General features: G+C 33.2%; 6 protein-coding genes across 7 annotated transcripts; 4 read left to right on the forward strand and 2 right to left on the reverse strand.

Moving 5' to 3' along the window:
• Positions 1-17,298: 17,298 nt before the first annotated feature.
• LOC107482563 (probable galacturonosyltransferase-like 4) lies at positions 17,299-18,486 on the forward strand. Its single transcript, XM_016103095.3, has one exon. It carries the CDS (start codon positions 17,299-17,301, stop codon positions 18,367-18,369), a length of 1,071 nt encoding a protein of 356 aa, XP_015958581.1. The 3' UTR covers positions 18,370-18,486.
• A 137-nt stretch (positions 18,487-18,623) lies between these two features.
• Positions 18,624-22,822, reverse strand: LOC107482685 (F-box/LRR-repeat protein 4). The gene is made up of 8 exons (XM_016103215.3): positions 22,428-22,822; positions 21,827-22,075; positions 20,957-21,363; positions 20,318-20,503; positions 19,917-20,109; positions 19,667-19,743; positions 19,345-19,495; positions 18,624-19,207 (listed from the first exon to the last, which is right to left on the reverse strand). Exons 1-8 carry the CDS (start codon positions 22,653-22,655, stop codon positions 18,911-18,913), a joined length of 1,788 nt encoding a protein of 595 aa, XP_015958701.1. The 5' UTR covers positions 22,656-22,822; the 3' UTR covers positions 18,624-18,910.
• A 7,215-nt stretch (positions 22,823-30,037) lies between these two features.
• Positions 30,038-31,264, forward strand: LOC107482562 (uncharacterized). The gene has a single exon (XM_016103094.1). It carries the CDS (start codon positions 30,038-30,040, stop codon positions 31,262-31,264), a length of 1,227 nt encoding a protein of 408 aa, XP_015958580.1.
• An 8,221-nt stretch (positions 31,265-39,485) lies between these two features.
• LOC107482688 (uncharacterized) lies at positions 39,486-44,679 on the forward strand. 2 transcript variants are annotated; one of them, XM_016103217.3, is made up of 11 exons: positions 39,487-39,882; positions 40,640-40,804; positions 40,887-41,005; positions 41,365-41,439; positions 41,948-42,041; positions 42,160-42,219; positions 42,488-42,553; positions 42,645-42,743; positions 43,399-43,443; positions 44,120-44,222; positions 44,342-44,679. In XM_016103217.3, the coding sequence occupies exons 1-11, from the start codon at positions 39,763-39,765 to the stop codon at positions 44,410-44,412; spliced, it is 1,017 nt and encodes a 338-aa protein (XP_015958703.1). In that variant the 5' UTR covers positions 39,487-39,762; the 3' UTR covers positions 44,413-44,679. The 2 variants fall into 2 exon arrangements, with proteins under 2 accessions (XP_020995508.1, XP_015958703.1); XM_021139849.2 differs by lacking the exon at positions 42,160-42,219 and having other exon boundaries at positions 39,486-39,882.
• A 401-nt stretch (positions 44,680-45,080) lies between these two features.
• LOC107482687 (uncharacterized) lies at positions 45,081-47,567 on the forward strand. The gene is made up of 2 exons (XM_016103216.3): positions 45,081-46,641; positions 47,231-47,567. Exon 1 carries the CDS (start codon positions 45,216-45,218, stop codon positions 46,632-46,634), a length of 1,419 nt encoding a protein of 472 aa, XP_015958702.1. The 5' UTR covers positions 45,081-45,215; the 3' UTR covers positions 46,635-46,641; positions 47,231-47,567.
• A 1,026-nt stretch (positions 47,568-48,593) lies between these two features.
• Positions 48,594-55,804, reverse strand: LOC107482684 (gibberellin 2-beta-dioxygenase 8). Its single transcript, XM_016103214.3, has 3 exons — positions 55,252-55,804; positions 49,049-49,394; positions 48,594-48,925 (listed from the first exon to the last, which is right to left on the reverse strand). Exons 1-3 carry the CDS (start codon positions 55,692-55,694, stop codon positions 48,701-48,703), a joined length of 1,014 nt encoding a protein of 337 aa, XP_015958700.1. The 5' UTR covers positions 55,695-55,804; the 3' UTR covers positions 48,594-48,700.
• Between the last annotated feature and the right edge of the window lie 14,049 nt (positions 55,805-69,853).

Here is a 69,853-nt window from a genome sequence, read left to right on the forward strand (position 1 = left end):
TCACGTCCAAATCTTTTATGTAACAATTAACACTTTAAAAGGTTCTCAACTTGGCTAATATTTTTTATATGAGATTGACACGTGAGTTATGTTGAGTTATAGAGTATTGGAAAAATATATACGATTGTGACGACTTTTAATTTTTTGTTTTAGTGAGAAAAAATCGAACCGTCCGATTTCATTGGAGAGAGAGACACAAATTGGACTCAGAATTTTCTAAAATCGGATCCAAAGTTTTTTATATCAATACACAAATCTGACCCAAAGTTTTCTGTCAGTACACAAATCGGACCTAGGATTTTCAGTACCTCCAATTGAACGATCCGATTTATCTTGCACAATTCTCGTACCTTAGTAAAACACCATATATTTTTATAATTCTGCTGTACACCAACCTTCTCTATATTAAAATTAAAGATTTCTCTCAACTTCTCATATATTTCATTAGCTTATTTATTTTAATTATCATTTTCATGCAACAACATTTTGATATAAACAATACCAATTCCTATATATATTATGCTAAGTATAAGTAGTTAAGTACATACATATTTATACAGTGTGTGTTTTAAAAACATTTTAAGTTATTTACTTTGGAGTAATATATATAAATTACAATTATATTATTATGTAAGTATATTAAAAATCAATTATTAAATTAAAATAAACTTCTCATAGAAGTGAGACTGTACCATACACAATTTGGCAAATTGCTTCAAGAGGAGCCCACTCCGCTGCAACTCAAAATTTGGAAAGATTTTGATTTAGTGCATGCCCCATGAACACTATCAAAGAACCCATGAAAAACTCGTTGGATCCATCATTTCATTTTTTTTTTCTTTCTTTCTTTTTTTGAACAAAATGCATGCATATGAAAGTTTTTTATTTTATTTTATTTATTATTTTTTTTCTACGGTATTCTTGAATATGATAAAATAAAGACGATTTTATTGTATATCTGAATTCTATTTAAATATTTATAATAATTAATGAATTGCTACATATATAAAACATTATACAAATTTTTACCATATAATTTTAATTTCTAAACCCAATTATTAGACCTTCCTAAATAAGTAAAATACAGTAGAGAAGGCTCGATTCAAAACGAACAAATTCAAATTTAATTGAAAAGAATTTTTTTTATTTTCTACGAATGGAATAAGACAAAAAAAAATTGATCGAAATTAAAGATTTTTTATTCTTATTAAAAAATTACGATTAAATTCACATATGTTTGATTAAAAGAAAAATTTTTTCCTTTGGGAACAATAAAAAACGAGTGCAAACTCATTATACTCTTATCCATTTGATTATTGTTTTTGGACAAAAGTATTAAAGTATTATAAATGCAAAAATATCTTTATTTAATACCAAATTTATCAAATTTTTGTCGACTAAAATACTAGATCAGAAACAGTGGAACAATTAACAAAGACATATTATTTTATTTATTTTCTTATATATTGTTTCGTATTTTATATTCTAAATAATGTATTAAATACAACTTGAAGTTCAAAACGATTTTTTTTCCGTCATTTTTTAAGACTTAAATGTAAAAATCACTTATTAGGTGTAAGAAAATGGATCTTCTCCAGTTTTTTTAATATTTGACAAAATTCAATGTAATCTTTTATTTTTAATTTTATAAATGGGATCAAAAATAAATAAAAATTATAATAAATAATTAGATTAAGCATTGTATATCACCTTTTTTTTTTCACTGAAACTGTAGGGCAACCCTACTTTTTAGTGTCTATAGGCTTTCATTAATTGAGTAGCTTATGGTTACAACTTAATCACGTTTGATAGATAATGCTTCTTATTATTATTCTAGTTTCTTATAATCCTTTGCTAAAAAAAAAAAACATCATGTCCATCAGTGCAAAGATGTTTAACAGTACTTTAATCTCGTGCACTCAGCGTTATCGGCTATTGGAGGAAATTAAATTAAATAAATGATCCATAAAAAATTTAAACAATAATCCCTTTTGCATTTGTTCCAATCTTTTATTTCATTGTGCCCCCACCCAGGTGTTAGTTAAATATAGGATTAGAATATAACAATTGTTATCATAAGAGACTAGCTAGGTATATTAAATGAAAAATGTTAGATGATCGATAATCATTAAAATTTATTATTTATTATTATTAATTAATTATTAATATTTAAAAATATAAATTAAAATATATTATTAAATTAATAAATTAATAATTAAACTGATAATTAAAAATAATAAATTCTGATAACCTAATATTTTTTATACTAACCTGGATTGGTTTTTTTAATAACAATAAAGAAAAGACAAATTTCAGAAGAGATCTTTTGAGTGACCTTTAGCATGACAGACCAAAGAATAATTAGTAGTTAATTTTTTTTCAAAGAAAAATGAAATTATTAAAGATGACATGGTAATCTAGAACTACAAAAGGATGGTTACCAACAAGAATCATTCTTTCATAGGTGTGATGAGATTTTTTTTTAGACAAACAAGACATGCATGTTCTAAGCTTTTAACTGGTCAATCTCTAAAAAAAGATTGCAAATAATTAGAGACACAAATAAATCGGATTATTTTAGTTCTACTATATGGTAATGGTTAATGTGTGCAAGACCTCGAGCCCTGCCAATGGCAGAGGCAAAATCTATCTCGACGAGAATATATATATATATATTTGAGAAATAATTTTCCTATATTGTTTCAATACTACTTATATATTTGAGTGTATATTAGATTTTAATGTGATTTTCATTATTCAAATAGTATCATGCATATCACTTTGTATATTTAATTTTATTCATTTATTTGTGTGCCAATGCAAAAAATTAAATAAGGTGACGATTTTATGTGAAAAATAAATATAAATTATTATAAAAAAGTAAAAAATAATTTATTTAAATAAAATAATTAAAATAAATATTTATTCAAATATAACAATTGAAAACTGGTTACGTGCTTATTCTATTTATATTTTATAAAAATCATAGAATTTCTACCGTATTATTTTTTACAAATACATATAAATTGTGAAATTTTTCTTACAATTTATGAACATACAAGTTAACATACACATAAATCGCGAAACTTCTTTCACATTTTATGAAGAGAAAACGATGTGCATAAAATGTGAAACTCCTTCAACGATTTATAATAAATTAATTGAATATATAAACCGTTTTATCTTAACTACAGTTTATGAAGAGTTACAACTCTATATATACTAACCGAAGCCAAATATTTAGAAGAGTGTCATTTTATAATGGTTAGTGAGGAGGAAAATTTTTTACTGTTAGTGCATTACTCTAAAAAAATTCATAAAAACAAAAAAAGAGACCAGAGTGCGAACAGTGGCAGATCTAGAAATTTTAAAAGATGGGCCAAATTAAATATAAATAAATTAAATATAATATAACAAAAAATTAACAAAATATAATTTATAGTATATAGGTCAAAATTAATATATAGAAATCAACATTTAACTATATACTTTAGAATTTTGGTATTTTTAAATTTGTTTTGTGATATTTCATATAACTAAAATATCAATTTACCATTTGAAATAAATTTTGAAGCATTCTTTTTTTCAACATATATAATTATATAATCTGCTAAAAATTCATCTTTCATCTTATTTTAAAGTCTTATTTTAATAATTTTATTATTTAAAAAGTCTATTCAGTTGTTATTGTTGTCATAGAATCTGCCTATGAGTGCGAAGTTCACAGATAAAAAATTCTTGAGGGTGTAAAGTTCATTGACAAAGAACCCTTGAGATATTTCAGACCAAATGGATTAAAAAGTTATTTTATAAGATCTCTATTATTGTAGTTGTGTCAACTAGTGTAAAAGACAAGCTAAACTTAGATAACACCATAAAAAGATGCTTGATGTCAACTGTGAATCCAACAAAAAGCAATAATTAAACAACTTACGGTTCGATCACGCAATATGTCTAAAGAACGACGTGTTAATACCACTCTTTACTCCCTGACATTGAAGGTCGGTAGATATGTCGTCCACTTATAATTTTCGTTGTAAGCATTGCATGAAAAAGGATAGTACATTAAAATAAACATGTAACACGCACAAAACTGTAATCAATATCTGGAGGCCAGCGAAAATTCAAATGTATCAAAACTACTTGGGCTCAGCGTGGAGAACTGTAAAAAAATTTAGGACCGTAGTAGTTGAAGGAGTCGGGCTAAGTTAATGAGATTACTATTGGACACTCGACACATGTATCTATACAACCAGGCCAGTGCAGCTGAATTTCCAGCTGTATTTTCCCAATCCGTCAAGCCTCGCCACAAACGAAAACATCGAAGATGAACTCAGTTCCCATTTTTGTCACCAAAAAGTTGAGTAGACAGTAATATCATAATGTAAGCACGTGCATATATACGCACTGTCTCCTCACTCGTATCGGCTGAGAGAACGTGAAACCTCTCATGGAACCATGTGAAGTGGGCCGTCATCTGTTTGACTTTATTCAGTAACGGTAGCTTGCTGAATAATTCCTGAAACCACTTCCACGCTGGTCTTCTGTCGGGAATGAACTAGTCAAAGTTAGTGAGGCACCCACTAACGGCCTCTCCATCAATAGGAAACCCCATTTAATATACCACGTCTTGCAACGTGATTGTGCATTCTCTGAACGGCATGTGGAAGGTGTGCGTCTCAGGACACCACCTCTCAATGAATGCGCTCAGCAAAGGTTCATCCCTTTAGAACTAATGACTGTTCTGTCTAGCAAAGTGATACAAGTCCGTAATTTTTACTTTTTAAATAAGGTCTGATTCGATCATGTAGAGACATATTATGTTGTCTGATCTCTTAACACTATAAATATACTTAGTCTGCTGCATCATGTAAAACAAAATAATATGGTTCTAATCAAATGTTATCAGATAAATCAGTAAACTATTTATTATTTATAAATTAAATAACCGACAGATAAAAGTCTAACACAGTAATAACATAAAAAATTAATTCAAAACTTATCAAACTTTAACATACAAATCTCTACCATATAAATTATTTATAAATTGAAAAAAGTCACATATAAAAGTCTAACACATACGTTAACAAAAAAAATCAATTCAGTTCTAAACAAATTTTAATAGATAAATCACTAAACTCTAAATTATTTATAAATTAAATGATTGACAGATAAAATTCTAACGCATTAATTAATGAAACACTTTATTCGATGCTAATCAAATTTTAACATACAAATCACTACATTATAAATTATTTATAAATTAAACAAAGTACAAATAACATTGTAACACATAAATTAACAAAAAATTAATTTGATACTAATAAAATTTTAACATATAAATCAGTTAATGCTTATTTAATTAAAAAATTTTACAGAAAAAAGACTAATATATAAGTTAACAAAAAAATTAACATGTTACCAATCAGATTTTAACATATAGCTTACCAACATCTTTAAATTATGTATAAAAATATCCTAACCATACATCAAAGTTACATATAATATGAACGAAAAAATAATTAACACCTAAAAAAATAACACATAAAAAATTAACCTCTTCATTGATACTTTCAGTCATGTGAACAACGTCGTTCAATTGTTATAAATAATTTTGATTTTTCTTAATCTCACCCTGCCAGAATATCGCTGTCGTCAAATTCTCTCCCAAATCCTCTCAATCCCAAATTTCTAACTGCTTTAATATCCAACAATGCAATTCGTCATTTGATCTCATACATGATATATTTATCTAACTCCTCCTAAATTGTGGAAGAAATTTTACGATTTATATATAAATTTTTGTTATTTATAAATTGAAAAAAAATCCACATTTTAGGTATATATTTTTGTCTTTGTAAATTGTGAGAAAGATTTCATCATTTATATGTATTTATAAAAAATGACAAAAATTTTACTATCTACATAAAATATAAATAAGACAAGTACTTAACCAATTTTTAATTATTGTATATTTTTTTTATTAAAGATAGGAGACTCAAACCCGCAATCTCTTAATTGAGTATAGAAAGATTATGTTATTTAAGCTATTACTCATTAGCAATTATTGTATATTTATATTTGAATAAATATTTGTTCTAATTATTTTATTTAAATAGATAGTCCAAAACTAAAATTTGAAATGAAATTATATCTATGCTACAAAATCTATGTTGATTGCTCCACGCAAGCATCATGTTCTGTTGTCTTATACTTTTTGCCGTACAATACAAGGATGCTGTACAGTAGAGTACACAGACCACAGTACTAGGGAAAATCTAAAGCAATCCAAATCGTGTCATCTTTCATCACCCAACTATATATTGTTTTTTTAATAAATAATTTAAATATTTTATTTATGAATATAAAAAATTTATAATATAATTATTTTTTTATTTTTTTATATATTCGTAAACAAATTAAATTTTTATACATCTCATTTATAGTACTATTACACATATAAATATTTTTGTCATATAAGTCATACAAATTTATTTTGGGCTCTGTTAATTTTGACATCACACTGCTCTCAGTTTAGGATTATACTACTCATTCTTTATCTTCAAAATCTTAATTTATTCTTTAGTTTCAAGATCACATCTCATTCTTTGTTAAAATTTTTTGTTGAGAATATTTTATAGTCAATAAGTGTCAAAATAAATAGTATTTTTGACAATTAATAAGTATCACAGAAAATATGTTCTCAAAATTTTCTAACAAATTTTTTTTGACAGCCATATTTATCAAAATAAGATTTAAATTTTGTTCACAATCACTTATATGTTAAAAATACTATTTTTGACAAAACTTTTATTAACATATTTTCATAGTTAAAATAGTGTCAAAATTTGTTTTTTTGACAAATTTTAATTTTCTTTTACACATTATAACCCTAAAAAATAATCTATATTGTTGTTGTAGTGATTTTAATTAATTTATATCTTATTTATATTTTAAATTAATAACTTTGTTTGTTTGTACTGAACTCTTAAAAATAGAACGTTTTAAATAATATAAAAGATATACGTTTTAATTTTCGAATGATAAGAAAGATGGATGGTTTCAAAATAATAGGGGAGATAAGCAATTTTAACTCACTAATTAATGGATGACTAGTCGTATTACCTAATTTAAAATTGTCAATTTAAAATCAGTATATTATTTTCCTAAAAGTAAATTAATGCTCACAAAAATTAAAAATATATAAAATTTTAAATTAGTACACTCTACGTTAGGGGTGTACGCGGATCGGATCTCGCCGAAAATTCGATCCGATCTGCACAATTTTCATCGGATCAGATATGATATCCGCGCTTTTTAGTGTCGGATCCGATCCAATCCGATCCGCAAATGTGCGGATCAGATCCGATATCGGATATATCTACATAATTGAACTTTCTCTTTTTAATCATATTTCTATGGAAAAAATTCAATAAAAATATTTTTCACACTTTTAAATTTATTTATTCCTAAAATATTTTTAATAAAATTATTTCTAAATAACAAAAATAAAATAATACAATATATGAATAATAATTACTAACTAAAACATACAAACAAGTAAATATAATACCAAACATATATATTTATTTATTTATTAATTATTATTGTGCGGATCTGGGGATCTGCGAACTAAATACGCGGATGTAGAGCAGATATCCGCAATCCGATCCGCAAAGAGTGCGAATTGGATCCGATCCAATCAATTTAAGGATCGTATCGTATCCGCAATTTTCGGATTAGATGCGAATATTTATTGCGAATCTGTCGATACGATCCGATCCATGAATACTCCTACTACTCTTCGTCTTAGGCTTTATTCCCTGTTAGCCTTCTCATATCCCGAAATAATGCTTGTCTGAGATGGCGATCCGGTAGTCTCGGTAGCCCATACTTGCGTTTTATTTTTTTATGTTTTTTATTATTAATTTAAATAGGTTAGTTTCTAAAAAAATAATGTATTAATTTTTAGATGGACATTTTTAAATTACATTGATGTTTATTAATCAATGATTAAAATTATTTGTCTTTTCTATTATTTTGAAACCGTCTTTTTCTATTATTTGAAATGGTTCGTCTTTTTTATTATTTGAAATGTTTTATTTTTAGGAGCTCAGTACAAACAAATAAAGATTAATTTAAAATTTAAAATATAAATGAATTAAAGTTGATATAAATAGTAACAAAATATATCGATTTTTATTTTTTAAATTGATCCAAATTAAATTATTAATATTTTTTATTATTTTTTAAAATTATATTTTTATACTTACAAATACACATATCTCATTTATACTGTAAATAAGATAGATGTATCTTTTCAAATTCTATATATCTCGTTTACAATATAAACGAGACATAAACAATATTAATTTGTTTACATTGTAAATGAAATATATAAATAAAATAAAATTAATAAATATATTACAAATTATCTATATCAATAAATAAAATATTTAATTATTTATTTTAAAAAAATCCACTATATATATTCCTTCACTAAATTTCATGTGCATAGCTTTATTCAATTTAATTTAAATCAACATAAAAAAATGGTTTGGCTTATATCATTAATTCATTATACAATATTAACTCCTCTCCTGCCTTCCAAATTCACAGTGACTCTTGCACCTTTTTATTATTAATATTATTATTATTATTTAGAATAAACGATAAATAAATTGTTGACTTTTTATTTTAAAGATAAATAAATTTTTAGTTAATTAAAAATATAAAAATATTTTTTATTTTTTAAAATGTGAGACATCTAAATTTTTTCAAGAGACTGTTTTGTCCTTATATATTTTAAACAAAAAAACTTAAATTTTTCGTATTTTAAAAGATCACGAACCTTTTTGTATTTTCAATTAGTTAAAAGTTTATGCGTTTTTAAATTATAAAGTTAGGGATCTAATTTTTTTTTCTATTATTTATTCTTTTAAAATCTAGGTTTAGTTTCATGTAGGAGCTATTGACATTTTAGTATTGTTAGTTCCATTAATCTTACAGCAATATATAGACAGAAGAAATTTCATGACAAGCTCTTTAGATTTATATTTTAGCTTGGATCCAATCCAATTAACGCCATTGACGAATTGAATATAAAGTTTTGGGTTCGTTGTTTATAACTTAGTTGGATGGAATCATTTGTCCAACAATGTATAATTAAAGAATTTGAAAAATGATAAACTCAAGTAATGTGTCACAGTAAATTGTAGGACCACCAATTTCTACATTTTCATGTCATTTTACATTTTACAATCAAAGTAAAACTAAAAACATTCAAGGTTTACATAATTACAATGTGCTTCCCCTACCTAGCAAATTAAGAACCCTAAAAATAAACCTTAACTCTATATTAATCATTAACCTGTTTAACCATCAGCTCAAAGTGCAACTACTAATACTTTGTGTCTAGTGGTTTGCTGAGCAAGTGCTGACATAAACATGGTGTCATAGCTTAGGAACCATTTAATTTCCATTGGAGTTAAAATTGGTTAGCACATAATTATTGTGATTTACTTTAATTTCAATGTTTTCTTGCTCCACATACATATGCTAGGAATGAAATTTTAAGAGTATATTCAATAATTTTGTCTATATAGTTTCTATATACTTAAGGAGTGAATTTTATGATGAGTATGTGTATATTCAATTCGGCAATACTAAAAAAAAAATAGCTAAAACTTGTTTTATTTAGTATTTATTAATTGTTATAATAATTAATAAATACTAAATAAAATAAATTTAGATTTTTTTTAATTAATACTTTTTTTATTATCAAATATTTTCGTATTCAATTTCAGTTGCATTTATTGTGTTGTTATCTTCATAAAATATTGTACTGTTTTTCTTTGATATATACAAATGAAACAAAATTATACTGTCTAGGAAGCAAAAATGGAACAATATAATTCAGTTACGGCCTCTTAGCTTTTAAATAATATAATGGTAGAACCTAGCTTAAAGATTTTTCGGAGCAATATTATTTATATTTTATGCAAATAATTAAAAGAAAAAAAGCAATATATATTCTTTTTAGGGCATAGTGATAAATTGAAAACTAAATAGACAGCAAAAAATTAAGTTTCAAAAGCTAAATATTTATATCAATATAAATTATTGTAAATAAGCTAAAATAATGTTAGTTTTTTAGAAATATTTTATGCTTTGTGTTTCTGAAACTTGAAGAGGTGATAGATGAGTGTGTGAGGCATGTCACCATGGAGGCCATCATGTTCCCTCTCTCCCAAACTATATCCCTTCTCTTCATAAACCTTATTATATAATTAATTTATACCTTTTTTTCTCTTATTTCTTTCTTAGTGATAATTGAAATAAACTTGAGAAATGAATTTAAATACCAAATCTTTGTATAATATAATACTTTATAATTTAGTTTACACGTACATTCAATTATATATTAAGATATTAATAAAAATAACAAATTTTTAAACTCGCTATTTAAAAGATTCTTAAAACATTAATGCATGTATTTAATTGAAAAAATAAATAAATGTCTTTATATTATAATTACGTTAAAATTAAACTGTTATTTTATTACTTTTAGATTTCTATGATATATTTGTTTTAATATTTTTGTTAAAGTTAATTTTAAGATTTTGTTACCAATGAGTTACAGCTTAAATGGCATAATCTCCCTATATTCATCACCTAATAAGTCGCAGGTTTAAATCTCTCTATCTTTGGTTAAAAAAACAATTTTAAGATTTTGTTAATCATCAGTCTTTTAAGAACACTAATTAAAAAAAGTTAAAAGTAAAAAATGTGTTGAATGATTTCTTTTTATCTATAATACCTAATAAATTTTTGGATTATGTTACGTATATACTAAAATTAGCTATTAAAGTTAGCTATCAGTATAAAATATATGTTAAAATATAAATATACATTGAAAATAAATTAAATTATACATGTGTTTATATATAAATACATTAGTAACTCATTTTAGTGGCTGATTTTAGTGTACGAATAACATTTTTATAAATTTTTATATGCAAATTGCAAATATTACCATTCTTGAAAATTTCTTCTATACTCCTATTATGCCTCCACAAGTTATTATTTTTCCACAACTCCATCAATTTGTAGCTTACAGAAAGGCAAATCTCTCGGACATTGAAAAAGTTAAATTAGGATCATTGCTAATTAATAATCAAAAGGCCATATCTATTTTCTTACTTTTCCCAAAGGGCAATTGAAACTAATAAAGTGTCATTAGGCTTTTCTCATGGGCATGTATCTTAAAAGTGTAGCATTATCTATGTCTTGGAACTCTTAATCCCTATTATTATATAGTTTTTTAGTTGTTTACTATGTTAATTATGCGGGTGATAAAATAATGTATGGTTATTAAGAGTGGAATACTTAGGATGAGATCTAAAGATTTTCATATAATAATAAAGTAGCTATGCTATTATTGGGTTTTCAAAAAGGGAGCTAATTTAAATAGTTAGGCATGCGCATTATATCAATTAGACACCCTAAATTGAAATCATAACTTGACCCCTAATTTAATTTCTTTTCCTTTTTATTTTTCCATTTTGGTTTGTTATTTGATTTAGATTTAATTACTTTATTGATCCTATAATTTTATTAAATTTTCAATTAATAAGTTTTGATTTTTTTAAAATTAGATCTTTATATTATTTTTAATTTTGTAATTAAGTCATTTTCATGTCAAAACTAAAATTAACAAAATATTTCTCTTAAAATATATGCACTTAAAGATCTAATTAATTTTTTAATTATGAATATTTTTAATTTATAAAAAAATATTCAATTAATTCTAATATTTTTTATACTAAGTAAGGAGCAATAGGGTAATTAAATTTTTAATTTATTGAACTCCTAATCATTTAATTAAAACCCTCGGTCTCAAATCTCAACATGCATGCATGCAAGGCAAGAGTTAGAAGCCATGGGCTTAATTAATTTAATTGGTGAACCTTTTTCCATGCTAAGATTCTGTGTGTCTCAAACTTAAGGTAGGGTTAAGGAATTAATCTTTATTATTATGCTATATAAAATATAATTAATAATGAAATGGGCTAATGAATAATTGATGAATAGTAAATCTGTGGGGGGACAAGAATCTTCTAGTAATGTCAATTCATAATAATAATAATTGTTTATAGCTATGTCTGTAAGGATTGGTACTAATGATGAGATTAGGAGATGTTATATATAATAAATAATAATCATAATGTTGATATGTTATGTTATGAGTAGGTTACATATGCAGAACGTGAAGTAAAATTATACTTGTATCTTGCTGGGCTCACACACACACTTAGGATTATATTTTAACAATGGTTTTAATTTAATTTGAAGGTATGGATAATAAAAATTATTCAGCTAATTTAACCTATTCAAATGACACTCTTGCCCATCATTAATTAGCCAGGATTAGAAGGCTCTCCTTTCTAAGCTAACATTTTTTAAAAATAAAAATAAAAATAGAAAAGTTTAGCCTTTACATTTAACATTATTGAATACATTTTGAGTTTCAACATCTCAGAATGTAGCAGCTGAAGTTAATAATCATTTGCTAGTTTCTCATGTGACTTGTATTTACACAATTAGCATTTATGCATCACATTAAGAGGATAGGATCGTAATTTACTTCATTCCCTTTATATATATACATATATATATATATATATATGATTAATTATCCATATCAGTATCCAAAAATTTTAAAAATGAACATTTTATTTCCCAAAAAAAATTAATATACAAATCAATTTTCAATATTTTTTTCTGTTAGACATAACAATTCTCTGTCCAAAAATAAAATAAAATAAAATAATAATTATTATTATTAATTGTACAATAATATTGTACTATATTTTTTAGACAAAAATAATGATAAATTTATTAATTAAAAAAATATGTTTGTATTAAAAAATATGTATTAAATAAAAATATTTTAATTTGAATTTATATTAAATACATGTTTCTTTTGACTGGAGATTGATTTGTCTGCCGGAATAAAATCTTGGGGATTGATCTATGTATTAATTTTTTTTGGACTAAAATGTTCTATTTTAAAATCCTTGGGGACTGATTTGGGTAATTACTCTACATATATGGAACAAAAAGGCTGCATTTGTTTTTGAAAATAGGAGAAGATAAGACACTGAAAACATGACACGAATGACAGAAATACAAAATTTAATGTTCTTATATTCTATTTAGTGATAAATTAGAACAAATTATGAAAATTCAATTTATTCTCATTTTTTTTCATTCAAAAAATTTGAGAAGAAAAATATAATAATAAAAAATATAATTATGAAAAATTAACAAAAATAAGTTACGTTTTTTGTTAATATTTATGTGTCTTTTCTGTCAAGATGGACATAAAATACACTAATTTAATGTCTTTAGATATAATATTTCTGATTATATCTCATTTCTCAAATATGATTTTGTGTCTCTATAAACAAACATGGCCAAAGAATTGATGCCTATGGGTTTTGAGGATCGGAAATAATATTAGATGCAAGTTTTTTTTTACTTAAATAAGTTAAATAAAAAATAAGAAAATTATTTGATTGAGTTGTAACCTTATCGTCATTTTTGTCATAGTGTCCCTCTGTGTTTGCATCTCTTATAATCAAACGAAAGTTAACTCGCCAATTTCAATGCATGATATTCTTTATTTTGAGCACCAACAGATCAATAAACCCAAAATTATCTTAATGATTAGTAACAAGATTAAATGCCTCCATACAATCCGTCTCACAAATTAAATAACATCTCGTTGATCCACATCACAAGTTAAGAGATAACCTCTCCAAATAGCAAATAATTTTTCTTGAAAAATACAATACTCTCAATCATTCCTAAACACCCCATTTACTAACACCCATTAGAATATCTGATAACGCAAGTAAAACAGTACTATCATCAAAACTAGAATAATTAGCATCACAATTAATCTTAAAAGTACCTATAGATGAAGGAGGGTTCCAAGAACCACTTAGAATATAGGGGGAGAAACATACGTTATAATTCAAAAACACTTATAAGCTCTATTTTTGAAGCTAAAACTAGACAAATCATTTTTTTTGAATGCCAAGTCTCATGAAAATTAAAAATGTCATTATTTCTTTCTCGCCATATCCACCAAAGTCTCGAAAAGAACTTGAACGGATGCTCTCTACTATGATACAAGAACCAGTTCTTCAAATCTAAAGAATGACAAGAAATATCCAACCTGTGCCATACAATTTGAGCTTTCAGACAATCTCAAGTATAATATAAAACCAATTCATGACTAAAAAGACATCTTCGATATATATTCGATAACGACATCCCTCTTCTAAAACAAAAGCTTGCAGTTGGAAGAGCCTCCCTAAGACACAGTCAAACCAAAAAATTGTATTTTTTAAAATAAGTTGGCACTAAAACCAAAGCCAATTTCTCCACTATTCTCAACTAAAAAGCTGCTTATACAACTACAAGTAACCATTGTGTGAGTCATAGACTTTTGATGCAGTCCCATACCAATTCTAACTCACTTCCAGACCCGTTTGTACATCTGGATTATAAGAAAGAATGTTACTTTTCAGATTTTGAGATAGAGAAAAATAAAGAGTTTCTAAATACCACCTACTAACTGATCATATATATTGTATCTGGAGGTTCGAATCAGAAAAGTGAACATAATCTATCTCATTAGATAACTATCTTTCTCTCCTCCAACTAGAAAATAAAAAAAAATAATTCAAAATCCCGATATGCCAAGTAAACACATCCTTCAACACTTTCCAAGTCTTGCAAAGACTCTTCTAAATGTGAGAGTCCTTGTTCCTATGACAACAAAAACAGTCATCTTGAGATGATCGATATTTGACATTCAACAATTGGACCCATAATTTAGTTGGATGATGAAAAAATGTCCAAAGTAGTTTTTTAGGAAGAGCAATATTTGCACAATAAAAATTTTTAATCCCCAAAATTTTATATTTTTTTGGAACAACTAACACTTTCCAACTAATAAGATTCAATTATCTTCCATTAGCTTGTCCTATTAAAGGAAAATTCCTCATCATAAACTCTAGTTTATTGATGACTCCTTTAGAAAAAAATAGAGATCTGTATATGGTTCGTGGAAACAGCGGCTGCAACGGAATTAACCAAGTAGAGTCTACCTGTTCGGTTGAGCCAATTTCCTTTCCAGTTTTCTAGTCTATCCCGAATCTTATCCAGGACACAATTGAAAATTGAACGGGTCATTCTAGAATGGTTAAGGATAATTCCAAGATACTTGCCCAAATCTTGGACAAATCTTATGGAGGACACAGACACCCAAGTGAATATCTCTTTCCTTGTTGCAGAGACATTTTTGAAGCAAAACGCTTTAGATTTTTTTACATTAATCTTTATTCCATATACTTTTGCAAAAATTCTCCAGAACCACCATTACATTTTGCACTTGTCTCTTTGTAGGTTTAATTTACAGAATAAAAATAAATCATTCACAAATATTAAGTGAGATATTATTTGCAAGCTTGTTTGATAAGTTCATTTGTAAAAAATATGTATTAATTTCTTGTGCAATTTAAGTGACAATAATGTGATATATTATGTATGATATATTTTCAAGGTTGGCAAATTTTTATTTTTTATTTTTTTATTCTTTTCGGTTTTTTACAATATTCTCTAGTCTGATTGGTCAATGACTAATTTGTTGCGGATTTGAACTCTATTTAAGGATTTGTTACTGGCCAATAGGTTGCTGCATACATAAAGCGGGATTCAAAACCCTAACACTTGTATAAGCGGACTAGTGAGCTAACCACTAAACCAATCCAACTAGTCTCTTTTTTTATATATAGTTTGTCCGATATAGTGCATGCCTTTTTTTCTTTAGGGCCATAATAGTTGGGCTTTAAGTTATCCATTTCTCGAGCAAAAAACCTTGGGTACCTCTTTATTAATTTGAACTTGTCTACCTCTTGAACAAAAACAACAACCTAATAATATATAGTTGGGCTTTAAGGGATTTCATCATTTCATGCATCTTTTTCATATAAAGCATTGAAATATAGTTAACCAGGTTACCTGTCAATTATCGAATAATTAAAAAAAGAATCATGTGCAACACACATGCAATGTTAAAATTCAAAATATATTATCTCATAAACAGTAAATCTATGATGNNNAAATTTACAGTTTTATTTCTAACATTTTTTCTCCTTTCTAATTTAACGGTTTTCTACGTTACTTAACTATTTGTATCAATATATTTCATGCTAATAACACTTTGTTTGCTACATACAATCGATATCTTATATTATTGTGGTTGTGTTGCATTCTTACAACGAGGTGAACAAGAAAACGGTTGGACCAATTGAACTAGTTTTTAAATTAGAATATTGATTATTAGTAATGGTATATATTCTTACAACTGTTATAAAACAATATTATTCGCTTACATATATAAAATAAGAAGAGTTTTAAATGTACCGGTGTTCCAATTGTTTTAATCGTGAATCTAAATTATAAAAAATATATATAATATATATTAATTAAAATCAACGGTTAAAATAAATTAAACATAAATGTTTTTGGTACATTTGAAATTTTTTCTATAAAATATTACACAGACTAGTAAGCTAATTATTAAATTGTTGGTTTATATATATATATAGTATATTTAAACCTCTTTAATTGATAATTTCAGTTGAACTTGCTGATAATGAATGCCGAAAAAAATTCAACCTGTGTTATATATCAATGACTTATTAATTATTAAATCAAGCATCTCATTATTGAATCCTATAATTTAATTTGTTTCAATTAACAAACTTACAAATGAAATTTAAGCTACTAATTCTTTATATATTTATTTTTAGTTAGCGAAGTCGGTTTTTGTGAAAAATATATAGTTATGTAATTAGAAACACAAACTAAAAAGTAAAAAACATGGTTATATATAGAAGGAAATTTAGTTTAGTAGTTTATTAATCTAAAAATGTATGTAACCAAATTGGTGTCATAGCAAGAAACTAATAAAAGTTCCGACAGTTTCTCTCTTCCTTAAAAATTTGGGAACACACCAAAATCCATAACTCACACCACAACCTCATATTCTTCAATTTCACCACCTCCCTTTGTATTCTCTTCACCATTCTTTTTCCTATATTCTCTCTAGCTCTCTAAACCGAACTAGATTTTCTTAACTCAACTAAAGGGGAAAGAAAAAAACAAAAAACAAAAAACATCATTAGCACCCACATTCAAATCTGAAAAATATAGGACAGGATGACCTTCCGGAGTTTCACGTATTCTCATGCACTCCGAGGTATCCTGTCCCTCTTCTTTCTTTCTCTTAACTATAATAATTACTTTTACGCAACAGAAGCTATTCGTTTGGGCAATATTATTCGTCTCCCTTCATGTAAGGTCCCTCCATTCCGAGAGGCTCCTGCCTTTTGGAATGATAAGGAGTGTGGATCAAATAAAAACGATCCTATTAACGTAGCTATGACTCTGGATGTTAACTATGTGCGTGGCACCATGGCCGCCATATTCTCCATATTACAGCACTCTGGCTGCCCGGAGGATGTCCATTTCCACTTCCTTGCAGCGCACGACACTGAAGAACTTACAATGGCCATCAAATCCACCTTCCCTTACCTCGATTTCAAGATCTACCTCTTCGATTCGGAGAGAGTCAGTGACAAGATATCAAAGTCCGTTCGACAAGCCTTGGACCAACCGTTGAATTACGCGCGTATATACCTTGCGGACGCGCTTCCAGACGACATTGGACGCGTGATATACCTAGATTCAGACCTCATTGTAGTGGACGACATAGCCAAGCTGTGGAACGTAGACATGGAAGAAAAAGTGGTGGCAGCACCGGAATACTGCAATGCAAACTTCACTACGTATTTTACGGAGGAGTTCTGGAAGGATCCGGAGTTGTCGAAAACATTTGAAGGGAAGAAGGCATGTTACTTCAACACAGGGGTGATGGTGATGGACATAGAAAAATGGAGGAGAGAGGGATACACAGACAAGGTAGAAGGGTGGATGAGAGTGCAAAAGCAGGAAAAGAGGATATACCATTTGGGTTCTCTTCCACCATTTTTGTTGGTATTGGCAGGGAACATCAAAGGGGTGGATCATAGGTGGAACCAACATGGGTTAGGTGGTGACAACTTTGAAGGAAAATGCAGGAGCTTGCACCCTGGTCGCATTAGCTTGCTGCATTGGAGTGGCAAGGGGAAGCCATGGTTGAGGTTGGATTCTAGGAAGCCATGCTCCATTGACCACCTTTGGGCTCCTTATGACTTGTATTCATCTTCCAAACACTTCTTTGACGAATGACATTTCATTTCTTTCAATCTTCAACATGTTTCATTCCTTAGTCTTAGAGAGCAAGTCAGAGACAATCCTCAAGAGTTTTGTGTTTTTCTTTTTTCTCTAGAAGAGGATAGGGGTGCTATATGGTGCATCATGCATGTATGTGTTTCAATCACAGCAAATTAGACTAAATTCTATATTTTCAACAAATCAAATGAATTACGTATAATTTAAATTGATCTGATTTGATCTAATTTAAACCGCACAAGATGATATAATATTATCAAACTTAGAATTTTATTCATAGTATATCTTAAACTATATGCATCTATATAAGTCAAGTTATTGAGAATTTGTTCCCAGAAAGAATAAAAATCCATCTTCTAAGAAAACAAAAGTTCAGTTTAATTAAACTTGAAACATATACAACCATGCACACTATACTATTGCTCAAATTTTCAAATGCAGCACCTATATCTACATTCACAGACCAACCGAAAATAAGTTTGCACAGCTTGGGGTACGGGTATATACGGAAGGCGAGGCAAGGCGAGGCGAGCTGGTCTTAAAGGTCTACACACAAGTAGGAAATGATGGAGCCGGCTCGCCGCTTGGTCCGCTGGCTAACCTTCCACTTCTCAACCAGTACCTTTTTTATGTTGGGGCAGCTAGAAACCACGGTGGCTACTCCAGCCGAGGTTATACCGGAGCAATAAACCATGTGGCATGACTCCAGCATGGTGCACCTCTTTACGAGATGGGCGAGACCGACATCTGTTATTTGACGGCAGTGCGACAGCACTATTTCTTTCAGCAATGGACAGTTTTCTCCCAACTCCGCCATTGCTAAATCACCTAAATTCTGCAATAATCGTAAGAAAGATGACCAGTTCAGCACTTAAAGATATCCTTAAATGCATGAAATCTTGAACTCATTCATATATACAATTAAAGTCTGCAAACTGTTTCGTCATTAAAAGGAGAGATCCGAATATGAACCTGCAGTACGCTGACGTCTAAATAACAGAGTTGAGGGCAACCCCTTGCAATGGCTATCACTCCGGCATCTCCAATTTGGTGGCAACCACTGACATTCAGATAATGAAGGGAACATCCGTCTGCTATAGCAATAAGGGCCTCATCCCCAACCCTGGTAATTTAATGAAGAGTTTAAGTTATGCATCATCTGTGACGAACAATACCGACTAAAAATATTCTTCAGAATGCTAATCAATTTGAAAAGGAACTACAGACGAAAAGATGTATAACGCATGTAACGGATGATTTCAATGGAGAGGTGGGGGCGTGAATAAGGTTTTACCTGTCACAGAATCGAATGCTAAGATCGGTTAGTGACTTACAGTGCTCACCAACAGCAACAATCCCCTTGGTCCCAATCTAATAAAGGGTAAAGAAAGCACAAACAATAAGGAGAAAGAGAGAAATGCACAAGCCTGCTTCAAATTAGACCACTTGAAAGCAGATTTACTACTTTACTTCGTATGTATAATAAGTTCTAGCAGAGATCTCCTTTTGACATGGTAAACCAAACAGGCATGCAGATGAGGTACCTCATAACAGCGACGGATATGAAGTTTCTTCAAATTGCTGCAGCCAATAGCTATACCACGCATAGCAGCATCCCCAAGGTTTGAGCAATCTACCAGGTGAAGAGCTTGCAGGAACTTGCATCCTTCTCCAACCTGAAGAAGACCAACATCGCCAATTCTTTGACAGTAAAGTAATGACAACTCAGTAAGACGTCTGCCAATAGAAAGCCGGGATTAGCACCACAGACGAAAAATACATCATGAAACAAAAACCTTGACCAAATGTAAAGATTAAGAGGCTAAACATGTGTCTCCTGCTTCCTTATGTTGCTTCTTTATTGAATGGTTATTTCATTCCTTATTTTACATACACATACATGCCAGTCCATGCATTACAAAATTTAGCTTGGATAGAAACATACTGGCAAGATCTTCCAACGGATTCTATCCCTAAAGTTCCAATGTTGTGGCATCCATTGATTTCAAGATGTGTAAGTTCCTTGCATCCGGTAGCAATTGATTCCAAACCCTTGTCACTTAGGAAATAACAGTCACTTAGTGTCAGATTCCTTAACTTCTTGCATCCATTACCGATGGCACACAAACCCCTGAAATTAACCATTATTCAAAGAAAGGAGATTACTGACTAAAGCAGGAAAAAAATGATAGAATTCTTGGCAGAATCCAAATTTAACAATTGGAGACATGAGGAAAGGTTGTGCCAATGTATGCAGCCCTTAAGGGTCATGCAAATGGAACTAAATAAACAATATAGCCAAGCCTTATCTCATTAAATGTGCTGCTTCAACAGTATCAACATCATATATTAATATGTTAAATGTCAATAGAGAAAAAAATTGATGAACAGCCCCATTTAAATTAATTAGCCCTAAAAATGTTGATCAAGTCATTACAAAATAAAAGAATGTGTAGTAATAATAATGCATCTCATAGTATATTCTAAGAAAGAGGATTGAGCATTGTGAATTTGTGATAATTCAACCATAGTCGCCAAATGAAGTAAAATATAGAAAAAAGCAATTGTAAGAGGGCAGGCTCACTTATCGGTAAATCTCTGAAAACTATAGAGGGCCAACAACTCCAGAGACAAACAACTAGCACCTACAGCTTCCAAGGCATCGTCAGTAACATTAATACATTGCAGCTTTAGAACTTTCAATTGTGGACATCCTTCAGCCACAGCAAGCACCCCCTGATTGTGGATGAACTCGGAATCCAACGACAAAGTCTCAAGGGATATGCAGTGTGATCCAACAGCTTCCATTGAAGAGTCAGTTATTTTGGCACAAGCAGCCACACCAAGAGATTTTAGTGATTTTCCCACACCTAAGGCTAATTCAATCAAACCCTTATCAGTCAAGCCTTCACAGAAACGAAGATTCAAATCCTCAAGCTGCTTGCAACACTGCCCAACAGCAGAAAGTCCTTGATCTCCAACATAACAACCCTAAAGGAAATTTCCAGTAATTATAACTAAAAATATACATTGTTATGCCATTTAAGTTGTAGAACTGAAGATGTAGATAGATAGAGTGGCAAGCCAAAGAATGTATTGATAGAGAAAATAAGTGTTGTTGCCCTAAGTTCTAATGTCCATGGAACATATTATGTTCAGCTGGCAGTTCAATAGAAGACATAAACGACTGATTGAGAGCCCTTCGGGCCCTCAAAGCTTAGTTTTCATTTCTAATATGTATATGTATGGGCACACATAAAAGTCAGCTGTGCCAATTCTAAACGGCAAAACAGGCTATCCTCATGGAAATGAAATACAGCGAATGGGTAAATCATGGACATCACCGATTTCTTCATAATACATGGACTTACACTGCAATTTGATTGAGACTGCACTATAAACATAGCCACCATGCGTATCGAGCAAGATAAACATTGAATAAATGGTTCAATACCTGCAAATCCAAGGCCTTCAAAGAACTGCATTTCTGAGCTAGTGATGCTAATCCATCACTAGTTACATTAGAACACCAGATTAAGCTCAACTTCTCAAGCTTCGGAAAGCCATCCCCAAGAGCAGCCAAGCCAACATCAGACAAACAAAGGGAATCAAGATCACCCTCCTCGGACCCATTATTGACATTCAGATAATTCAGCTTCAGGGAAGAAGCCGAAGAATTCTCCACCCCCCTTCTTCTCCCCTGCTGAAAACCAAACACAGACAAGCTCATATCCAAATCCCAAAACATCAAAATAGAGCTTAAACTTCTAATTTCATCACCAACTCAAATAAGTTAGTCTCCAACATAATCCTTACCAAACACATCCTTTGTAGTTTGTATTTTCTGTTGACACTTACCACACATAGCCTTAAAAGAGACTAAATATTTGTAATTGTTACGAACTATGCAGCAAGTTTTATTTCAAGGGACTAATGTAGTTTAATGATTTAATACAAATTCAGTTCTTTTACCCCCCAAAATCAAAGCTTTCGCACCAATTCCGTTCGATAGAAGTTAGAACGATAAACTTCAGTTTGGGGTTTTGAACACTCACGAGGTGAACGGGGAGGGAGATGGAGAGTCGCTCGTCGATGTGGACATTGGTGACGTTGGAGAAGCGGGTGGAGAGAAGGTGCACGAACAGGTCCGGCGAGCCAGTGGCGCCGATCCGGATGGAGACGAGTGAGCAAGCGTCTCTGCTCCGCTTAGAGTCGAGTCGCCGGAAGATCTCGACCACCAGCTCGTCGGGGAGACAAGTGTTGATCCAATCGTGGCCCCTCATCGTACAAAACTCGAATTCAGATTCTGGGTTGATCGCAAAATTGGAACTTGTGAAGTGGGGTTGTGGAAAGTGAGATCACCGCCAAATGGTGGGTGAAGAGGTTGAAGAAGAAGAAGAACAAGTGCAGCTGAAGAACCAGTTGCGTATCGTTAGTGTCTTCTTTTAGTTATTTTATTTCTTCTTTTATTTCTTTTTTTATTTTTATTTTTTCAATTTCGTATTCTATATTTATGCCATCATATCATGTGATGTGAAATCAACATTTCCGTTTATGTAATTATAGTACCATTATTACCATCAATAGTAATTTAAGTTAATGGTGAACTATATTTTGATAAATTGTTTGTTACATTAAAATGGTAATTTGACTTTGAACTCATTAAATCTTAAATTTTCGTTCTATTATATTTTTTGTTGTTTAGTTTACCAAAAATAATTTAAAATTAATATTTAATTTAAAAATATAAAAATAAATAATTGTTAATATTTAATATTTTACTGTATCATATTGAATTTCAGATTCTATTCATAATGTGAAAGTTTCAAGTTGTTAATAATGTTCAATGATTATTTATTGTTTTCTGTGGTGGTCATTGTGCTACTTAGGCTTATTTTAATAAAATTTTTTGAATATGTATTTATATTTTTCGAAAACATAAATATTTTGTTTTATATTTGGTAAATCAAAAAATTTATGTATTTATGTAAGCATTTAAGATAAATTTTTTAAAGTTGACTTATCAAAATTAAAAAATCTAATATAACTTTGTATATTAATTAATATTCAAATTTACTTCTTACATTAATATTTATTATAATATTTTAAATTTTAAAAATTATTTTACCAAACGAAAAAGCTCTACATCCATGTATTTTTTACATGGTTGTTAACCAAGTAATTTCCTCCACACGCGCATCTCCCACCCCTCATTCGTTTGTCATACACGCGCTATATATAACGTGCTGCAACTTAAAGCTTTGTTTAATGTAAATCTTCTGTTGCAACGCAAACCTCCTCCTTCTTCTTCTTCTTTTTCTCTGCTCGCAATCTTACTTATTGATTTGCCTTCGTCGTTCTCCTTTGGTTACGTTGCATTTATCTTCTTCCTATTCTTATTCGTTTTCTTCTTCGATCTGCACTTCTGAATCGAAATAATAAATGACTCAACTTCAAATAAGGAGAGCGATTTGGATTACTCTTCTCAAATGAATCAAACTGACAAAGTTTGGATTATTCAATTTTGAATCGAATTGAATGGAATGCAATTGCTAATTTGAATTGAATTAAATGGACGGAGGTGTACTAAATTGAATTGAATTGAATTGATAATATATAAATTGTAGGCAGAGTTATTTGAATTTGATTTTATATAATGGATTATGTTTCGTTCACTCAGTACTATACAATTGTTTCACCATGAGTACTATGTTCGGTTCACCATAAGTACTGTACTCGGTTCATTCTGCAGAAAGCTGTTTGAATTTGATTTTATATAATGGATCATGTTTCGTTCACTCAATACTATACAATTGTATTGTGTTCGATTCACTATGAGTACTGTGTTCGGTTCACCATGAGTATTGTGTTCGGTTCATTCTGTACTATTCAAAATTCTTCTTCCTCACCTTCTACTGCTTCTTCACCATAGAGAGAAAGAGAAAAAGACAAAAAAACACAGCAGCAACAACAACAAAAGAATGACGATAGGATTTCAGGATTTAGGATTTTAGGGTTTAGGGTTTATGGGTTCAGGGTTCAGTGTATTTCAAACTTTTGGTTTGTCCCATGTATTAATTTCGGTTCACTGTGTTCATGGTTAAGGGTTTAGGGTTTAGGGGTCTAGGGTTTAAGGTTTAGGGGTTTAGAATTTAGGGTTCAGGGTTCATGGTTTTAGGAGTTTAGGGTTTACGGTAGGGTTCAGGGTTTAGGATTTAGGGTTTAGGGTTTAGCATTCAGGGTTCATTCACTCAGTACTATATAATTGTATTGTGTTCGGTTCACCATGAGTACTGTGTTCGGTTCATTCTACACTATTCAAAACTCTTCTTCCTCACCTTCTATTGCTTCTTCACCAGAGAGAGAAGGAGGAAAAGACAAAAAAAATACAGTAGCAACAACAACAAAAGAATGACGATAAGAAGAAAACATGTGAAGAAGAAGGGACGCGAAAAAGGAGGAGAAGGAGGAGAAGGAGGAACGCAAAGAAGAAGGCGAAGAAAAAGAAGACGTTCCGTACGTAAACGAGCGTGAAAAGCGCGAGAGAAGAAGAAGAAGCGTGGGAGAGAAGAAGCGTTGGGTAAGAGCGATTTCGTATGTGTTGGGTGCGTGTATTTCACGTTTCATTTAATGGTATTGGATTTTTTTTTTTTTTTGTGTTGGGCCAACTTGGTTATATGGTTATATGGTTATATGGATGTGTAGCATCATTCTTTACCAAATGTACTTATTGTTGCTTATACTTATTAAAAATAATTTTTAATTTAATTTACCAAATATAAAATATAAATGTCATAACTTCAAAAAAAATAGCTTTTAAAAGTTAGGTACTTTTGAAAAGTAAAAGTTTTAGTGTCTTACACTTTTACCGTATAAAACATGAATACTTCGTTGAGTTACCGTGTCCGCGTGTCAGACACATTTCGAACACGTCATTCATCCTCACTCATTTGACACGTGTGCCTGTCATGTCCAACTGTATCTTAATAAAGATAAAAAATGGGCAAATGACATATTTAAATAAAATCAATGAATTCCTTACCAAAATGTGCAAAATAGAAATATGTTACGTAGTTGTGCAAATTCTAATATTATATAAACCGTGGGAGCCAACCACGGTTTACAATTTGAACATAAACCGTGGCTGACAGGGACGGTTTCTGGAAGAAACAAAATAAGCATAAACCGTGGCTACCAACCACGGATTACCAAGGAAAAATTTAAGGCATAAACCGTGGGTAGCTACCACGGTTTATATGGATATTGGCTTTGAACGTAAAACCCTGTAGGCTCCCACGGTTTACGTTTATAATACTATATATACATAATCCGCTGAAGATGAGCACGGATTATGTATATATAGGGTGTGTTTGGCAAACACGTTGGTGAAGAAAGAAGTGCGTTTGAGCTTCTTGAAAGTTTCACTTTTATGTTCGGCAACTTTCATGGTTGTTGATTACCTTTAGAAAATTAAGTGAGAAAATTTTTTCTTTTTTTACCAACCTTACCCTTTATTTTCTTCTATAAGAAGGATACCAATAACTATAAGTTTCACTGTGTAGTTCTTTCTACTTTTTCACAGTTCTTTCTTCCATTTTTTTTCCATTAAAATCATTCAGATTTGTTTCAATCACTAGTAAATTGAATATTTTAATTTTTTATTATTTTTAGCACTCATTTTCATATTTTAATTTTTAGTGTTATGATTTATGATGTTATGTTTTTATATGAGTTTTTTTTATCATTTTCTATACTATTTTTTATTATTTTTTGTTCATATGAATTCTTTTTTTTCTATCTTTTACTACATTGTATTTTGCTATAATCAATTTTGATACAAATATTGACAAACATAAATCACGTTAACACAAACTTAATTTTCATCAAAATCAATTTTGTAAAATCAATTTTATGCAAACTCACTTTTGCAAACTGAAATCCAAACACACACATAGTATTATAAACGTAAACTGTGGGAGCCTACAGAGTTTTACGTTCAAAGCCAATATCCATATAAACCGTGGTAGCTACCCACGGTTTATGCCTTAAATTTTCCCTTGGTAATCCGTGGTTGGTAGCCACGGTTTATGCTCATTTTGTTTCTTCCAGAAACAGTCCCTACCAGCCACGGTTTATGTTCAAATTGTAAACCGTGGTTGGCTCCCACGATTTATATAATATTAGAATTTGCACAACCACTTAACATATTTCTGTTTTGCACATTTGGGTAAGAGATTCATTGAATTTATTTAAATATGTCATTTGCCCATAAAAAATTATACTCCGAACACTCTTAGACAGATCTAAATATCATCACGCATCAACGTGTCCAACCTTATTCTTAGCATGTATTCTTAAAATAAATTTAGAAATAATATATATTATTATTTATTAAAATAAAAAATATTTTAAATATTTTATATAATTAAAACAAATTTTACGACATTAAACCATAAAAGAATGAAAAATCCTGAATCTATATATAATATAAATTAAAACATTCATGGATGGTCAAAGATGATTAAACAAGTTCAGGGATTTTTACATATTGGTGGTATACCTAAGGAATCTACTACTAATTGAAAAAGTAGCTAATTTTGGACTTATTCTTAATTACATTCGTGTTCTTCATTTTGACGAGTGTCTATTAGCCCCAACCTAAGTGTTCATGTTTAGATAAATGCATGACTCATGAGAGCTGAAAATGTAGTCATCACCCTAACATGGTGGTTGCACCTATATATTGTAGCTCGGCACTGATGAGTATATGCAAATGAATTATTCAATGTAATGACATAAGACCTAGTACCACCTTCCTTTTTCAATTAAAGAAGGAGAATCCCGATGGTTTAGAGGGTCCCATTGTGGAGAAGCCATTGAAGGCAGTATTGAGTTCGCATCTCAACAATTAAATTAGGTTCATCTCAAGAAGTTAAATTGGGAAAAATAATTTTTCAGGTTGTTAATTGAATTTAAAAAATAATAATTTCAGATAATGCATTGAGTGAACAGTTTGTTATTTTCAATCACTTTTGTCAAATTTTAAAATATATATATATATTTTTTGGAGTATTTTTAAAATATTTTTGTTAGTGTCAAAATTTTTTGGATACTAATTTAATAGTTAATTCTTAATTAGTTTTGATATGTTTAACCATAAAAAAAAAATTGAACCATATATTCAAATATAATTTTATTATCAATTTCACTATGTAATCAATAAAAGGTCTAGCCAACTCTTACTAATTCTTAATGGACTGGACCTAAAAGTTTAAATTACTAAAAAATCATCTACCCAATTATTCAGCTTCTACCCTAATTACTCTGATCAATTAAAAAACTTACCGTTTCATCTGTTGCATGCCCTTGCTCTATTACCACCTAATTATTTTTGGATGTGTCTTCTTATTACGTCGAATGTATCTTTTGTACGTGTCTTCTTATACGTGTGTTTTTTAATGGAAATTTTTTCAAAAAATATTTTTTTATACATGTGTCTTCTAATGGAGGTTTCTTTGGAGATGCGGCCGAACTTGCAGGATGAATGTGCGTGCGATCTCGATGACAATTCCATTGCGCACAAACTTTCGTTGCTGGCTGATGACGACGCCAATGGCGTTATGGAGGGCATCATGTGCTTCTTCCGAATGCCTTATGGTAGGCGTTGGGGGACGGCTTTCAATCGATAAAACAGTCGGAGATACAGGAGGGGTGGATATTGGCGTTCGGCGCAACGATCCGGGCTGACTGAGGTTTGGGTGGGGGATTCGCGACAAATCGTTCTATTACAGGGAGTTCGAATGCGTAACATATTCACAATGGAAAAAGAATAATACGATACGGGCATTAGAGGAATTTGTTAACTGTTCTTATAATTTTAAATGTTAATAAATGCTGATTATTCATATTTTTTAATTTTAAATTAATAATTATTAATTAGAGTAATAATTAATAATAATTGTTAAAAGTTGACAGATACTCTCGTAGGGGTGTTTCCAGTGTGGTTTAGTTCGGTTTTAAGGGAAAAAGTCATCCGATTCGAACGCTTAATTTATGTGCGGTGCGGTTTAGATTGGATGAACTTTTTTTGGAATTTCGATCCGATCCGATCCGATCCGATTACAAGCGGTTGAGATCGGTTTGAATTTGCGGTTTTTTAAATGAAAAAAATTAGATACATATAACAAGTCTCAACATCAAAATTTAAATAACCAACAATGATATAACAAGTTTTAACAATATATTAAAAAGCCAACAGATAACATAACAATAGAAATAAAATTATAGGTTAGTTAAAATAAATAAATAAATAATATTTTGAACATAAAATATTTATTAAATAATAATAATACATGAATAATAAAAAATGTATAACAAATTGAACATGTTATAAGTATAATTGTAAATATAATAATAAAATAATAATATTATAACACATTGTGCGGTTTGGATTAGATTAGATCGGTTATGAAAAATAGATCCAAAATTCGATCCAATCCAGCGGTTTACAAAAAATATAATTCAATCAAATCCGAATTAATACGATTTTAATCGGTTTTTGGTTTGAATTGAATTGAATGAACGATTTAATTTGAATTGGTTTAAATTTGAACACCCTTACTCTTGTGATACTCAATAACTATAGATACAATGTTTTTTCTCATATATTTGTTAGTCGTCTGAATTAAATTTTAAACATAAATACTACAAATGCTTTTTTAATAAATACTAAAAAATATTAATTACCAAAATATGCATTTGTGAAAGAAATAATCAGAGTAACTGTCTATGTCATTTCGTTTGAACCACCCACAAAATCGATATCCATTCATTTCATATTAAGAACCTACAAAATGGTAAGGGAGATAAATGTTCCAGGTGCATGGAGGATAGTTTTGAAAGCTGTGTTTGACCATATATTTTGTGTGTATCATCAAAGAAATAATAAGCTTGGTTCCATTTCACGAATAACATGCGTGAAATGCAATTGTATAAACTATTTTTTTTCCTTCTCTCCCCGAAGGAAGGTTTGTGAACTCGGTCTCTTTTAGTAATTAACGAATTTTTAGTATCAGTTTTTGTTTTAAAAACCCTATATACTTTTCCCCCCTCTCTCTTATACTTTCTGATATGTCATCCTTATCCTCGGCCGCCCAACAATCTCGGTACGTGGACAGACAAGATCGGCCTCACGCCAGCTGTCCGATAAACTTGGCACGAAAGCAAAAAAGAACGGCCTCACCCATTTGAAAATAAAAAACGTGCTCAACAAAACTAATCACCAAAACAGAATATCATAACCAACCTATAAACTAGGACTTATCCACAGTAAACGGGTGAAACAACTCCTATAAAGTCGAGCTAATATTCTCGGCTAAGTCTCAGGTTCTATTCTCAGTTTTCATATTCATTTAACTACTCTTACTCACTATCATTAACTTGAGCGTCGGAGTATCTTTCGGAGGTATTCCCGCAGCGGTGTTTGGTCCTGGCCGACGTGCAGCTCTTTCTCTCTGCTGTCAGCTTGTTCGAAAGTGCTCAAACTCGGCCACCTTAGTACTCGGACGAATCATTTGGCCCCCACCATGGGGCCGAATACATCTAACCCCATTTTTTCCTTCGTCTAGTCTTCTACTCTATTTTGCAGGATTCCCAATCCTCGAACATGGCTGACAAGGAAAGTCCACAATCCACACAGGCTGAGTTCCTGGACCGAATCGCCGAACTTCAGGCGGAAGTACGAAGGATAGCCGAGCTATTTACGCAGAATAATGGAGAAAGCTCCAAAAGCTCGACCCAAGGCACCACAGATCCCTTAAACATCACCCCTCCGAAGGAGAAGATTACCCTCGACAACCCCTTCTCCGAGGAGATCACAAATTACCAGATGCCAAAGAACTTTGCGCTACCCTCCGCGCTTGAACCATATAAGGGGTTCGGAGATCCCCGAGCCTATGTGAAGAAGTTCCAATCCATGATGTTCTTCAACGGTCCTAACAATAAGCCCGTCCTCTATCGGGCATTTCCTACTTACCTCGATGGTGCTACATTACTCTGGTTTTCTAAGCTGTCTGCAGGTTCAATTTCCTCCTTTGAGGATCTAGCCAGGTCATTTATTGATTACTTTGCTGCGTCAAGGATATATGTACATGGATTAGATTATCTCGGCACCATCAAACAAGGTCAACATGAGAGCTTGAAGGACTACATGACCAGGTTCGCGGAGGCCACTATGGAGATCCAAGGCCTGGATCCGGCTGTCCACTTGCATGCCCTCAAGGCTGGCCTCAGACCTGGCAAATTCTGGGAGACCATTGCTATAACAAAACCAAAAACACTAGAAGAATTCTGGGAAAGGGCGGCAGGTCAAATGGAGATCGAAGAACTCCGCGAGACCCAAAAATCGGACAGACAACCACATCAGAGAGATGACGAAAGAGCTTTCAGATCACCAGGCAACAGGGATACTAAGAAGCCTTCCAAGCTCACACCAAAATACAACACATATACCAGATTCAATACCAAGAGAGAAAACATTATCAAAGAAATTCTCAACGCCAAAATCATAAAGCCACCAGCTCGAGCAGGGAACTATCAGGATCAAAGGTTCGTGGATTGGAGCAAGCATTGTGCCTTCCACCAGAAGTTTGGCCACACCACGGACGACTGCATTGTCGCAAAGGACCTCCTAGAAAGACTGGCGCGCCAAGGGCTTTTGGATAAATATGTCGAGAGCCGGAAGGCCAGAAGAGGAAACTCAGACAGGGAGGAGAGCAAACAAACAGTGACAGACAATAACAAAAAAGAGTGGACAACTCCTGATCCACCAAGAGGAATCATTAGCCACATATCAGGAGGGTTCGCAGGCGGAGGTGAAACAAGCTCGGCCTGAAAGCGAAGCTACAGGGCGATGCTGGCAATCGAGGAAACCCTACAGCCAAAGAAGGATAAAGACCCAGACGTCACGATATCCTTCAACCAAGCAGACTTCAGATCGGCAAGCCCTAACCTCGACGACCCTGTGGTAATTTCCATCCAGGTCGGAGAGCTGTTGGTAAGAAAAACATTGCTGGACCCAAGTAGTAGTGCCGATGTTCTATTTTATTCTACCTTTAAAAAGATGAAATTATCAGAAAAACTGATACAACCCTCTTCGGGAGAGCTAATTGGAGAGAGAGTCCCCATCACGGGACATATATGGCTAAGGACCACAATGGGAGAGATCCCTATGTCAAAGTCCACTGATATTCAATACCTAATAGTAGACTGTTATAGCCCTTATAATATTATAATTGGGAGACCCATCTTGAATATATTCAGAGCGGTGGTGTCCACATTACACTTGTGTGTCAAGTTTTCAGTGCAGGAAAACAAGATAGCTACAATGTACGTCGACCATCAAAAAGCTCGGCAGTGCTACAATGCCTGCCTAAAGCAAGCCCATACGAAGGAGACAGCTCGGCCCCAGGTCCAAGCCATACATAGCTCGGCCAATGCCACGACGCTAGCCGATCTCGACCCAAGAGAAGACCTCGGAGAAAGGCCTCGGCCAATGGACAACCTTCACCAGTTAACACTAACAGCAGATGAAAAGCAATACACATACATCGAAGAAGCACTGAAAGGGAATGAACGAACAAGACTTATACACATACTGCGCCAGAATGCCGACCTATTCGCATGGACACCAGATGACATGCCGGGAATAAGCCCGAAAGTCATCTGCCACAAGTTAGCAATCGACAAAACAGTCCGACCAGTGGCACAAAAGAAAAGAAACCTCGGAGAAGAGAAAAAACAAGCAGCACTTGAAGAGACCAAGAAGCTCCTCAACGCAGGTTTCATCAGAGAAATCCGTTTCACCACATGACTATCAAACGTGGTAATGGTAAGGAAAAGTTCAGGTAAATGGCACATGTGCGTCGATTTTACAAATCTAAACAAAGCTTGCCCTAAAGATGCATATCCATTACCTTGCATTGATAAGTTAGTTGATAATGCTTCTGGTTTCAAAGCCTTGAGTTTTATGGATGCATACTCTGGTTACAACCAGATTTTGATGCATCCAGAAGACCAAAACAAAATAGCTTTCATAACAGAACATGGAAATTTTTGTTACAAGGTAATGCCTTTTGGCTTAAAGAATGCAGGTGCGACATATCAAAGACTAATGGACAAAGTATTCCAACAACAGATAGGCCGAAATATGGAAGTTTATGTGGATGATATGGTAGCAAAAATGCCTACACAAGGGTCACACTGTGATGACTTGATAGAAGTTTTCAATCAACTCCGAGCATATAACATGAGGCTCAATCCGGACAAATGTGCTTTTGGGGTCCAAGGAGGAAAATTTCTTGGCTTCATGCTAACCTCACGAGGTATAGAAGCCAACCCAGAGATATGTAATGCAGTACTGACCATGGCAAGCCCAAAAACGATAAAAGAAGTCCAACAACTAGCAGGCAGAATAGCCGCCCTATCACGTTTCCTACCCGCAGTGGCCAACCGATCTTATCATTTCTTCCGAACATTCTCCAAGGGCAAGAAATTCACATGGACAGACGAATGTGAAAATTCCTTCACATAACTCAAACAGCTCTTAACATCACCTCCAATACTCCAAAGATCGGAGGCAGGTAAACCGTTGTATTTGTATTTATCAGTATCTAACCATGCTATAAGCTCGGTCCTAGTGATGGAAACAGGAAAAAAGCAAAACCCCGTATACTTCATTAGCAAGGTATTACAGCCAACAGAAACAAGGTATCCGAAGATAGAACAGCTTGCGCTGACACTAGTCACCACGGCAAGAAGGCTACGATATTACTTTCAAAGCCATACAATCATAGTACGAACAGACCAACCACTAAGGCAGATACTAACCAGACCCGAACTTGCCCGACGATTTATAAGTGGTCAATCGAACTATACGAGTTCGACATTCAATACGAGTCGAGAAAGGCTCTGAAGTCACAAATACTCGCCGGCTTCGTGTCAGAGATGACTAGTGAGACACAACACACAGCAGCAAATTGGAGTATACATGTGGATGGAGCATCAATCAGAAAAGGGAGCAAAACTGGGGTACTGCTAAAAGAGGGAGAGAAAGTGATAGCCGAATAATTACTAAAATTCCGCTTCAACGCAAGTAACAACCAAGCGAAATATGAAGCTCTGCTAGCAGGATTAAAGCTCGTCCAGCAACTCAAAATACCTCAGATAACAGTCTACTGCGATTCATCACTTGTAGTACATCAAATCAAGGGTGAATGGCAGGTAAAAGATCCTTTGTTAGAGAATTATTGGCTCATAACAAAGGATCTCATCTCAAAGTTCAGTAAATTTGATATTATTCATGTAAACCGAGAACAAAACACCAGAGCCGATGTGTTATCCAAGTTAGCTACAACAAGGCAGGCAGAACGCACACTGGCCCTGTCACAACTAACACTCAACAAGCTGAGCTTTGAGTAGGACACAATTTTAAGCATCATGCAGGTACCATACTGGAGAACACCCTTTCTCAATTACATCAACACAGGTGCTGTGCCAAACGAGGAGCCGAACTTGCCAATCTTCCGAAGAAGAGCAAGTTTCTATACAGTACTCGGAAATACCATGTACAGACGAGGACACTCCCAATCATTCCTCAAATGCATCAGCAAGGAGGAAGTCGAGGATGTCATGGCAGAAACGCACGAAGGGGTTTGTGGAAACCACATCGGCGGCCGAGCATTGGCTGCAAAGAGACTGCGAACAGGATACTATTGGCAAACGATAAAAAGGGACTGTATCTTGAAAGTCAAGGCATGTGATAATTGTCAAAAACACGCCACCCTCACAGAGACCCCGACAGAGGAGCTCCACACCATAGAGGTAAGCTAGCCTTTCGATAGGTGGGGATTGGATATCCTCGGACCTTTTTCGAAAGCGCCAGGCCAGGTAAAGTTCCTATTAGTATCAATAGACTATTTCTCTAAGTGGATAGAAGCACAACTACTAGCACATATAACAGCGGAGAAAATACAATCTTTCTTATGGAAAAACATTATATATAGATATGGTATCCCAAGAGAGATAATCTCGGATAATGGGAGACAATTTACTGACCATAAGCTCGCTACCTTTCTAACAAATTTTAACATTAAACATTATTTCAGTTCAGTCGAGCACCCACAAACCAACGGACAAGTTGAATCAACTAACAGAATCATCTTGCAGGGATTAAAGAAAAAGCTCGGGAAGGCTAAAGGAGAGTGGGCCGACCTCATCCCAGAAATTCTATGGGGCTACAACACCAGCATTCAATATGCTACAGGAGAAACTCCTTTCAAACTGGTATATGGCGCAGAAACACTGATCCCAGTTGAGGTCAGCATCCCGACGTTATGAGCCGAGCTTTACAATCAATCAAACAACTCGCAAGCTCGAATAGCTGAGTTGGATCTTGTGGAAGAAGAAAGAGAAATATCAGCTCTTAAACAACGAGCCAAGAAGCAGTTCATAGAACGAAGACACAACAAAATTGTAATTCACAGGTCCTTCAATAAAGGAGACCTCATACTTAGACGAACATAAGAAGCTCAGAAACCTCCAACACATGGCAAATTAGCAGCAAATTGGGAGGGACCTTTTCGAATCCTCCAGAATGTCAGAAAGGGGGCTTACAAACTAGAAACTCTTAAAGGAGATCAACTTCCAGGAAGATGGAATGTGTCCTCCCTAAGGGAATATCAATCATGATACAAGATGTAAATTCGCGAATGATGGTACTCTTTTTTCCTCCGAAGGTTTTTTTCCCAAAACACATGGGTTTTACTCGGAGAGGGTTTTAACGAGGCCGGACGCCACAAACCACTATACAAAAGTAACTTATGTCGCAAGCAAAATATTTTTACCATGGGAATTAGAATGCATTTCAGTCAATAACATCATCCAAGCTTCATACTCGGAAACTAACATACGTACGCCGAGCATAATACTCTGAAAAATACAAACAACAAAAAATGCTACAAACAGTCATTATTGATAAACTCATCATATGCAAAATAGCTATCAAAGACTATGCTCAATACAAACACACCATTTGGCATTGCAAAACATTACTACTATCATAACTTTACCAAAATATCCTATCTTATAAAAGGCTAAAACCATCATTATCAAACCAAGCTCTATGCTCGGAAACCAAAATATCACAACCGAGAATGATACTCGGAATTATCCAAAAACAAACAAGTTAAATACAAAGTTCTAAAGGCCTAAGAACCATACATAGAGCTTACAAAATAAAGGCCTAATATGCCTTACAACCAATACTGGACTCCTCACCATTGCTTCCAGCAGCAACCTCGTCATCCATGAGCTGACCATTCACAACCACCTTCATAACATCAAGCCTCGAAGAATCAGCTTCCGGGTAAAGCACCTTGACCTGAGAAACGGCACGCTCAAAACCTTGAGCAAAAGCTTCGTAGATCCCGTTTTCCATTTCTTTAATCCGAGCAGAGAGCCGATCATTCTCGGACCCCACATTCTTCAGCTTTTCAGAAGATGTCATGTGCAATTTTCTCTCATCAACCAATTCTAGCTCTTTCTTCTCCACGGAAGACAAGAGCTCGGCAATATTTTTGTCCTTCTCCTGGATGATGCCAGACAGCTCCTCTACACGGGAAGCCTCCTTCTCCTCCCGGCCCAAAAGCAAGATCCTGTGCCCTACCAATGGCCACAATACGAGCACCAATTACCTGAAAAAGAAAAACAAATCAATAAGCAACATTAACAGGAAAATATACAACAATACAGCAAAAACACACCTAAAGAAATCGGCTAACACCAGCATGACCAACTTCGTCAACCATCTTCATGTCATTCGGGAAGCAGCAAAGTTCATCAGCCATGGTCCCAAAAGGGTATAGCTTCGCCCACAAAGACCTAGCATGTTCATTCTCATCATACCCATGCAGCCTTTTTTGTGATTCATATGCAGACTCAACCATCTGCAGTATCATGGACGACTCCCCCTTACCTTCTAAGACATCGGCAAGGTTACCTTAAACTTGTCCTCTTTTTCTCTTATGCTTCAGCCCAGGACCATACTGAACTAAGGCAGCAGGACCTTTCCCAACATTAGAAGAGACCTCTTTCTCACCTTTCTTGCGCTGACTGAAGAAAGATTTCAAACCTGCAGTGGTGAAGTCAGGCGCTTTCTCGACTACAAGTCACAAACAACCAAATCAGCGTCAACAGACCAAAACAAGAAAAGGAAACAAACATAGTAAAACAAATTACTTATGTGATCATACACAGCCTGCCTATCGGTATCCCATTTCAACATCTCAGCAACTGACAACAAACCTTTCGGACCCAAAGACTTAAACAAAAAATCCATTACAATATCATCATCAAGAAGCCTATCATCTACATCTAGTGCTTGATACGGCTTGGCACACCAAAATAAAGGAAACCATTCCACTAAGTACTCGTTTAAATAGAAGGGAAAATCCCCAGGTACACTCCTAACCTTTACAAACATAGATTTGAAATCCTTAAACGAAGACTTATATAGACCAAATATAGCCCGACGGGGATAGCTGCTAAGGTTTACCCACAAGCTCCTATTCACCCCTTTCGCCTGAAATAATGAGAAAAACAACCTAAGAGATGGCAGATGGTCTAACAGCTCCATCAATACCTCGAACGCCCGAACGAAACCCCATGAGTTAGGATGAAGCTGAGTTGGGGCGCAGTTCAACCAATACAAAACCCCACACTCAAACTCGGTAAAAGGAAGTCTCACACCCAGTTCAGTGAACAGACAGCTATACATATAAAAGAAGGACCAATCATCTAATCGGTCACAGACCCGGTCATCCCTCCCACAAGGTAACAACTCAATCCTAACATCACTACCTTTTCTGACCCAAATATTCGACCCCAACAGCCTCACCGACTCCTCATCATCAAACTGAGACGCACGCTCTCTTACCCTAGCGTCAACCCAATCATATGGGTCACCCACATTACAGTTCTCCATCAAAAGCGAGGAAAGAAAAAGCAAGAAAACAAAGAAGAAAGACAGGAAGAATCAGAACTGACCTTGCTTACTCATTTTCGGACAGGAAGGGAAAATAAACTTTTTTTTCCAAGACTTAGCAGTTTGAAAGAAAACGAAGTCTAAGCAACAGATAACTCCTATAAAGCAAACGGTTACCAAACCTTTGCATTTACTCCAGATTGTCAAAAAAGAGGGAAGCATTAAAACCACTACTAAAACCAACAGACAGGGGTGCCTAGAAAAGTGGGACAGTTTCACATCAATCATGTCATGATGGCGCGCAAAACGAAGCCCCCATTACAAAAACGTTTTGAATCCTGCACAGAACCAAGCCGAGCTTGGGGGCTGTAAGGAGCATATACGACAACAACTCAGCGACCGAGAATTGCGATATTCCTGGTTCGAAAGCTCGCCTTAGTCCTGTCCAAACCAAGGCAAGCTTGGGGGCTATGATACGTCACCCTTATCCTCGGCCGCCCAACAATTTCGGCACGTGGGCAGACAAGATCGGCCTCACGCCAGCTGCCCGATAAACTCGGCACTAAAGCAGAAAGGGACGACCTCACCCATTTGAAAATAAGAAACGTGCTCAACAAAACTAATCACCAAAGCAGAACATCATAACCAACCTACAAACTAGGACCTATCCACAGTAAACGGGTGAAACAACTCCTATAAAGCCGAGCTAATATCCTCGGCTAAGTCTCAGGTTCTATTCTCAGTTTTCATATTCATTTAACTACTCTCACTCACTATCACTAATTTAAGCGTCAGAATATCTTTTGCAGGTATTCCTGCCGTGATTTTTGGTCCTGGCCGACGTGCAGCTCTTCTTTTTTACTGTCAGCTTGTTCGGAAGTGCTCAAACTCGACCACCTCAGTACTCGGACGAATCACTTTCCAAACACATACTTCAATAGATATAAAATCCCATTAAAACAAGTAACGTGCAAAGTGTGGGTGTTATCATAATTCCATGAGCTACAAAAGTAAGCCGGCGCCACCTCTCAATTATTTGTATAGGACCATTCACCTCTCCATCAATTCCACATTTTAATTTCAAGTTTTACTTTTTTATAATACCAAATTAGGGTAAATATTTTAATTTCAATAAAATAGTTTGTGTACTAGTAATAAAATTTGAAAAATTCTAATCGCTTAACATTTTTGTTATCTTATCTTATATTTTAACTAATTTTGACATTTTTTATACTAAAAGTATTAGTAATTAACATTGTTTATAAAATTCTACACAATTATTCAAACATGTAAAATATCACAATAATAAAAATAATTATCTTTTAAATTTGTTACTTAAAAAATCATATAAATACACCAATTTAATTAGATAATTATATTAAACTCTTTATTATTAATACGTCTAAAATAAACTCCTTTGATAAACTTTATTAATTTGTAATAAGTTAATAATAACTACATCTACAAATTCCGTTTTCTTTTTTAAAAATTATTTTGTCTAAACTCTAAAGTAAAATTCTGACCAAAATATATAAAATTATCTGAGAAAATAGATTGTAATTGATGGTCACATGGCCATTTTCTAAAACTATCATATATGTGTGGACATTTTTCCAACACTTCTAGAACATTCCATTTGATTTCATTTTTCTTTCTAATCCCTTCATCTTTAAGTCTTTAAGAATGTGTTGGAGCGCCAAAACAAAAATTGGAGCGAAGATAAAAAAATAAAAAGTAAAAAAATTATAAATTCAAGTGCAGTCGATAAAATCGATAATCGAGAGCTGTTAGATAAAAATTTAACTAAAACAGTTAAATTATTTAATGACTCTCAATTATTAACTTTACGTGAAATAGATAAAATTGATAATTGAGAGCCGTTAGATAAAAATTTAATTAAAATAGTTAAATTATTTAACGACTCTCAATTATCAACTTTACGTGAAGTCGATTGTACCTGAGTTTCACTAAATAAAAATAAAATTTTTATCAACAGATCCTAATTCCTACTTGAATAAATTAATATTATTTATTATTTTGGTTGAAAATAAGAATACAAATAAATAAATCGGAAAAAAAAGTTTCCAACTTTCCACTGCGATGCTTCTTCATCTATGAAGATCGGGGGAAAATGTGAAATGGCTCATCATCATGGATGATCCATAATAAAAAACGAATAATGAATAATCATGTTGAATAATTGAATCAGAAAAAAGAAAGAAAGAGAGAAAAATTCAAAAGAAGAAGAAGAAGAAGAAAGCAACGCTGCATCAGCAGCACCATTATTTTTTTTTTCCATTTCCCCAAGTTGAACAGAGAAAAAGGGAAAGATTGAGAAAGCGTTCGTCGTGATGTCTTTCTTCTTCAAAGCCTCTCGGCCGAAAACGCCGCAGGAGGTGGCGAAGGCCATCAAGGAGAGCCTCATGGCCCTTGATACCAAAACCGTTGCTGAAGTTAAAGCCCTTGAGAAGGTTAGCTTCTTCTTCTTCCTTTTGATCCCAAATTCCGAATGCTTTATCTGGGTCTTCGTTTTCTTGGTTAAAGTTTCAGTCTTGAATCGTGGGCGTGTCTTGAATTTCTCAAAATTGGTCCTTTATTTTGTTGCATTAGATAGATTTTAGAGTTTAGGCATGCATTATTTACTGTACTGTGTTATATAAATATTGTTTTTACCCAGAATGTAATTATTTTTATATGTAACTTGTCGAGATTAACGATTATCCATGACAGAATTATGCTTAATAGAAGATATTCATACTTCTAAGTAATCCGCTTTCTGAAGGGTACTTTGATTTTAATAACTTATAAAGATTGTGTTTGTTGGTTGTCGGTATGGAATTCTCTCTGCATCCAAATTGAGTATGGTGTCTGCTAAAATCTCTCACTGTGAATTGTCTGAAACCTGTTTAGAGTGTAAAAGAATCAATAAGAATTAAGCTTGCAACATCTATGTTCCATGAATGTTAAAGAAACCATAGTAGTAATCTGAAAATTATGAACAGCCAAAGCATTACTTGGGATTTAAACATGCATTTCTCGTGTTAGATTATATGTCGGTGAAGTTGCTTTGTCACTGTTTTCTTAATCTCAGGCATGTTTCTAATTGCTGCAATTTTGTCTTGGCGAGAAGTAAAACAAAGAAAGAATATACTCGTGAGATATTAAACCTTTATTTTACTTGCAGTTACTTTGATAGTGGTTATTGATGCTTTATATGCTTCGTCGTAGGCTTTAGAGGAAGTTGAAAAGAATTTTGCAACGATGAGAACCATGCTTTCTGGAGATGGAGAGTCAGAACCAAATCTGGAACAGGTTTCACAGCTAGTGGAGGAACTCTGCAAGGAGGATGTTCTGACTCTTATAATTCACAAGCTTCCTACACTTGGATGGGAAGTAAGATTCTGATCGATACCAAGCACTACCATGTGCAGTTGGTTTAACTGGTTGCTCATTGTTGGTGTGATTTCAAATACAGGCAAGAAAGGATTTAGTTCATTGTTGGACAATATTATTGAAACATAAGGTTGATGACAAGCATTGCTGCGTAGAATACGTTGAACAACACCTTGAATTGCTAGACTTTCTTGTTGTATGGTAAGCTTTTCATCGCATCAACTTTCATCTCTCAAACTTTGACTTGTTGTTTCCTCACTGCCTACCCTCCTCTTCCAAGGGAGGATCTATATCTTTCCTAGTTGTGTTCAAGTTGGAAAACTGAAACTGATGCTCTATGAAAATGTAAAAACATGAGATTTGGGGTTCCCCCGCCCCTTCTCTTGAAAAAAGTTGGTGAGGGATTAAATTTGGAAATTTTAACCTTTAAATTGTAACTTATATCACACTCCTAATTTACACCTTCAATGCCTAGTACTTAATTATACATTTATCTGTATATATCTGATCAATGATCATAAATATGATAAGTTAACAACTGTATATCTGTTTCCATGCAGTTATGATAATAAAGAAATTGCCTTGACATGTGGCACAATGTTGAGGGAGTGCATCAAGTTTCAAACACTTGCAAAGTAAGACACCCCCCCTCCTCCTCCCCCCAAAACACCAATCTCTCTGTGTGCCCCTCCTATGTTGTCATTATTTATGCTTTTAGTGTTTTTTTTCCCACATTCATAAAGAGAACTGCTTCACTATTTATCAAAAAATATGGATAAATTTTTTTGTATGATAAAAATATGATGCATATGTGTTGACATATATTGCTTGCCATTGTTGCTTCTGGCGCCAACGTCATATGCCTTTCTGTTTTGTGATTTATTCAAATGTATCCATCATTTATAGTTGACTACTTAGATTGCGGTCTTAAGTAGATTATAACATTAGAAGAAACTTCTCCAGGTCAAACTTGAGGATGATAAAATTATATTTTTACGGGTTTTAATATTTCATATGTAAAATCAATAAAGATTTTCCCTATCAATTTACACTTTGAGACTGGTTCTTGTGATGCAGCGCATCCAAAAAGCCAAGAAGCAAGAGAGTTACGCTGTTCTAACTCTTTTATGGTTTGTTTTCCAGGTACATATTGGAATCTGCAACCTTTGTGTTGTTCTTTAAATTTGTAGAGTTGCCTACGTTCGATGTTGCATCTGATGCATTTTCTACCTTTAAGGTCATATCTTAATATTTTTCTCTCTCTCTACCTTTAATTCCCATCACTTGTCTTGCCGATTGTAGAGTTCTGGATGCCACTTCTTTATATACAGCATCTCTATGAATACTCTTTGCAGGATCTTCTCACTAAGCATGCAAATGTAGTATATCAATTTTTGACAGCTCACTATGATGAGGTTTGCTTCCTGTTAGAGATATTTATTTGATTCAAACATATCAAATCAGCACAAGTTACCTTGAGAACATCTTATGCATGTTGGTTTAATATTTACACCTAGGAGATAAAATCTTATCTCTTAAAATAGCTTAATCATTGGATTAGTTATTCGTAAGGGGATTGTTAAATGCACATATCCTCATCTTCTCAAATATTTTAACGGTGATTGGGGTGGTTTCGTCTCCCATATTCACTTCTGTGTTTCTAATAAGACTTCTTCTTCCCAGTTCTTTGATCTATACGAGAAACTCTTAACATCACCTAATTATGTCACGAGGAGGCAGTCTTTAAAGGTTTGTTTATTCAACAATTATAGTTATCTTACCTTTGGTTTCTGATATTATTTTGATGTGGTTTTTGATTGTCATTTTATGCGGATTTTAGCTTCTTTCGGATTTTCTCTTGGAAGCTCCCAATTCTCAAATAATGAGGCGATACATATTAGAAGTTCGTTACCTGAAAGTCATGATGACTTTGTTGACGGTATAGCTCCTCTTAATCCTGTGGCATAGTGTGATATTCTCTTTTCCCCTATGACTAGTGAACATGTTCATGTTATGCTATAACAAATTTGTTCACTTGGTATACTAATCTTGTTATATGCAATAAGCACGGCTAAACCTATTTTGCAACAGCGTGTATCCTTAATTGTTTTGGTGAATTGCAATATATCCTGGTTCACTGGCTTGCCTGCTGGTTATAATCTTCATATATGGAGAACCACCTTTTTCTACATTATTTATGACAAGAGCAGGCAATTAGTTTTAGCAAGTTTCAATTAGTTTTAGCAAGTTTCAATTAGTTTTTGTATGCGTTATGTTTAATTCATTTGTCACGAAGATTCAATTAAAAGGTATTGGTGGAAATTTTGGTTTCTCATAGAGACCAATAGTTTGATCCATGTCGCTGACCTCACTTCCTTGTTGTGCACTAGCTTTGACATGTCAAGCTTTGAATACTATCATCAATCAAATTCCTAATGCATTGATTAAAAAAGAAAAAATTTAAATGCGGTGATGAACATCTAAAGCAATATTATACATACACTTTAATAAATACATATTCTTTTGATTTACCATTTTTTTTTTCTATCTGCTGTTAAATCTGTGTATTTGTTTATTTTATTTTGGTTGAGCAGGATTCAAGTAAAAACATTCAATTATCAGCTTTCCACATATTCAAGGTGACCTTTCCTCTTCTTGTCCTTTAAAGTTTAGATAGTAAGCTCATCCTTATCAGAGCATATTAAAAGAATTCAAAACCACATTATCCTTAGAGAACTTAAAAAATGAGATTGAAATTCTGTTATTGCCAATTTACACTAAATTGTTTAATGCATTAAATCTAGCTGACAAAAGAGACTTTTATGAAAGCAAGTCTACTTTCTTTTAACAATTTGCAATGTATTTAATTCATATAACAACTTTTTGTACTATGCATCTTTAAACAAGACTCGAGTTTGTACTTTGGGACCATTTGTTTTCTTCTTAGTAGACAACCTTTACATGTTTATTATAGTCATAGCGAGGCCAATAAGGTGTTTTTTAGGCACTCACGCCTCAGAAAGCGAAGAGCATATGATCATTATCAGACGTGTTGATAGGTGAACTGTGAAATGCTTGATAGGTTTTCCTGCTATAGAATTCAACTGTCAAATTAGGTTTTTCCGAGATCAATTAAGAGCGAAATCTCGGTGATCTGATAAATAATCTCATATGACATTTAGTATGGAATTAAAAGCCTTAATCTTAATCTCGATTCAAAGGCTTTTTGAGTTTTCTTTTGCCAAATAAACCTCTCAATTTGCTGCATATATGATAAACATTACTTGTTTTACATTTTGTCACATTTTTATCCAGGTTTTCGTTGCTAATCCCAATAAGCCTCAAGACATAAAACTTATCTTGGCGAAGAACCGGGAGAAGCTGGTAGATCTGCTTCAGAATCTGTCTCCGGGAAAAGGTTTACCAATTATAAATATTTCTATGAATTGCATTCCATATTGCAGAATCATTTTGTAAAAAAAGTTCTTTCCTCTGGAGTCACTGATCTTAGTTCTTGACTTGTTTTGTGATTTTCAGGTGCAGAAGACGAGCAATTTGAAGAGGAAAAGGAGTTTATCATCAAGGAAATTGAAAAAATATCAGTCTAATTTAATACACCTCAGCAGTGTTTGATTCTGTAACAAGATTCTTTTTTACTTGTACAAAGCTAATTTCATGCAGTGAGCCAGTGACTATTGCCATTTGTGTGTGTGTTTTTTCTTCTTTTCTTCTTTCTTCTGTTTTTTCTGTGTCATGCTCATAACCTCTGTGAAGGTTTATTGAGGTTGTAAACGTTGGCAACAAAGACAAGCATTAAAAAAAAGCTAAAAGTGCATTTTTGTAAATAAAGCTGAATATAAAGTTTTAACGAGAAACCTTTAATCGTTCTATAGGATTTTGCAAAACAAAGCATCATTGAGTCAAATTGAGATTTTAGGTATTTTAATCCTTATAAATGTTTGTCACTTGAGAATTTTCTTGCTACAAGAATACCAAGAAGCTTTTCTAGAGTATTGCATGAAAGAAGCTGCAAAGATGATGGCTTGTCATTTGAGCAATCAATTTAATTAATTAATAAATAATTAATCCTATTACTTTAAAGAAAATGAGGGCTTTATAAATGGATGGTAGCATTCAAAACTGAATTAAATAATTGAATGCGACATGATGTGGATCTATGTTGGCATTCCGTTTCATGTAACCATAATAACCTTATAATAATAATAATAATAATAACAATATAGTTTAATTTTGATGCATTCATAAGCTAAAATTATTTTACAATTCACAATTCACAATTCACAATTCATAAAACCCTCTGCAGTTTTCTTTTCTTCTCAAACAACACATTTCCAAAAAAGGTGATAAACCACAGAAGGGATAGCGAACGACGTCGTTGCGTGTTGCCGCCATGAACTTCTTCGCGTCCGTCTTCTCCGAGGAACCCGATTCGCCGACACACCGATCCGAACAACCGGATCCAGATCACGATGATAACGAGCCCCCCACTGCGGACGCAGAAAACTCTCCATCCGGCGATGCATGGAGCTTCGGAGGCCTGATCCAAACCCTAGCGTCCAAATCGGAGTCTGTTCTCGAGAACTACCGCCGCGATCTCGAGGATTTCAGCTCCGGACTGAGGATGGAGACTGCGGTGATCCGTGAGGCAGCATCCCGTGCCGTCAAGGATCTCCCATCCTCCCTCGACGCCGGCGCCACCGTGGCGCAGGAGTCGCTCGAAACCGTCGGCCAGGCCATAGACGACATCGGCTTCACCGTGTGGAAATCGACGGCTAAGATCATCTCTCACGGTAGGGACTCTCTCCTCGCCCCTGATTTCGATTCCTCAGATTCCGATAACAACAATCTTGCTAGGAATCGATTGAGTAGTAGCGGCGGTAGTTTTGATTTGAAACGTTATAGTAGGTTTGATGCGCTGGTACGTGCTCTTCAGAGCGACGTGAATACCTATGTGGAGGATCCTGAGGATTTGGAAAATTATGAGGAGTGGAAATTAGGGTTTGTGTTGGGGGATAAGGGTGAGGAGATTGGGAATTTGATGGAGGAGAATGGTGTTGTTGTGGGGATTTATAGAAAGGTTGTGCCTAGTAGGACTGATCATGATAGCTTCTGGAGTAGGTATTTTTATAGGCTGCATAAACTGAATCAGGCCGAGGAGGCGAGGGTGAAGCTCGTGAAGCGCGCAATTTCTGGAGAGGAAGAGGAGGATTTGAGCTGGGACTTCGACGACGATGACGACAATGATGATGGATATGAGCTGAAAGGTAGCTCTGCCAGGAATGCGCAGCAGCAGCCAGAGGTGGAGGGGGGAAATTCTGCTGAGGCTGCCACGGGTTACAATGCTGTTGAGAGTATTAGTCCTGGGGAGAAGGATTTGAAGATAGAAAGTGAAGGGAAGGGTGTTACTTCTGATTCTAGAACTGATGGTGATGATAAGCCGGCGGAGGTGGAGTATGAAAGGAATGTGGCATCTCCATCTAGTGTTTCTGCAACTGTAAGTGATGGTGGCTATGGTGAGTTAGATATGAAATATGAAGAGAAAGAGGCATCCGAAGTGAAGACAGATAATGAAAATGGAGGATCTTGCAAAGATAGTGATTTTTCTGTGGTTTCAAGCCAGCCTTCCACACATGGGGAAGAAGACATTGGGTGGGACGAAATTGAAGATATTGTTAGCAATGATGAAAATAAAGGGGATGCTGGTGGGTCCACAAGTAGGGGTGATTTGCGGAAGAGGTTGACTGCAGCAGACCAAGAGGAGGATCTCAGTTGGGATATTGAAGATGATGAGGAGGATGTTAAATCATAAACAAAATGTGAGTTTCAGAATCATTATCATTTATAAACAGGAATTGCTTATTAATTGTATAATTCTTTCTTTGTAACTTAGCAATGTAAATAAACTCTATTTTTTATGTCTTACCCTTACACACAAGCTTAAGTGGCAAGGTGTACACCATTTGCAATGAAGTTTAATTTGTAAGTTCATGTGGAATCTTCATTCATCCAACCTGAGGAAAGGTTTTTGCATCATTTTAGGTTACTTACATAGAAAGTATGTCTTTAAGCAGCAACTTGTAATAGTTTGCATTTACGTTCATTGCAATTTTCTTTCCTTAAACTTTGTATCTGAAAATAGATAGACAAGGCTGACCAATCAGCACCCCTCTACCTCCTTTAACTTTGATGAGTAAGCGTCAAGATGATTGATGTTGGTTTGTGAACTGGTCCACTTTGAGCATGGAATAAGCACCCAAGCAAAAAAGTCGATCTTGTTCTTAATTTTTGTTCTATTCAAATGCGTATTCCGGATAATGTATTTGGGCTATCTTATCTCATTATATTTTTGAGAAAGCATTTGAAAATAATTGTTCTGCTAACATGTCATTTAAGTTAAATACTCAGGTCTTTGCATTGATCTTCGGTGCCAAGGATGTGTGTGTTGGGGGTGCAAATCCGAGCCAGTGCTTGTGCTTGGACATAATCCAGGTCTACAAGGACATGGTAAAATACAATACTTTTGTGTGCCAATTAATTGAAATTCACAAAGCTAGGAGCAGAATATGCAATTCACATCATTGGAATCAAAGTTAATAACAACTATTCCCATTTCTGTGAAAAAATGTGCTGCAATCATTCACACTTGCATTGTTGCTACTAGGGTGCCTCCTAAGGCCTATGCTATGTTGCGAAAATCATATCGAGAAACCGTGTCGTCATGCTACTGCGTGGCGAAACACGTTACAATGTTAGTTGTGACAAGAAGCTTATAATTCCAAATTCGAAATGGAGTTAAGTTAGATATAGAACCCAGTGACATAGCCCTATCATACCAAATAACAACGAGGGTAAAGCACTGTTTTAGTCTTCAACATTTAAGGTGAATCTTATTTTGGTTCTTTAACATTTTAATCGTCTTATTTTTTATTTCAAAATGTTTAAAATGACATCAATGTAATTTCACTATCCAATTTCTCACTAACAAGTAATGAAATTAATGTATTATTAATAATATTTTTGTTAAAACTATATTTGCTCAACTCTCTTCTCCCATTTTCACCCTCTCAACAAGTTCAAACCCCCATTCTCTTACTCCTTTTTTTTTCTTTCTTTTACACTATTAATTCACCGAGAGAGATTTGAGAATAAAGAAGAAAGGAGTGGGAGAATGGAGTTTGGGCTTGTTGAAAAGGTAAAGATGGGAGAGGGGATTGAGAAAACATAGTTTTAATAAAAATATTATTAACAATACATCAGTTTCGTTAAGTGTTAGTGAAGAATTTGACGGTGGGATAATATTGATGCCATTTTACATGTTTTGAGATAAAAATAAGATAATTAAAATGTTAGGAATCAAAATAAGGTTCACCTCAAACGTTGGGAACCAAAACAATACCTTATCCTACCAACAAAACTTGGATTTGGTTTGGTTTCCTATGGTATCTCCCACCTCGGCAGGATAAGAACTAATCCACCATGGATTTGAACTCTATTTAAGGGTCTATTGCTGGTCAATGAGTTGCTGCATACACAAGGCGAGATTCAAACTTTCGATACTTATTTAAAGGTACGAGTGAGCTGACCAATCGACCAACTCAAGTTGGTTACAAAACTTGGATTTGGTTGCCGTGGTTACAAAACTTGGATTTGGTTATCGTGGTTGTACGCAGTATATAGTTGATGCAGAGTAATAAAAATAATTTTGGATAAAAAAAAAAACAAAATTCAAGCATACCCAATCACTCTCTCTAAGTTACACCATGACTCGTAGTAAATCAAAATCCCTTAAATAGTGTGCCTTGTTGAAGAACTCGTCCATTATTCTATGCTTAATAAGGTAACAGATTAAACAAGATTGGAGAGAGGGGCCAAAGGCTAACAACTGTGCTTAAACCTTGGAAGGCCAACTTTGTAGCCAAGGGCCTTGACATCTTGTTGTACTTGTTCTCTAAACTCATTGTAAGTAAAGGGCTTGTAATTTGGGCTCTCAATCACAGCACCTTCACTAGGGAACACAAAATAGCATATTGAGATCCTCTCTCTCTCCTTGTTCACCCTCACTCTGTGTTGCACACTCTTGTATTTGTCATTGCTCATTGCCTAAAGCCACAAACATGAGAGCTAGAAATTAACACTTCTTTTGAGACTAATTAATGTGAATAAAGTGTTTTACATGTCAATGTATATATGAGTTGAAATAGAAACTAAAGAATAAATGTGGACCTGCATCATGTCTCCAAGGTTGACAATCAATGTATTGGAGATTGGTTTGACAGTAAGCCATTGATCATCTTTGAGGACCTGAAGGCCACTGACTTGGTCATCTTGGTTCAATATGGACAACACTGAGCTATCTGTGTGAACCTCCATTCCCCAACCAATGCTTGTGTCCGAACAAGCAGGATATCGATACATTCGCACCATTCCTGTCTCTCGAGATACATATGAACAACACTCTGTTTGCTTCATCATCATATTGTTATTGTTTAGGTCAAGGTTCTTCATCATCACTTTGAATATTGTTGTTGCAATTCTTGATAGATGGGTTTCATACTCCATTAGAAGCAATCTTGCAAACCAGACATATGTAGAACCTTAATTGATCATATTTATGTTTGAAAACTAATTAAATTAAGTCAAATGCTATGAATGTATATATGTTGTCATTATCCTTTGCAATGCAATAATTAACTATTTCCGTACATATAGCTTATATACTGTCTACGAAATATAGACATTTACTGAGTTGTCGTATCCGCATGTCGAAAGTCGGATACATTTCGAACACGACACTTATTGATATTTGTCCAACATAAGTATTGTGTTAGATATTGTCTAAAAAAAATCTTTTTAAGATAAGTTTAGACACACTTAAATACCAGCACATATTAGCTTTGTCTAATTTTATTCTTAACATGTATTCTTGAAATAAATTTAGAAATAGTATATATTATTTATTAGAGTATCGTTTTTGTCTCCAACGTTTGGGGTAAGTGTCAAGTTGTCCCTAACGTTTAAATCGTCCTATTTAAGTCCCTACTGTTTCAAAATTGACTTAATATTACCCTACCGTTAGGGATCTGTTAATAAAATTGACAGTGGGGCAAAATTGAGACGATTTTAAAACGTTAGGGACTTAATTAGGACGAAAACGTTGGTGACAAAAACGATACATAAAAATAAAATTTAATTTTATCCTTCACTAATATCAATATTTTACGGTACATAGTTATTCAATTATTTTTTAACCACATTTAAGTTAATTATACTTAATCACATTACTTTGTTTCTAAGTAAATTTATTTTTTTAATTTTATTTTTAAAAATTTTTACTCATCATGAAATATTTGTAGAATGACTAGAATCACATTACTTTATTGTATATGTATCATTTTTTCTCACAAATTTATGTACTAGACATTCTACAAACATTTTATGATGAGTAAAAATTTTTAAGAGTAAAATTATAAAAAAATTAATTTATTTAGTATAAAAGTAATGTAATAAAGTGTAATTTACTTAGATGTGATTAAAAAATAATTAAATAATTATGTACCGTAAAAAATTGATATTATTGAAGGATAAAATTAAAATTTATTTCTATGTATCGTTTTTGTCCTTAATGTTTTCGTCCTATTTAAGTCTCTAATGTTTCAAAATCGTCTCAATTTTGTCCCGCCATCAATTCTGTTAACAGAACGGCAGGACAACATTAAGTCAATTTTGAAACGTTAGGAACTTAAATAAGACGATTTAAATATTAGGAATAATTTTGAGACTTATCCCAAATGTTGGGGACAAAAATGACAATTTACTCTATTTATTAAAATAAAAAATATTTTAAATACTTTATATAATTAAAATAAGATATTAAAATAATTAAAAATCTAAAAAATACTTTATATTTGTTGGGAATAAGACACTATTCCCCCTTGAGAAAACACCTTTGACAGAGAAATAAAATAGACACAATCACAATACAAGAATTTAACGTGGAAACTCCAATTACCGGAGAAAAAACCACGGCCGTTGCCAAATGACAACCAGAGAATATCACTATGTGAAAATTATTCATTGATTCCTGAAGCATTATTCTAAAGAGATGTGAACGTGATTTGAATTTGATGTGAGATGCTACCTCCTCTTCTATCTTTCTCTTCCTATTACCTATGCAGTTATCGTATGGTTAGTAACATGGAATTATATTCTACAACGTGCCCATATAAAATAAAAGGATTTAGTTAATTTGCGTCTAAAGTTACAAATTAAATTTTTTCTTACAAAAAATAATATAAAATTTATATTCTCAATGTATTCGCGGTGTCTTTATTAAAATAAAATATTTAAATTTTTTACTAATAATAATGATCTTAACTTATGTGTTAAAAATATATGTTTGCTAAACTCCTTAAAGAGATGAGACTAATGGTAGCTTTAATAATGTTTATCATTTTGTTCTTGCATTTAATGTATGATTTTTTTTTTTGGATAAATTAAGTGAATAAAACGAATGAAATTTAAAATTATACCGATATCTTAAATCAAAATTAATTACACATCTTATTTTAAATACATATATATAAATTGAATAAGGATAACTCAATTTTAGTCATTTATATATAAATTGAATTAGCCTATTTCAATTTATTAATAGTACAAGTATATATAAAATAAATCAAATCAACCTGATTTAATTAACTATTTGTATAAATTATTGACAATAAAAAATACCAACCATATATATAATATATATAATTTAAAAATAATTAAAATATTATATCAATTAAATTATTGTTTAATTTATAAAATTAAGTATAAAACAAACGTTTTGATAACGTTATACATTATTTCTAATTCTAAAAAAATCTAAGTTTGAGTTTATATGCCAACTTGAATGGCTATATTTTATAATAAGCTTTTCAATATCAAAAGTTTTGGTAATGATTTTTTAAATACTAATAAATTAACGATAATTTTTAATGAATTTTAGAAATTATTTATTATTCGATTTTAAATTTATAAATTTATAAAAATATAAATTTTCTGTAATTTAATCTAAAATATAAAAATTTAATTTATATTCTTATTTATTTTAATTTTTTAATATTTTAAATTGATATTTATATTTTAAAATTAAATTAATATATATAGCTATATATTATTACGTTTAAATTCACCCAACGAAAAAGGGATATCACATTTGTTATGATAGTGATAAACTCTTTAACGCTAGAATGTGTTTACAAAACTCATCCATAATTGTGGTTGGGGAAACTTTAATATATATTCTACTTAACAATAATGTCGGATGAACTGTTCTTTAATTTTTACTTTTTTAGTGTTATTTAAATGTTTTAGTTTTATCTTTATCCTATTCATATTATGAATAAAAAACAATATGAAATTTAAGTACACTACTGTTAATGAAAATGTGTTCATCCATCATATGTAGATATAATTATATATATTGACATATCTGTGGCATTTCCTAATCCAAACTTTTTTGTACCTTTTTTTAATAAGTATCTAAGATTCGATTTCATATTTTCACGGTTTCAGCTTTTGCTGTAAAGGCCTTAGAAGTCACGAATTCTAATCCTCTCCACGGCTACATACTATTAGTACTATTACTACAAACACCGACATTATCCATTTTCCAACTACTATGCACAAATAGCACCCACTATTATTATTATCCCGTGCCACTCATCGTATCTCGATTTTTTATTTTCATATTGTAGGGCAGTGTATATATATATATATATTTCTAAAATCTGCTTTTAATAAATTATTTGTATTACAGGTGCTCTTAAAAAAATTGTTAAATATTAAATCATCTAAAATTTAAATAATTCAGTAACACTAAAATAATATATAAAAAATTAGTCATCGTATTTTTTGGACAAATTACCTAAATAAAACAAATGAAATTCAAAATTATACAATTACAATTTTTTACAAACTATTATAAACGTATGTATTTTTTTGGCATTTTTATATAAACCGCTCGTAGTGATTTAGTATTTGATTGTAATTCACTACAAAAATAGCGCATAAATCGCTAGAGGATATAGGGATTTATGTGTAAATAATGTGCAACCTAATCTGTTAAAGGAGTGCAGCAGTTTTGTGGAGGTGGTCTATAAAATCAGTGCACTACTTAAACTGCTTTTGGTAATTTTTTATAAACCATATGTACATAAATTACTACATTCTTTTAGCGGATTACTTTGCAATTATTTACACATAAATTACTGCATTTTTTTAGCGATTTACGCATGTTTCAGCTAATTTAGAAACGGCCATACTCCTTTAACGATATTTGTTTTTTACTTTTTTTTCCAACATAAATCACGTTATTTTTGTAGTGGATTACGCTTAAATATTAAATTACTACCGGCTGTAATAATTTATATAAAAATATCAAAAAACACATACGTATAACAGTATACAGAAATCAAAACATTGTAAATTTTAAACTTTATTTATTTTATTAATGTGAATTAACGGTGTTCTCCCGAATTAATTAGGGAACTGGATTGTCATGTGTAGATTAGTCACTAATCCCCATGGGATTGCATGACTAATCGGTTGCTCTATTAATCACCGTTCAATCATGCATTGCCATTGATTAATTATTTTTTCGAATACAAATTTATTTTTAAGGTTTAGCTAGTATATGTCTTAAAGATATATGATAAATTTGTTATTAATAAAAAATTTTAAATATTTTTTATTTAATAAATATACCCGATACAAATAGTACTTTCTTAAATTATTTAAATATCATGTTTCTGCTTAAAGTTTTAGGAATAGTATTATATGTATCAATGTATGGTCAATTTCTTGTAAATTGAAAGGTGAATTTTCGCGAAATTAGAAAATAGTAGTTCATTTGATACTGACAATCAAAAAATAAAATTATATGATTGAACATTTGTGACAAATTAGAGAAGCAAAACATAAAAACTAAATCATATATATGATTCAAGATAAAAGTTCTTCATACTCCCTACTAGATATATACATGGGACATAACTTTTTAAACGTTACAACTTTATGCACCAAAAAAGAAAAGATCTGAGTGTCACTTTGAGCTCTTCTTTGGTCCTGAATCCAATTAAAGCATAGTGGAGTACAGGATATAAATTTCTGAAACTCAAATAAAACAAGCAATAAAAAGCAAAAACACATCAATCATAAAATTTTATCTACACTATCTGATAAGGAATAGTTAACAAATACAAAAATAATTTTTGTACACTAGAAATCGGTATATTTATCTATATTTTTATAAATTGATTCACGTATTTTTTAACTAAATAATTAGCTATCAAAATAATCAAATATGTTATAGTAAAATAGTTGAATTTATAAGAGACGCATAATTAAATTTGTTTATAATAGTATAATAAAAAATTTTTATGAGATGTTAATATGGTTGTTTTTTTTTTCTGTGGTATTGTTAAATATGTATTTTATGGTAACAAAATTGGAAATGAGTAAAAAACAAATGGAAAGGACATTAGCCCAGTGGTCCTGAACTGAATGTTGCTTCCTAACAAAACTGGTCTGATCCATTTGCAAACTTTGTGCAACCGACAATAATGGGCCTTGCATTATATTTCAGTATTGTGAACATGTTAATTGAAAAATAAATAAATAAATTTTAAAAAAATATTAAACATTCAATATATTAAAGAAATAAAAGATCTATGAAACAATTCATCATTAATTAAATATTTTCCATTCCAATATATAGCTGTCTTTGTTTATAGCACACGAACACTGAAATAGGAACATTGAAATACAAAATCGTGTTTAATAAATGAGATACAAAAGAAATTATGTTTAAAAATATTAAATTAGTGTATTTTGTATCAATCTTGACAGAAAAAATATAAAAATACTAACAAAAAATACTTCTTATTTTATTTTTTTATTTTTTATTAATTTTTTATAATTTATTTTTTTATTGTTATATTTTTTCTTCAATTTTTTTGAATGAAAAAATAAAAATAAATTAAACATTTATACTTTATTTTTGTTTATTATCATCAAATAAAATACAAAAATACTAATTTATATCTTTATTTTTTATATTTTATTTTTAATGATCTGTCTTGTTCTCGTAACTAAAAGTAGTTTTCTAGACAAAAAGATCAGAAAGCACAGCATAACTCACCGATAATCAGCCATGAGCCCATGACTCATTTGTCATTTCCAAACACACACGGTCCAAGAAAAAATAGACAACAAGATTGGACAAAATAAATTAAAATAATAATAAACAAAAGGGACACGCACATGCACTGATACACATGCACAGAGTAATATGCATTGATCTAGTGAGATTAATAGTAAAATATAAAAAATTATTAAAAAATTTGATAAAATTATAATTTAATAATTAAAATATTATTAACCTGATGGAATCAAGTTTAGGAAGTTGAGGTTGGAACTTAGAGAGTTGACCCAAAGGCACATCAAGACCTTCAACCCAATTGAAATTTTTGGGGCCTCTACATAGGGCAGTACCCGTTGGTGTAAGGGCAGGGGTACCCCAAAAGTATGTGATAGGACTTTCACTGCATGTCGCATGCTTTGTTTCATAGGACATCGAAAATACCTCTTTGGCTTCCTCTTGCAGTTGCTTCAGCAAAGTCAACGGAATTCCATGGTTGACCAAACGGAACAACCCCCAATCCTTGCAAGCATCCTCAAACCTCTCTTTTTCTTGTTCTAAAAGTTCAAGATCTATGACTGGCACAGGATCCGAATAATCCTGTGCCACGTCATCAATATTCGGGTCGTGGTGGTGGTGGCAGTAATTGCGAAGAATTGGTGGGTAAGACTCCAAGTTGTTCATAGTTTGTTATTTGGAGATGGTATTCATCACTTCTTCATTTTCTTAAGGTTGAGAAATGAGAGTAGATAATGAAGGCACGTTTTGATTCCGATAGAGGAAGAGCAGGTTCGTGGTCCTTAGACCATTATTATTTATTTTTATTTTTTGGTTTACCCAAACAGTATTTCTCAATCCAACAGGTTAAAAACTAATCCGTCGCGGATCTGAACTCTATTTAAGAGTCTGTCGCTGACAAATAGATTGCTGTATGCACAAGACGAGGTTCGAATTTCCAACACTTGTTTAAACGGACGAGTGAGTTGATCACTCGATCAACCCAAGTTGGTTAATTATAAAATTATTAATGATACTATGGCATTGGTACTAGCAAGGTAGCGTGGTGGGGGACCAAACTATTTTTGTTTGATAAGTTCAATGTATGTTTCTATCCAAAGAAGTAAAGCAGAGTATGGGTAAATTTCCTTTCCCTCACCATTTGGTAGTAATATTCAGCACACAATTCTTTTTTTTTTTTTATGGAGATCTTTCTATTTATAAAAGTTTACAACAATTTTTTTTTAAAAGTTAGATAATTCGATATTTAATATTTTATATGGTATATAATATTTTTATTGAAGATATTAGTAAGAATGTTAAAAAGAAGAGTTACACAAACTATTTTTTGTTTTATGGTGATCTTTTTTATTCATTATTCTACACTTATTTTTCTTTTTTTACGGATTTAACTATTCTCTTTGCACTAATTATAGATAAGTTCAATTATTTTTTTTAAGATTTGACAACACTTGGCTCTTTATATTATCAATGCTAATGAATTTGTGGATCATCTTAATCTAAAAAATGTTCCAATAAGATTTGATAAGAAAGTAGCTTGGATTATAAGAATAGAATCAAAATTTTATAAAAAAAGATGAAAGACTAAAAGATTATTATTTTATGACTCGACTTTTTTCATCAATCGATGACAGTTTTAAAGATAGAATGTTGGATTGCGATTTTGCACATTAGGTTTGGACAAAAATTCAACATTATTTCTAAAATTTTAAAATTAATATTCAATAATTAAAATTTGAACTGAAGCCTATTAAAAAAATTGAAACTTCTGCATCTTAAAATCTTGCCAAGATAAAAAAAATTGTAGATTTTTTAACAGCAAGTAATTATACTCTTTTTCTTGATAATCATACTAAAAAATTATCTGAAAATTATGCTTTATATAAATCTGGGGTAATGAAAAAAATTAATCAATTTTTCTAATAGAAGTCGTATCTCTCATTCTAACCCATGAACATATATTCGATCGATTTAGAAAGACTAATTTTGGATTTGATTTTGTAAATTACAATACCAAACTCAGCATTTATTCTTCTCTCTTAATCCTCTCTCTCAGCATTTTTTAATCTCTATTGTCCATAACTCAATTTCTATCAATTTTATATTAATTTTATCAATAAATATACTATTGATCTCTTGTTTTAAACCCTAAATAAATATGAAAAATTATAAGATATTTTATGTATTGTTAATTTATAGAATAAAATATGTTATTTGTCTTTGATATTTGTAATTTTTTTTAAAATATTCATATCATTTAATTTTATTTAATTTTATCTTTAACGTATAAAATTTAAACACTTTTTTGTATTCTTTTCATTCAAAAAGAGTGGAGTAAGTATCCAAAAATAATCAACACATTTCTCACTAATGTTATGCAAATTGAGTAGAACAAATATGAAAAAAATTAATTCAACTTTTTAAGTTTCTACTACAAAATTTTTCATGGTAACTCCTTGGTGCAAAATGTATAAAATAATAAAAATTCATGGATTATTTTTACAATTATACTATATGTATATTAAAATCAGTTACTAAAATTAGTTTTTTTTGTATCAGAGTATTTATCAGGTTGGAAACTCAATAACTAATTTTTCGGATACTGCAGAGACAAAGTGGGCGACCTTTCCAAGCAAACAAGCTCCATTTCCATCCTCCAACGAGTATCGAACCTGGAAAAAGATGGTTAAGTAATATAGACCTTATGTTGGTTAATGACTTAATGACTATTTTAAGCGTACAAGTAGTATTTTTAGAGAGTGGATCTTTTTCTGTAGAAAAAAAAATTGGATGGTGTCCAGTCTTTAATTTCACACTTCATTACTCTCTCTCTCCTATTTATTTTTTGTTCATCTATAGAATTAAAGATAAAAGATCATACTTTATTTTCTTAAGTGTTAAAAAAAATGGAGAGGTCCATCTCCGCATTTTTATTATTCTAAAGTGAGGGCAAATATTGAGATGTCGACAAGTGTCAAAGAGGCCCCTCAAGAAGAAGGCCGAAACAAAATCAGAAAAGATGTGTTGGATGGTTGGGGGCCATTTTGAACGAACAGCATTGCTGCTTGGGGATTGGTCCCCTCTTACAGTTGGGCCCTAATTGTTCTTCCAAAAAGCCTGTGCCTTTCATCAACAATTCAGCAAATCAGATGCTATCATATCCAATCTCTGTTCATGTCTTTCCATGAAAATACTACTAGTAGTTACATTCGCCTCTCAAATAGTGAAATACAGATATATTGTGTGGCTACTTTTTTCTCTTTATAGGAAAATGATTTAGTTACAACTATCTTAAGAATAATTATTTATAAGATGATTAATATTATACATTCAAGTATTTTTATTAATTAAATTTAATTAAATTGATTTAATATTAATAAAAATTAATTATAGATAATATTATTCTAAATTTTATTGTTTAATTTGATTGGACTTAATTTATAAAAAGACTTAGATATATAGCATTATTCTTACTATATATTAGTGAAATTTTTTCAAGTTTTTAATATAATTAATATATTGAAAATATATTAAAGTGACAAATTTATATTTCGGACAGATTTGTTATAAAAAAATACTAATAAAGTCTTTTAAGATAACAAACTTAAACATGTTAGTTTAAAGCTTTAAATTAAGATTTTTTACTTCAATCATCGAAATTAATTTGAAGGTAGTGTGTTCACATCTATTATCCTAAAAAATTTATTGATATTTTTTTAAGAACTAATATGTCCGAAATGTAAAACCTTAGGAGTTTATTTATCGCTTTACTCTTCAAAATATAAAAAATATTCCTTTTTAGTAATTTTTAATAAGAGTTTTCTTTTCATAATGTTCTTAATTAGTATTTTTAAGTTTGTGTTTCAATTTTCAATGTCTTTATTTTGGTAAAAAAAAAAAAAGAGAAAAGGATAAATAGGTCTTTGATATTTTTTCGGGAGACATTTTCGTCTCCGACGATTGGAAAATACATTCATGTTCCTGACCCTTTAAAAATGTGGACAAATCTATCCTCCCGTTAAATTCAGTCCGTTGGCCCCGTCGAAAAACGCTGAGGTGGCTCCCGTGGCGCTGACGTGGCCGTAACGGGATGACATGTGGGCAAGACCTTCTGAAAATAAGACGTATTAATCCCCAGCGTCCAAAACGATGCCGTTTCTCCCTCACCCTCAATCTTTCAAATTCTTGATCCCTATTCCCTCGATTGCACAGAAAGGGTGAAGCTGGTGAACGAAGAAAGGGAGCATGGCATCGGATGGGGTATCATCTAGCTCGAGAAGAAGTGGAGGTGTAGGAAGAGAAGAGCAATTCGCTAAAGGCTCTGGTCCGAAAGGGGAAGGATGACAAAGACGGCGTGTCACCAAAGTACTTCTGTGGAGAATACGCCATCCTCTTCATGTCGAAGACGAGCAGCAACCCTAACAGATTATTTCTCGGTTGTCCGTTTTAAAAGGTATGTATAACTGTGTGGGACTCTGTTAGTGTTAGGGTCTCTAAACCGGTTTTTCATGATGATTTATGTGGATTGATTTGGTGCAGGTGAGACAACCCCATTGCAAGTTTTTTTTTTTTTTTGTGGTTGGATGAGCACATTGCAAGGCTTGGGTTGAGTGATTCAAGGGACCGGGGAGAGAAGAAATTTGGTAACGTTGAAGAGCATCAATGGAAGCATGATATGGAAAACACGATCAGTTGTTTAGAGAAGAGGATAGTAGATTTAGAGTTGGAAAAAAACCCAATAGGATGGTGTATATGTGTAATTTTAATTGTCCTGATTGTCGCTCTTTTAAATTGTAAGAACTGATTAATAGTTGAATATGATAAATGTGGTTACTTGTAGTTTGAAAAAATTTGAACATGTTCTTTCTAATGTATCAGTTTTTAGCCTGTATATTGTAATGTATAACTAAAAATGAAAACTGGCAAAATAACAGATAATCAAACTTTGAAGAACTGGCATTAAAGCTATGAACGTAAACATTGTTCATTGTAGCTGACAACCCAAAAAAAAAAAGATAATCAAACATTGTTCATTGTATGGCATGATACCATTAACAAGTTTTTACTTAACCACCAACAGGTAACCAAAAAGCTGGCTAATACAAAAAATGATAGTTATATCTGGAATTTTCCATAAAGTTTTACAACAGGACACATTTGTCACAAAATAAGATAATGGTTCACTTGCTTCATTCCTTGGAGTCCTTAGACACTGACACACTTGGTGTAGATGGTAGTGGAGCCTCCTAAGCCTGTGCAACTACTTGTGTGCTAGATAGGGTTGGTCCTTGGGAGGCTTGGAGAATTGGTGCTTGGTGCTGTGTGCTAGATGGTGTTGGCCCTTGAGCAAGTAGAACAGGTGACCTGAGAATATTCTGTTTTGGTCTGAACTTTGATGGTTTAAGTCGAGCTGTGCCGGTGACCATGGATGGAGCATTTCTTGGGGGCTTAAAGGGCCGACTTGTAGTTGGGGCAGGTGGCCTGCCACTGGTGACCGTTGGGCCTGGTGGTGCTAATACAATTGTCGATCTTGTAATTCTTGTTGGAACTGGTGCAACATTCATCGCACTTGTGCCAGCTCCGCTCGGAACCTATAAGAAGGAGGGTAATAAAACACGCCAACATAATCAGGCAATAGTTACTCAATACATACACTAAACAGCTTATAATGACAAACAATTGAATCGTTACAGTAGGGTGTTGCTGTTGGGGTGTTGAGTTGCCTGATTGACTATTTGAAGCATCCTGGACATAGTGGTCGAATTATTAGACAATTTAATAGGAAGACATATTAGTCCCTCAAGAATAATATACTAATACATATCAGTCCTTGAAGATTGAGGTACTAAGAAGTAAAAATTCCTGAGGTTTCTAGTACTAAGATATTTTAAAACCTGAACTACTTGCACATGGGACACAATAGTGGCTGGATCATATAAGCAAAGACACTATTATGAAGAAAGTCATCTTGCCTCTGGTGGTGGAGCAGACTGTGACAAAGGAAGCACAACAAGTGCTTGGGATGTGTTATCTCTCTTCTTCTTAGGCCGCTTTGTCTTCGACTTCCAATTCGGGTTCGATGGAGCTCCCTTGCAAGTTTTGTAATTGTGGCCCTTCTCACCACACTTGCTGCAAGACACAGAGAATGACTTCTTCAGTTTACCCCCCTTGCATCAGTGGCTCTGCAAGGTCTTTCTGCCGATTATGAACCTTTAGCCAGTCAATCCCCCTTTTGATGATGGGTGGGTCTGGCTGTGAGAATTCAGTTCTGGCCCAGAATTCTAAACTTGGCACTGGTTGAATGCAGTGTGCATATGTCCTCCGGATTGACTCCATACACCGCTAAGGGTGCACATAGTCCTGTGGCATGTAACGTCTCTTCCTAATGGCAGCAAGCGCATGTATGCAAGACATGCCTGAGGTAATGGGGGAAACAGTTTTAAAATGTGCAAAATAACACAGCAATGAATGAATCATAGTGACTACAGAGGTTACCAGTAAGTTGCCATTTGTTGCACGAGCAAGTGTACTTAATAAGGTCCACGTCCACCTTGCTTGCTTTGCGGCTCACCTCAAACCTTTTTCTTTCGTTATCACCAACCCATTCAGCCATCCACTTAGTGCTAAGATTGACTAACCTCTCCATCCTCTTTTGCTGGACTGGTGCCAGCTTTCCAGTGTGGTTGTCCAGGACTCGTTTGTGATTCACCATCCTCCTCATCAGGTAACACCTGATTTCTTCACACATGGTGAGGATGGGCTTGGTCTGGTAATTCACTATCTTGGCATTAAAAACCTCACACATGTTATTTGTAAGGTTATCAATCTTTGGCCCATGGGAGAAATAGGCCTTAACCCAAGTTTCTGGCTGAAACTTGCTGAGGTAATTCCAAACCCCATGGTTCACTTGCTTCAGCTTTTCCATACATTCTTTGAATTCTGCAATAGTAGTGTATCTAGCACACTCCCACACAACCTCTCTAATGTACAAGTTAAAGGTTGTGTTAGGCTTAGAGAAGGGGGTTGAATCTATGCCTTCCTTTTCAGTTGCTGTTATTACCCTTTTAAAACAGATTTGCAATTCTGATTCTGTTTGAACTCAGCAGCGAAAATTTATGAGACAATTTATTTTTGTCTCATGATTATCAGAAAACAGAACACAGCAGAGAAAAGAAAAGCTAACACCAGCAAGTATCCTGGTTCGGTTGCCTTTATGTTATGCAACCTACATCCAGTCTCCTCCACAATTATGGAAGAATTTCACTATAGTTAACAGAATTACATACACCAATTTCACACTTAAGTTCTATCCTAACTTGACATTGGCTATGCTAACTCCTAACTATTCACTCTTAGTGCTAACCCAACTAAGAAAATGGATACCAAACAAGTACAAGATACAAGACACTTAGCCAACCTAAAGAAATCAGAAAAATAACTCTAGACTTTTCTCTCAAGTGTATCACTCAGCCTTTTTCACTCATGGCTTTTACTTGAGCTTTCTCACAATGCCTTTTCTCACAAGAAATTACAGAAAGATAAACTTGGAAAAATACATTACAATCAGTAAAACATGAAGGAGATTGACTTCATCAGCAGCCTCTTTGCTATGTGCAAAACCAGATTTGCAAACCTCAGATACAGTTCTTCAGTGTTGGCCGAATGCTTCTTTGAAAGAGAGCATTATCCAAGTAGAGGAACTTTACAGAACTCAACTCACAAACTCTGGTTTTCTCTCCTTACCTTCTGAATGAGCAAGAAGACTTCTTTTATTCTCCTTGCATGTTGCTGGGTTCTTCTTCCAAGGTCAACACCTTGAGCCTTGAGCTTCACCAACCCACAGAATCACTTTTCTCGTTAAACCTTAAAGTAGAAACTTTGCTTCTGACTTCTTCATCTTGACCGAAAGCCACAAAGTAGTAACCATAGAAATCTTCTCATGGTCAACTTGATCTTAGCCATTGAAAAACTACTTGGTCCCCAAGTATCACTTGTGACCGTAGATGTGAAGCAGAATAAGGCAGAGAACAATTTTCCCTTGAATGCCATTTTCGGATAGAGCAGAGAGCTAGGAGAAGAGAAGAAGATCTGATGCATGCAAGATGAGATGGATTACCTTTAACCTAAGCTTGATTTGGTTTGGATTTTCTGTTTTAGCTTCTGTGCTTCAAGCTTAAACTTTCTCTCTCTCTTGCTTCTTTGGTTACTAGCTTAGGAAGGAAGCTTTTTCTCTTTCTCTTTCTTACTTTTCTGAAGCCTTGATGTGACTTGATTAGAGAGGAGATGAACGTTGCTTCTGGTAAGGCAAGATGGTGGGAAATTGAAAATCAATTTCGGGCTTGGATCGGGTTCTTCTCTACTTCAGCCTGTTGGTGCCTTGCTTTGCTTCTTTGATGAATTTTGTTTGAGATGAATGACTTGGGCTTGTCTTTATTTTTCACTTACCATTTAGCCCATTAGCATATATCTTTTGTTTGATGTTGGGCTGCTGCAAGACTTGTTTTTGGCCTGCATCACTTATCAACAATAATCAAAACTAATTGGGTGATTAGTCCACTAATCAAATGTTTGTCATCATCAATTTTATTAATTAATTTCTTAAATCAACAATCTCCCCCTTGATGACAAACATAATTAAGCAATGATCAAAGGAATTAAGATTTTGGTAAAGTTTAGAAAACTTCCCTTTGATGTTTCTTGCTTTAGTGTTGCTCCCCCTTTCCTTTTCAAGATTAGCTCCCCCTGGATTTATGCTCTTCTCTTCTTTCCTGTTTACATATGCTTATATGGAACCAAAGTACCAATCAAAAATATAGTAAAACAATGATAGTTTTAATGGCCAAAATAGAGTTTATCACATCAGGGTCAGGGTCAAGATAGCAACATATCATAAAGTAAGTTTCCAACAATAGTTCACAATATTTGCAAACATTTGTAAATCAAGCTTATTACAATCTGCAGCAATCAAACAAAGTCCACAAAAAACAGTAATCAAAGGCAACTTTAGTCAGAATAAGTCAGACTAGCATTCCAGCTATTGCTCCTATTGTTCCTATTACTCCCCCTTTTGTCATCAAGGGTTGATAATAAGCAAGATCCACAAAAACATCACTATAAACCCTGCAAGAAAGATCAGTGCACAGTCCAAACTACTAACTAAACTACCAAAAGTGCAGCAGTATCCAAAGTTTATACAGTCATCCAAGACAACTGAAATAAGGCCAACAGTAGCAAAAGAAAACAGAGTTTATGAGACAGAAAATAGAGCAGCATCAATAGTTTTCATGAGACAAATTCTAGGCATTAGAACCATCCCCCTCCGAAGCAGCTTCCTTTTCAACATCAGTGGCAATGTCTTCATCATTATTAAGGTTATCAATGAAGGTCATGAGCACAGCCACCCTATCTCTTGATTTCTTCAGGAAGTTCTCATGCTTGCTAGCTAGCTTCCTTTGTTCCTTGCTCATGGCAATTAAGTGATTTGATTGGGAAACAAACTCTTGAGCAACATCCTTGACCACATTTAGCAGAACAGATTTCTTCCCAGTGGAAATGGATGTACCCTCAATGGAAGGAGGAGGAGATTCATCTGGGATGTACTCATCATCATCATCATCTAGAACCACTTTCTCAGATCGAGTTGGTCCTTTTTGCTGTTTCACTGAACCACCCCCTTTTAGGTATGAATGTTTATTTTCATAAGCCTCATTTGACAGGTCAACACCAAAAGTCTCAAATATGCAAGTCAAAAACATGTCATAAGGTAGTGCTTTATCTTTCACACTTCTAACAGAATCAAACATGTATCTAGCCATCAAATAGGCAAAAGATATTTCTATTTTAGTGATTAGGGCATACAAAACAAGTGTGTCCATGTAAGAAACCCTTTGATATGAACCACTTTGAGGAATTAAAATGTGGTTGACAATACGGTGCAACTGAGCGCGTTCATATCCGAGGGCTTTGTGAGTGGGTGTGATGCCATCAATTAAGGAAACATGTTCACAAATGTGAGCCAGAGCATCATAGTAAGAGATACCAATACCTTCATCCCACTTCACAGATGTATAAGCACACGGCCCAACATCAGTGTACTTCAAGGATTCACTGATAGTTTCATTATTCAAGATAATGTCTCTGCCCTTAACATAAGAATGCACACTTCCTTCATGATAAGTCATGTTTGCATAAAATTCTTTGACTAACTGAGGATATACAGGTTGTTTGATTTTGAAAAGGTGATTCCAGTCTAAAAATTCCAAATTTTCAACAAAAGGAAAACCTTTCTTTTTCAAATCTGGTAAATCAGCAAGAAAAGAGGGACATAGAGTACGATACTGAATAACTCCCTCATAAAAATCATGGTTCATGACAAATTTAAAACGATGGGGGTTATAATCTGAGTGAGATGTCATGAAGTGTGATTTGTGAGCAAAAGGATCAATATCTGGTTCTCTAACAGATTTGAGAGGACAATGAGGGTTACCTCTTTGTGAAAGCACATGAACAGACCTTAGCTTAGGTTTTGTTGTCTCAGGAACAGGTTCTTCAACGGCAGGACGCTTACCCTTGCACGAACTAGGTTTTGAGGAACTTGGTTTGGATGGCGTTGCCTTAGGTGGTGGTGTCGGTTTGGCAGGAGCAGGGTACCTTGGAGTGGTCTTGGTTCACGCCATGGGAACTATGCGAGGAGGAGAGGTAGGAGGAGAAGGTGAAGGAGTAAAAGTGGTGTCTTGAGAACGAGTTGATGGTCTTGGATATCCTGGAAGTTTATGGATTTTCTCACGCGGTTCTCTTTTAGCAATGACTTTCTTCCCCATTTTGGTTAAATTGAAGCTTTTGATGGAAGAGAGATAGTGGAGTGAGAGGAAAGAAACCGAAGGGTTAGAGGAGAAGTTATGGAGGGAAGAGAGGGAGTGTTGGTAACCGTACCCAAAAGTGGTTTTCCAAAACCATGCAACTGCATCACTTTTTGAAATGACATGAAAAGACCTGACCTCATAAATTTAAGATTTGATTTGATTTGAAAATAAAATAGGAAATGAATCTTAAATTTTGAAAAACAAAAAAATAAGCCTGAAAATCTTTTTGGACTATAAGCATTAAATGAAAAAATTATTAAAAATAAACACATAGCCCATCAACAAAAAAAATGTAACATTCACATATGGGCTCAGAGATAGTTAGATTTAAGGAAACACAATGGACCACTCTAGATCTGATTTTGAGGTTGGCCCAGATTATCTTTCATTTGAAACAAGCCCAGAACACGCTGGCTTGATGGAGACGTTCATCACCTGCCCAGAATTGTCTCATACCTGTTTATGAGACAAAAATCTCCAGCAAATACATCAGCACTTTTCAAATAAAGAATCATAACTCAAAATTCTTAGACAAGTCCTAAGCATACAGAATCTATCCTCAGCTAATGGTTTTGTAAAAATATCTGTTAATTGCTCCTCAGATTTAACAAATTGAATACTAATATCCCCCTTTTGGACATGTTCTCTTATTGAGTGAAATTTCACTTCAATATGCTTCGTCCTTGAGTGCAAAACTGGATTTTTAGAAATATTAATGGCACTCATATTATCACACATCAAGGGAATATTTTCAGCCTTTAATTTGTAATCAACAAGCTGTGTTTTTAACCATAAAAGTTGAGAACAACAAGAAGAAGCAGCTATATACTCAACCTCTGCAGTGGATAAGGCCACTGTTGGTTGCTTCTTACTTGACCAAACATTTAAGGACTTTCCAAGGAAACAACATAGGCCTGAAGTGCTCCTTCTATCAACTCTATCACCAGCAAAATCTGCATCACAATAACCAACTGCAGAAAAATCATCAATCTTAGGATACCATAAACCAAAATTAGATGTGCCATGAACATATCTAATGATCCTTTTAACTGCAGAAAGATGTGAATCTTTTGGTTTGGATTGGAACCTAGAACACAATCCAACACTTTGCACAATATCGGGTCTAGAGGAAGTTAAGTACATAAGAGAGCCAATCATTCCTCTATACCTAGTCTCATCAACATCTTTCTCAGTTTCTCCCTTATCTAATTTTGAATTAGGATGCATGGGAGTTCCCATGGATTTGGCATTTTCAAGACCAAACTTCTTAACTAATTCCTTGGCATACTTTTCTTGATGAATGAAAATACCATTTTCAGTTTGTTTAATTTGCAGCCCAAGGAAAAAATTAAGTTCACCCATCATACTCATGTCAAATTCACTTGTCATGAGTTTTCCAAATTCAGAACAAAGGGATTCATTGACTGATCCAAAAATAATGTCATCAACATATATTTGGACTAGAATAAAAGAATCATTAGAGTCCTTGATAAATAGAGTTGTGTCAGTGGTGTCTCTTTGAAAACCATTTTTCAAAAGAAACAAGCTAAGTCTCTCATACCAAGCTCTAGGAGCTTGTCTTAAACCATAGAGAGCTTTAGATAATTTGAAAACATGATTAGAATGCTCTTTATTTTCAAAACCAGGAGGTTGCTCCACATACACTTCTCTATCTATCACTCCATTTAAAAATGCACATTTCACATCCATTTGATATAATTTAAAACCACAATATGCAGCATAAGATAAGAGAAGTCTTATGGCTTCCATTCGGGCCACAGGGGCAAAGGATTCATCAAAGTCTATTCCTTCTTCTTGGTCATATCCTTGTACCACCAGCCTTGCCTTGTTTCTCGCAATGCTACTATCTTCTCCCAATTTGTTCCGAAAAATCCACTTGGTGCCGGTCACTTTCTTTCCACTTGGCCTTGGAACTAAAGTCCATACTTGGTTCTTTTCAAACTCAAGAAGCTCATCCTCCATAGCTTTAACCCAAGAAGGGTCACTAAGTGCTTCCTTGACATTTTGAGGCTCTATTTGTGAAAGAAGGGCAATGTTTGTTCCTTCATTTGCCTTTCTAGTGGAAGACCTTGTTTGCACTCCATGAGAGACGTCCCCAATGACAAATTCCTCAGGATAATTCTTCAAGAATCTCCACTCACGAGGTCTAGTGGACTTGGAGGCAGATTCAGTCATCAAGGGATTCTGGGCGCTGCTGGCTGCAGGATTTCCTTCAGATTCATGAGACAAAATAGAATTGTCTCTTGAATTTTTAGCATTTGCTGTTTCTGGTTCAGCTTGTCCAGACTTTTCTTTTCCATGATTTTGAGCAGTTTCGTCCTCTTTTTGAGCTTGATTTCCTGCATCACAATCTTTCAAAATGCTTTGCACCAAGTTAGTATCACAGAATGTAACATGTATGGACTCTTCAATAATTCTAGCATCTTGATGATAAACCCTATATGCTTTACTAGTTGTGGAATATCCTACAAACAAACACTCATACGTCTTTGGATCAAATTTACCCAAATTATCCTTGTTATTTAAAACAAAACATTTGCATCCAAAGATGTGCAAGTAATCTAAGTTTGGTGGGTAGCCTTTCCAAAGTTCATAAGGGATTTTCTTCAAAAATTTCCTTATGATTGTTCTATTCAAAATATGGCAAGCTGTGTTAACCACTTGACGATTGGATTTTTCACGGTTTAGAATTTCACAAATGAATTCTCGTTGCAAGTATAGTTTCTAAACCAATCAAAAATCCTTTCATACAAAAGATTGTTTGTCACAAGTAACAAACCCCTAATTTTATAAACCGAAGTATTCAAACCTCGGGTCGTTCTCCCTAGGAATTACAATAAAGTGTCTTGTTATTGGTTGTGATGTGTTTTGGGGTTTTGGATAAGAAACATGAAAGTAAATGGCAATGAAAATAAACTAACAACTATAAAAGGCTCTTGGTAAGGTATGAGAACTAGAAGTTCTATCCTAGTTATCCTTCTCAATTGTGATGAGAATTGTTCATTGCTACCACTTAGTTAACCCTTGCTAATAAAGGAAAGTCAAGTGGATGAATTGACATGAGCCACAAGTCCTAGCCAACTCCCAAGGAAAGACTAGCTTTAGTGCACTCCAAACCAATTAGCAATTGTAGAAGGGACAATACTAGATCTACAACAAAATGTAAGAACAACATAAAGGAAATTACAATAAAAGAATGGAAGAAGAATGAATGTAATAACAAGAAATTGAGAAGAAGAAGAAGATAAATGCATGAATTAAAACCTAGATCTAAGAACTAAACCTAATCCTAATCCTAATTCTAGAGAGAAGTGAGAGCTTCTCTCTCTAGAAACTACTTCTAAACTAAACTATATGAGTGTGTAATGATTGGAATCCCCTTTTGCTCTTCAATCCTTGGCTTTAAATAGCATCTTTGGCGCCAAAGTTGGTTGCAATTGGGCCCCACAACCCTTCAGAATTCGTTGGCCACGTTTTCATTAAAAAAATCATAAAACAGCACCGACACGTACGCGCACAGCACGCGTACGCGTCCATGGGGTGATTCGCAGGTGCGCGCGAGCGCCAAGTGCGCACGCGCGTCCATGGGCAAGTTCAACTTCTTTGACTTTTCATGATTTCTCCACTTTGCATACTTTCCTCTTCACTCCTTTGATCCATTCCTAGCCTTTTCAATCTGAAATCACTAACAAACATATCAAGGCATCTAGTGGAATCAAAGGTGAATTGAATTTAGCTAATTTAAGGTCTAGAAAGCATGTTTTCACATCTAAGCACAAATAAGGAGACAATCACAAAACCATGCTGTTTCATTGAATAAATGTGGGTAAAAGGTGATAAAATCTCTCAAAATCAATACAAGATAAACCGTCAAAACGGGGTTTATCAACCTCCCCACATTTAAACCAAGCATGTCCTCATGCTTAAACCAAGAATGAAGTA

Source organism: Arachis duranensis, chromosome 4 (genome assembly GCF_000817695.3).
Source record: "Arachis duranensis cultivar V14167 chromosome 4, aradu.V14167.gnm2.J7QH, whole genome shotgun sequence".
Lineage (NCBI taxonomy): Eukaryota > Viridiplantae > Streptophyta > Magnoliopsida > Fabales > Fabaceae > Arachis > Arachis duranensis.

Excerpts from the sequence above, each read along its gene's own strand:
- LOC107482563 (XM_016103095.3), top strand. The coding sequence starts at position 17,299 with ATGACCTTCCGGAGTTTCACGTATTCTCATGCACTCCGAGGTATCCTG.
- LOC107482685 (XM_016103215.3), bottom strand. The coding sequence starts at position 22,655 with ATGAGGGGCCACGATTGGATCAACACTTGTCTCCCCGACGAGCTGGTG. Across the intron at positions 20,504-20,956 it reads TTTCAGAGATTTACCGATAA|GGGTTTGTGTGCCATCGGTA; the intron begins GTGAGCCTGCCC and ends GGTTAATTTCAG. Across the intron at positions 19,208-19,344 it reads TAGACGTCAGCGTACTGCAG|AATTTAGGTGATTTAGCAAT; the intron begins GTTCATATTCGG and ends CGATTATTGCAG.
- LOC107482684 (XM_016103214.3), bottom strand. The coding sequence starts at position 55,694 with ATGAACAACTTGGAGTCTTACCCACCAATTCTTCGCAATTACTGCCAC. Across the intron at positions 49,395-55,251 it reads CCTAAACTTGATTCCATCAG|ATTGCTTCTAATGGAGTATG; the intron begins GTTAATAATATT and ends CTGGTTTGCAAG. Across the intron at positions 48,926-49,048 it reads ACCTTGGAGACATGATGCAG|GCAATGAGCAATGACAAATA; the intron begins GTCCACATTTAT and ends TTGTGGCTTTAG.
- LOC107482562 (XM_016103094.1), top strand. The coding sequence starts at position 30,038 with ATGGCTGACAAGGAAAGTCCACAATCCACACAGGCTGAGTTCCTGGAC.
- LOC107482688 (XM_016103217.3), top strand. The coding sequence starts at position 39,763 with ATGTCTTTCTTCTTCAAAGCCTCTCGGCCGAAAACGCCGCAGGAGGTG. Across the intron at positions 42,042-42,159 it reads ATGCATTTTCTACCTTTAAG|GATCTTCTCACTAAGCATGC; the intron begins GTCATATCTTAA and ends TACTCTTTGCAG. Across the intron at positions 42,220-42,487 it reads TGACAGCTCACTATGATGAG|TTCTTTGATCTATACGAGAA; the intron begins GTTTGCTTCCTG and ends TCTTCTTCCCAG.
- LOC107482687 (XM_016103216.3), top strand. The coding sequence starts at position 45,216 with ATGAACTTCTTCGCGTCCGTCTTCTCCGAGGAACCCGATTCGCCGACA.